This window comes from Phyllobates terribilis, unplaced genomic scaffold (assembly GCF_046119375.1).
Source record: "Phyllobates terribilis strain yellow unplaced genomic scaffold, ASM4611937v1 Scaffold_1__5_contigs__length_1240528914, whole genome shotgun sequence".
Classification (NCBI taxonomy): Eukaryota; Metazoa; Chordata; class Amphibia; order Anura; family Dendrobatidae; genus Phyllobates; species Phyllobates terribilis.
The window spans coordinates 196,118,060-196,190,148 of record NW_027362761.1 but is presented as its reverse complement, the minus strand read 5'-3'; positions in this window follow the sequence as shown (position 1 = coordinate 196,190,148).

Genomic DNA, 72,089 nt, shown 5'->3' with positions numbered 1-72,089 from the left:
TCTCCCCCACCCTCACATGCCTGCCGCCCTGGTGCTGCCGACCGTCTGGACCTTGCAGATGTTAGCCCTTCCGCATACAACTCCTCCTCCTCTACTTCCTCCACCTCCTCTTGTGCCACCACCTGACTCCGAATTCTGTTTAACATGTGCTCCAGCATGTAAATCACCGGAACAGTCATGCTGATAATGGCATCGTCAGCACTAAACATCTTCGTCGCCATTTCAAAACTGTGCAGAAGGGTGCATAGGTCCCTGATCTGAGACCACTCCTCCAGCGTGATTTGCCCCACCTCTGAATCTCGTTGGCCCAGGCTATACGTCAGAACGTATTGCACCAGGGCTTGTCGGTGCTGCCACAGTCGCTGCAACATGTGCAGAGTTGAATTCCACCGGGTAGGCACATCGCATTTTAGCCGGTGAAGTGGCAGGCCCAACGACTTCTGTAGAGATGTAAGTCGCTGAGCTGCGGGATGCGAACGGCGGAAGTGAGCACACAGCGACCGTGCCCTCTGCAGAAGGCCATCTAGTCTGGGATAGTGGGCTAAAAATTGCTGGACAACCAGGTTCAACACGTGAGCCATACAAGGCACGTGTGTGACATTGCCCCGGCGAAGGGCCGCACCCAGGTTTGCAGCATTGTCGCACACGGCCTTCCCTGGTTTCAGGTCCAGTGGAGACAACCATTCATGAAATTGGTTCTCCAGAGCTGACCACAACTCCTCAGCTGTGTGACTCACATTTCCCAGACATTTCAATGTAAAAACCGCCTGATGACGTTGAGCCCTACTGCCAGCATAGTAAGGAGGTGTGCAGGATCCCTTCTGCGCAGTTAGAAAGCTTGTGGCATGACCAGACAGGCTTTGGGTGCAGGTGGAAGACCGAGAGGAAGTTGAGGAGGCAGAAGCAGTGGAGGAAAAATGACATAAAGAGGATTGACGCACAACTCGTGGGGACGGCAAGACTTGGACAGCAGCCCCTTGTCCTGCTGTCACCATAGTTACCCAGTGCCCAGTCAGCGACATGTAACGCCCCTGTCCATGCCTACTCGTCCAAGTGTCTGTGGTGAAATGCACCCTGTCACACACAGAGTTTCTCAAAGAAGCGGTGATGTTGTGTGCGACATGCTGGTGGAGCGCAGGCACACCTTTCTTTGAGAAGTAGTGCCGACTGGGCATCTGGTACTGGGGCACTGCGACGGACATAAGGTCTCGAAAATCCTCTGTGTCCACCAGGCGGAAAGGCAGCATTTCTGTAGCCAAGAGCTTGCAGATGGTGAAATTCAACCTCTTAGCTTTCTCATGGCTAGGAGGAAATGGTCTTTTACTTGTCCACATCTGAGGGACCGAGGGCTGGCTATTGTGCTTAGACGGGGTTGATAAGGGTGTCCCCGGCAAACTGCCGGTCTGTGAGGAAGATGCAGGCGGACATGTTAGGTTGCCTTGATCCAAAGGTGGTGCTATCGATGTCGGACAGCGCTCAAGACCAGCTGGTGTTACCACCTCCAAAGAAAATGATGACCTGCCAATCACGCTGGCTGTTGCGGGTAAAGAGGTGGCAGGTCTGCGCCCCAAAACAGGTGTGACTGCTGTCCCCCCAGTCACAGAGGATGAAGAGGCCGCGGATGCACAAGATATGGCAGACGGTGGTTGGCCCGGCCGGCTAGACCGCATTGTAGCACACTGAGCTTCCCACTGCAACTTATGCTTCATGTCCATGTGCCGGTTCATGCATGAAGTACTCAAACTATGTATTTTTTGGCCTCTACTTAGCTTTTGCTGACAAATGTTACAGATAACACGAGTTGGGTCATCTTTATCGATCTGAAAAAATGCCCAGGCTATGCAAGGCTTAGCACCCATGCGACCTGAAGAGCCACCACGACTTGTGGTGAGAGGCAGAGTTGTGTTTGAGGATGCAGTTGTTGACGTGCTTCCAGTACTACGTCTCTGTCCAGGAAGGCGCAACCTGACCTCGTCGTCACTAGCATCTTCCTCCACCTCCTCTGCTGACCTCATCTCTTGGCTGACTGTGGGTTGACAGTAAGTGGGATCTCCGACCTCATCATCATCACCCTGTGCGTTATCACACCCGTCGTCCTCAGAGCCAACCTGTTCCTGCCCTGACAAAAAACTAAAGTTGTCGCTCCAATCAGGTATTTGAGTCTTATCATCGTCTTCCTCATTGTCTCCACCAACAGGAGTTACAGTTTGGGAATGAGGGTCTACATTATGGTCAGAACCTTCTGCGTCTGGTCCTGGATCCGACTCATAAAGATTCTGGGCATCAGTGCAGATCATTTCCTCGTCTGGATTCACAGAAGCGCTGGAGTCGACCTCTGATTCCCAGGCTATAGTATGAGTAAACAGCTCTGCAGACTCAACCATCTGTTCTACCTCATACTCAGACGGGCAGCTGGAGATTTGGGAGCTGTGAGGAAGCAAGTGCGATTTGGGTGACACCTTTGAGGACTGGAGTATTTGTGATGTTGAAGTTGATGTGGAGGAGAGCCCACTTAAAGGAGCACTTGATATCCGTTGAAGCACCTGCTGTTTTTGTGCCTCATCTGGAATTTGTAGCGATTGGCGTGGCCGTAAGAAAGGGATCTTATCACATTGTCCGCTAAAAGAAGTAGACATTTTAGTTTGGCTGGAAGATGGTCTTTCTTCTGCACCTACCCCACGGACAACCTTTTTTCCCCTTCCCAACACGCCTATTCCCCTTTCCACCAGCAGCAGGCCTTTTTCCACTCATTTTGGTGGTTAACTAATTCACAACTCTGGAGTTGTTTGCACAAAAAAACAATGGATGGTAACCGAGCAGAGCTGAGTGGCCAAACTGGGTATTAGGCCAAAACTATTGGCTGGGTTAGATGCAGAAAAAAATTATTTTTAATTTGCAACCTGATGGAGGTCAGTATAGATGGACTAATAGACCAAGTCCCACACACCGCTAGAAGCCCAAATATTTTTTCAGAGCTAGATGCAGAAAATTTTTTTATTCAATTTGCAACCTGATGGAGGTCAGTATAGATGGACTAATAGACCAAGTCCCACACACTGCTAGAAGCCCAAATATTTTTTCAGAGCTAGATGCAGAAAAAAAATATTTTTAATTTGCAACCTGATGGAGGTCAGTATAGATGGACTAATAGACCAAGTCCCACACACCGCTAGAAGCCCAAATATTTTTTCAGAGCTAGATGCAGAAAAAAATTATTTTTAATTTGCAACCTGATGGAGGTCAGTATAGATGGACTAATAGACCAAGTCCCACACACCGCTAGAAGCCCAAATATTTTTTCAGAGCTAGATGCAGAAAAAAATTATATTCAATTTGCAACCTGCTGGAGGTCAGTATAGAAGGACTAATAGAACAAGTCCCACACACTGCTAGAAGCCCAAATATTTTTTCAGAGCTAAATGAAGAAAAAAATTATTTTTAATTTGCAACCTGATGGAGGTCAGTATAGATAGACTAATAGACCAAGTCCCACACACTGCTAGAAGCCCAAATATTTTTTCAGAGCTAGATGCAGAAAAAAAATATTTTTAATTTGCAACCTGATGGAGGTCAGTATAGATGGACTAATAGACCAAGTCCCACACACTGCTAGAAGCCCAAATATTTTTTCAGAGCTAGATGCAGAAAAAAATTATTTTTAATTTGCAACCTGATGGAGGTCAGTATAGATGGACTAATAGACCAAGTCCCACACACCGCTAGAAGCCCAAATATTTTTTCAGAGCTAGATGCAGAAAAAAATTATATTCAATTTGCAACCTGCTGGACGTCAGTATAGAAGGACTAATAGGACAAGTCCCACACACTGCTAGAAGCCCAAATATTTTTTCAGAGCTAAATGAAGAAAAAAATTATTTTTAATTTGCAACCTGATGGAGGTCAGTATAGATGGACTAATAGACCAAGTCCCACACACTGCTAGAAGCCCAAATATTTTTTCAGAGCTAGATGCAGAAAAAAATTATTTTTAATTTGCAACCTGATGGAGGTCAGTATAGATGGACTAATAGAACAAGTCCCACACACCGCTGGAAGCCGAAATATTTTTTCAGAGCTAGATGCAGAAATTTTTTTTATTCAATTTGCAACCTGATGGAGGTCAGTATAGATGTACTAATAGACCAAGTCCCACACACTGCTAGAAGCCCAAATATTTTTTCAGAGCTAGATGCAGAAAAAAATTATTTTTAATTTGCAACCTGATGGAGGTCAGTATAGATGGACTAATATACCAAGTCCCACACACTGCTAGAAGCCCAAATATTTTTTCAGAGCTAGATGCAGAAAAAAATTATTTTTAATTTGCAACCTGATGGAGGTCAGTATAGATGGACTAATAGAACAAGTCCCACACGCTGCTAGAAGCCCAAATATTTTTTCAGAGATAAATGAAGAAAAAAATTATTTTTAATTTGCAACCTGATGGAGGTCAGTATAGATGGACTAATAGACCAAGTCCCACACACTGCTAGAAGCCCAAATATTTTTTCAGAGCTAGATGCAGAAAAAAATTATTTTTAATTTGCAACCTGATGGAGGTCAGTATAGATGGACTAATAGACCAAGTCCCACACACCGCTAGAAGCCCAAATATTTTTTCAGAGCTAGATGCAGAAAAAAATTATATTCAATTTGCAACCTGCTGGAGGTCAGTATAGAAGGACTAATAGAACAAGTCCCACACACTGCTAGAAGCCCAAATATTTTTTCAGAGCTAAATGAAGAAAAAAATTATTTTTAATTTGCAACCTGATGGAGGTCAGTATAGATGGACTAATAGACCAAGTCCCACACACTGCTAGAAGCCCAAATATTTTTTCAGAGCTAGATGCAGAAAAAAATTATATTCAGTTTGCAACCTGATGGAGGTCAGTATAGATGGACTAATAGAATGATGCCATGCCCAAAAGATTTTACTTCACTAGGTGCAGTAAAAAAATTGGTATTCTATACACAGGTGGTATATCTTGCAACACAGATAGGCTACTCCACTGACTAACACACTCTGCAATAGGCCAAAAAGGATTAGCTTTGCTAGATTCAGCCAAATGCTGTGAAAAAAACTTGCACAGCACTGGCACAGACCTGCCTGGCAAAAACTGATAGGAACTGATGTAACCTAGTCCTGAAAAGGACTCCAATTACAATTAGTCTTTACTCCCACAATCTATCTATTTAAGAGCACAGACCTGCCTGATAAAAGTCGTAGGAAATGCTGTAACCTAGTCCTTAAAAGGACTGCAATCACAACTATTCCCTACTCCCAAGCTATCTGTATATTTGTGCGAAAATTGGCTTGAAATTAACAAGGTATAGCGCACACAGCAACAGCGGTGCCGTCTAACACGCAGCTGCAGCAGTGAGAAAATGGTGGCGACGGGGAAAATGGCTTGGTCTTATAGGGCAAGGACATGTGACATACACTGCCAATCACACATGCCCTTGCTTGTGTGACAAAAAGCACTTCGCTCCGTGTGTGCGCTGCTGATAGGCTGACAGATTGCACCTCCCCACTGCAAATGCGGGAAAGAGAAAAAAAAATGGAGATCTTCATTGTTCCTGCAGAGATCCATCCCCTGCCCCTCCCCCCGCCCCGCTGTACACTCAAACTGCGTATTAACATTAATTTTCATCATTACTGAGAAAAAATCCAGTTATGATTTTGGTGCACGAACAGTTATCGAACATAACCTCGAACAGCCGAATTTTTCTCAAATTGTTCGTGTTCGCCGACCGGCTCGAACACCGCCCAAAACAGCTCGAATTTGAGATTGGCGAACAGTTCGAGTAGAACAACGCTCATCTCTACTAATAAATACAAATTTTGGTTCCAAAATTGTGCTGATGTAAAGTAGACATGTGGGAAATCTTATTTATTATCTATTTTGTGTAACATATCTCTCTGATTTAACGGAATAAAAATTCAAATTTTGAAAATTGGGAAATTTTCTAAATTTTTGCCAAATTTCCAATTTTTTCACAAATAAACGCAAGTGATATCAAAGAAATTTTACCACTATCATGAAGTACAATATGTCACGAAAAAATAGTCTCAGAAAAAGCAGGATCCGTTGAAGCGTTTCAGAGTAATTACCTCATAAAGTGACAGTGGTCAGAATTTAAAAAATTGGCCTGGTCATTAACATGCAAACCACCCTCGGGGGTAAAGGGGTTAACTGTGAGCACCAAGCATTTCAGTATACAGAGAAGCGGGATGGTGATGCTAACTATGGTGTCATTGCCGCTCACCATCTTTGTGGAGTCCTTTCGATTATATCTGGTGTACCCCTGTAACAAAAATATCTGCACCAAAGAATTAATTTCACTAGAGTAGAACTATTATAATGGTGACAGACATCTCTTCCACTACAGCCAACCCAGCAGATGGAGACCCAATCAGGATTCTCCACATTTCCAAAAATTAGTGGTAGACACCAGCAAAGTGGCATCAATTTCACCAGAGTAGAAGTAGTTTAATGGAGATAGAAACCTCTTCCACTACAGCCAACCCAATAGATGGAGAGACAATCAGGAGTGTTCACATTTAAAGAAATGAGGGCCTAAAACCACCAAAGTGGCATCAATTTCACTAAAGTTTAAGTAGTATAATGGGGACCTATAACACCATACATCCCCTAGGGGACAAGACTGTTCAAACACCAGATTGCCACAAGGAGCAAATAGATCCCCAATATTAAGGAATGTTAAAACTTTACTTTTATTCAAAATTATATAAAAGAAGGTAAAAAAATGATTATCTATCAGCATAGATCACATCTATCTTATCATTCAGAGCCAACCAGATATCAGATTATTAAGCAGCAGTTTTCCCTACATTTGCCTATACAACCTTACCGCAGCTTCAGCCTGCTTTTAAATCATATTTATAGTGTGTCTCTACTGTTGCTACCTAACTGGACCTATGCTGTGGCCCGTGATGGAGACTCAATCAGGAGTGCACCATCCTCTCTAGTCTTTCACCACGTGTCAGACTTGTACTCTGTTGAGCAGGTGCACAAGCTGGTCTAAGAGATGTATGAAAGGACTCACAGAAATTGCTTCTGCTGCTAATAGTTTGGTGTTGATGATGAATTGAAGTGTCGGAGGTTGGAAGTGTAGAGCTTCTCTGTGTGCCTCATTGCTGGCTTGGGGAAAACCTATCTTAAGGTTGTGTAAATGCGTGTTTAAATACTCCAGCATTTGCGGGTCCCTTTCCAGGGCGGGAAGGATCTGGCAATATTTATTCTTATAACGTGAATCTAACAGAGTGGCAACCCAGTCGTCAGCACTATTTTGATTCATAACTAAACGAGGATCATGTTGCAGATAGTGCATCAAGAACGCACTCATATATCGGCCTCTTTCCTGAGGTTCAAGCTCATTCAGTGTTGGTGACTGTGTAATTCTGATGCTTGTTTCCTCTGTCCCCACCTGCCAAACATGAACAGAGAGGGGATGATTATCCTTTTCATGTTCTGACTGTTGCTTGCCCATCACCTCTTCCTTTTCCATTTGTTCCTCGCTTTCACTAACACCTTCACTAATAGCTTTTTTGTTATCGCCAACCCCCCTCGATTGCAGTGAACCACCTTTCCTTGGCACCCTGAGATGTCCCCTATTGTATGATGTTAGTAACAGAAGAAAGTACTTTTCTAGTGTGGATGAGGCCTGTATAACATAGGAGATATTCTCCAAACTAATTCAAACTGAGATATCCCCTGCTGTATAACGTTAGGAATCGAAGAAAGTATTTTTTGACTGTGGATGAGGCCTGTATAACATAGAATATATGCTCCAAGATATTTCAATCTCAGATCTAGCCTGCTATACTATGTTAGTCACAGTTAAAAATAGATTTATTTACTCTGTATAAGATCTGCATACTGCTGAATTTCACCGCCACTAAAATAGTATGTGGCTTTTAGCAAAGTGTATCACATTTCTGACACCAAAAAATCTTTTGTGGACTCTGTCTAGCAACAGAAAAAAATCTATTTTTTAACTCTGAAAACAGCTGAAGTTCACCGCCACTAACGTAGTAGCTGAGGTATAGCAGAGTGTATGTCGTTTGCCACACAAAAAAATCTTTGGTGGACTGTGGCACTGGCTGGCAGCAGAAAAAAATAGATTTTTTTACTCAGAAAACAGATATATTTCGCCGTCGGAGACCTGCATGACAATACTTGGCACTGTAACAGGGGAGGAGGAAAAAGCAGCAGATGCTTTTGATGGGGCGGCTGATGGTTGTTTATTGAAAACCAATTTTGAGTTTATCATGTTTGTGTACGAGCATGATTATACACCTTTATGGAGAATAATATCTGCACCAAATAATTAATTTCACTAGAGTATAACTATACTAATGGATGGAGACCAAAACCTCTTCCATTACAGCCAACCCAGGAGATGGAGACCAAACCAGAAGTGTTCACATTTCCCTAAATTAGGGCCTAACACCAACAAAGTGGCATCAATTTTACTAGAGTAAAAGTAGTATAATGGGGACCAAGAACTCCTCCACTACAGCCAATCCAACAGATGGAGACACAATCAGGATTCTCCACATTTCCAAAAATTTGTGGCAGACACCAGCAAAATGGCATCAATTTCACTATAGTAGAGATTGTAGAATTAGGAACCAAAACCTCTTCCACTATAGCCAACCCAGCATATGGAGACTCAATCAGGAGTGCACCATCTTCTCCAGTCATTCACCACGTATCAGACTTGTACTCTGTTGTGCAGGTGCACGAGCTGGTCTAAAAAATGTGTGAAAGGACTGACAGAAATTGCTTCTGCTAATAATTTGCTGTTGACGAATTGACGTGCCGGACGTTGGAAGAGTAGAGCTGCAATACACTCTGTGTGCCTCACTGCTGGCTTGGGGAAAACCTATCTTAAGGTTGTGCAAAAGCGTGTTTCGATACTCAAGTATTCGTTGGTCCATTTCCAGGGCGGGAAGCATCTGGCAAAATTTACTCTTATAATATGGATCTAACAGAGTGGTAACCCAGTAGTCAGCACTATTTCGAATCATGTTGAAGATAGTGCAGCAAGAATGCACTCATATGTGGTGCTCTTTCATGAGGTTCAAGCCCATGCCTTGTGGGTGGCTGGGTAATTCTGATGCTTGTTTCCTCCGTCCCCTCCCAACAAACATGAACAGAGAGGGGATGATTATCCTCTTCATGTTCTGACTGTTACTCGCCCATCATCTCTTCCTCTTCCATTTGTTCCTCGCTTTCACTAACACTTTCACTAACAGTTTTTCTGGTATCACCAATCCCCCTCGATTGCAGTGAACGACCCTCTCTTGGCACCCTGAGATGTCCCCTAGTGTATGACGTTAGTAACAGAAGAAAGTATTTTTTTAGTGTGGATGAGGTCTGTATAACATAGGAGATATGCTATGAACAATTTCAAACTGAGATGTTCCCTACTGTATCACATTAGTAACAAAATAAAGTATTTTTTTAGTGTGGATGAGGCCTGTATAACATATGAGATATTCACCAAACTAATTCAAACTGAGATATCCCCTCCTGTATAACGTTAGGAATCAAAAAAAATATTTTTTGACTGTATATGAGGCCTGTATAACAGAATATATGTTCCAAGATATTTCAAACTCAGATCTAGCCTGCTGTATAACGTTAGTTGCAGCAAAAAATAGTTTTTTTTTACTCTGCATGAGCTCTGCATACAGATGAATTTCACCACCACTAAAGGAATAGGTGGCTTATAGCAGAGTGTAACATGTTTGTGGCAGAAAAAAATATTTTTTGGACTCTGCCCAGCAAGACAAAAAAATATTTTTTTTTACTCTGAAAACACCTGAAGTACACCGCCACTAAAGTAGTAAGTGGCTTTTAGCAGAGTGTATCATGTTTGCGACACAAAAAAATCTTTTGTGGACTCTGACTAGCAAGACAAAAGATCTATTTTTTTACTCTGAAAACAGCTGAACTTCAACACCAGTAAAATAGTAGGTGGCTTTTGTAACATACCTGGCGGCGTACTTGCATAGTGCACCATCTCCCACTATGCAAGATCGCAAACTTAATCTTCAGTCCAGTCTGCCAGCCTGGCTACTGTTCTTGCTGTCTGCTTGTCCCTGTCCTGACTGCTTAGGGTGGCGGCCCGGTTACTTCCTGTTTCTTGTAGCTGCTGTGGGCACACCCCTAATACGTCTCCAGCCTATTGCTGTCTGTCACTGGATATTTAAACCAGCTCCACCCTGAAGCTGGTGCCTGAGCAACTCTTACCTTCAGAGGGCTCCTTGCCTCTGATGAGCCAGGTCCCGTCCCGTCCTGTTCTTGCCTGTCCGCCAACCTGGGGGCTGTATTCCCAGGCCTGTCTGAACTATCTCTTAGCCTGTTTGTCCGCCTCTCTGGGGGCCGTATACCCAGACACGCTCCTGTATCTTGTTGCAGTGTCAGTTCCTGTCTGAACACTCTCCTAGCCTGTTTGTCCGCCTCTCTGGGGGCTGTATACCCAGACTCGCTCCTGTATCTTGTTTCAGTGTCAGTTCCTGTCTGAACACTCTTCTAGCCTGTTTGTCTCTGAGTCCGTACCTTCCCTTTTCCTGCAGTCTCTGAGCCTGCACCTAACTCCTACTGGATGTCTCTGTACTTCTGTTGTGAGTTTAGAGTCCACTCGCTACTTCATTGCAAGTACCTTGTGTGTATCTGGTTCTGCTTTTCCCTTCCAGTCTGTTCAGTGTGAACAGTGCCCTGTCCTCTCTGCTTTGCCTTGTTCACCGCTCTGGCTCTTCCTTCCTGCTCTGCCTTGCTCACTGCTCCGGCGGTTCCTTCCTGCTCTGCCTTGCTCACCGCTCTGGCAGTTCCTTCCTGCTCTGCCTTGATCACCGCTCCGGCGTTTCCTGCCTGCTCTGCCTTGCTCACCTCTCCGGCGATTCCTGCCTGCTCTGCCTTGCTCACCGCTCCGGCGGTTCCTTCCTGCTCTGCTTTGCTCACCGCTCCGGCGGTTCCTCTCTGCCCTGCCTTGCTCACCGCTCCGGTGGTTCCTCTCTGCCCTGCCTTGCTCACCGCTCCGGCGGTTCCTTCCTGCTCTGCCTTGCTCACCACTCTGGCGGTTCCTGCCTGCTTTGCCTTGCTCACCGCTCCAGTGGTTCCTGCCTGCTCTGCCTTGCTCACCGCTCCAGCAGTTCCTGCCTGCTCTGCCTTGCTCACCGCTCTGGCGGTTTCTCCCTGCTCTGCTTGCTCACCGCTCCGGCGGTACCTCTCTGCTCCGCCTTGCCCACCGCTCCAGCGGTTCCTCTCTGCCCTGCTTATCTACCGCATCTGCGGTTCTGCTCCTGAATCCCAGTCTGTACTGGACCCTATCCAGCCTGTGTTCAGACCTGCTAGTACCTCCCCGTCTGCACGCCAACCGTACTTGTCAGTACCCCTCTGTCTGCATACCAGCCGTGCCTGCCAGTATCCTCCTGTCTGCACTCCAGCTGTGCCTGCCAGTGCCCACCTGTCTGCATGCCAGCCGTGACTGCCAATACCCACCTGTCTGTGTGCCAGCCTAACCTGCCTGTTCCTGTATTCCCCGGTGTGGATCAACAGCCGTGTCCAGGGTCTGGCCTGGAGTAGAACCTGGTCCCTCTGCTCTGTTCCTCAATGGTGCGTGGCGTCGTTAGCCGTCGTGCGACCTTGGTCGGATCGGGTTGATACTTAGTTACGCCCCTCCAGGCACTCTCTGGTTCATGGCACAGTGGAATCACTAAATCACGCACACGCCAGTCAGCCCGGGCGTGTGCATAACAGCTTTTATCAGTGTATCACGTTTGCGACACAAAAAAAAAAAAATCTTTTGTGGACTCTGCCTAGCAAGAAAAAAAATAAATTTTTTAACTCTGAAAACAGCTGAAGTTCACCTCCACTAACATAGTATGTGGATTTTAGCAGAGTGTATCATGTTTGCGAAACAAAAAAATCTTTTGTGGACTCTGCCTAGTAAGACAAAAAATACATTTTTTTTTACTCTGAAAACAGCAGAAGTTCGCAGCCGAAGCTGAAGTAATGTTAGTCGCAGCAAAAAATAGATTTTTTTTACTCTGCATGAGCTCTGCATACAGCTGAATTTCACCACCACTAAAGGAATAGGTGGCTTATAGCAGAGTGTAACAAGTTTGTGGCAGAAAAAAATAATTTTTGGACTCTGCCCAGAGACAAAAAAATACATTTTTTTACTCTGAAAACACCTGAAGTACACCGCTACTAAAATAGTAGGTGGCTTTTAGCAGAGTGTATCATGTTTGCGACACAAAAAAATCTTTTGTGGACTCTCCCTAGCAAGACAAAAAATATTTTTTTTTACTCTGAAAACAGCTGAAGTTCACCGCCACTAAAATAGTAGGTGGCTTTTATCAGTGTATCACGTTTGCAACACAAAAAAATCTTTTGTGGACTCTGCCTAGCAAGAAAAAAATATATTTGTTTTACTGTGCATGCAGCTGAATTTCAACCAACAAAAAAATGACAAAGTGGGCTAACACTATCACGTAAGGAAATTAAAAAAAGGTTTTTGTTCTCTGCACTGACAAGCTCTGCACATAGCTGAATTTCAACCCCACAAAATCAAAAAGTGGCTTACAAGGGCTTGCTTGCTTTATCACATTAGCAAGTGCAAAAATAGATTGAAGGTATACTCGTGCATACAGCACAATACAACCAGCGCAAAGCACTGTTCTATGGCATGGGCCCTGCTATTTCTGTCTGAATGTCAGTAATTGCACAAGAAAAAAAAATGTGCTGCAAGGTCGATTGAACAGGTACACAGTACAGAACATATCTGCACTATCTGACTTCCAAATAAGCGCCAATCTATCTAGCTAATACCGCTCATTGCACAGTAGCACACTGAGCAGCGTCTGCCTCCGGCAGTGACATGGATAAAATGATGCTGAGGGAACATGGCCTTTTTTTATATAGAGAGGACATGTGATTTCAGCAGCCAATGGCAGAAGCCCTTGTGTCTGGACAGTGTGGATGCTTCCTGTGCTGTGATTGGCTAGCTGTGCTTTCCTTACTTAAAGTTGCAGGAAAAAAAAACATTACAAGCGAGCCGCTGATCTGACCTGTTCTGAGCTATCACCAGCCCCCCCCTCATAAAAACGCTGCAGGTGCCCCGCAATCACGTTCCCGCACTTATTCGCCGAACGGTGCCAATTTTCACCGATTTTAAGTAAAAATGCTTGCCTTTCCGATCACGATTCCAAATGTGCCACATTCGTGTCGAACTTAAGTTTGGAGATCGGATTTCGAACATATTCACTCATCACTAGTGGAGACACAACTTTTTTGTCCAGCTAAAAAAATTCATTTCAACTGGACCAGTTTTTTAACATTTAAATTTATGGAAAACTGATCAGTTAAATAGACATCTGTTTTGTTACAACTGAAACTGAGCCAGTAAGCAAAAAATGGATCCTTTTCAAAAGAAAGAAAAACTGATGGCTATTTAACGGATCTGTCAATATCAGACCCGGTGACCCTATGCTCATCACAGTCTACCCTTCAGACAGGCAGAGTAGGGAAAGCTGCTGCTGAGCTATGGAGAGAAGTGACGGTTTGTTAGTGAAGTATTAGGTATTCCACAGCTATACATACACATCTGAACTAACAGTCCTTCTAAGGACTAATCCAGCTGCATATATTATTAATTCTGGTGATAGCAGGAGTTAGGCAGGCAGAGTTTGTGGAGAGTGTATTTTGCTCTTAATCCTGATTATTTGTTGAAAAGCAATACAGTACACCATTTTACTGCTCCATTTTCTTGTTAGCAGAATACAGCCAGATCAGATTTTTTTGATTTTATTTGCATTGCTGTATTGTGGAAGCAGAGAAACTTGTCCATCATCAAACGTGATCCCATATTACTGCGGTAATAATCATAATATTTTTTGGAGCGTGTCAAATATTACACTCCAGTTAAAGTCTGCCAGTGTTGCGTTGTTCAACCTATTCACTCTTGGTCGCTGACCAATACCATATCTCTAACGCCACTGCCTAAAACCGTGGTCATCAGACGTGATCCCATATTACTGCGGTAATAATCGTCACATTTTTTGGAGTGTGGCAAATATAGCACTCCAGTTAAAGTCTGCCAGTTGTGTGTTGTTCAACTTAATCACAAGTAGTCGCTGACCAATACCATATCTCTAACGCCACTGCCTAAAACCGTGGTCATCAGACGTGATCCCATATTACTGCGGTAATAATCTTCACATTTTTTGGAGTGTGGCAAATATAGCACTCCAGTTAAAGTCTGCCAGTGTTGTGTTGTTCAACCTATTCACACTTGGTCACTGACCAATACTATATTTCTAACAACACTGCCTAAAATCGTGGTCATCAGATGGGATGAGATATTACTGTGCTAATAATCCAGAACTTTTTTGGGAGCATGACAGATCTTACACTCCAGTTAAAGTCTGCCGACTCCGTGAACCAGGGAGGGACCGGGAAGGTGAACCAGGTGCCACTCTGGGACCGACCTTGTGTGAGAGCAGGCGACTGCCACGGGTCAGATGGCTGAAGCTGACAGGTACAGCAGATGAGCACAACCAGTAGACTGACTGGAGATACGGGTAGGTGAGCAGGCGGGCACGGCAGGTAGACAGGCTGGCGGGCACGGCAGGTAGACAGGCTGGCAGGCACGGCTCATAGACAGGCAGGCGGGCACGGCTGATAGACAGGTTGGCAGGTACTGGAACCTGAGGGCTGAGGAGAGTGTTAGCACACAAACAACAACCTTGCACAGGAACCTCCATTTTGTAGGAGGTGCTTTAAATAGAAGTAGTCCTCCGGCCATTGGCCGGGGACTCTTTAGGACGGAGCGCGCGGCCCCTTTAAGAGGGAGGGAGTGCGCGCGCACCCTAAATACAGTGCCCGGGATACTGCGGGAGGTGCGCGCACCCCGGGCATCAGCAGAGGAGCTGGAGGACGCCGGACTGGGACTGCGGCGGTGAGGGGATCGGTGCCCGGCAGGATGCAGAGACGCCAACGCTACAATAGACAACAAGCAAACTCCTTGATGATGATAGAGGCTACCATCTCTTTAGTCTCCTTAGTGGAGATGAGCGGTGTTCGACTCAAACTATTCGCCAATCTCAAATTCGAGCTGTTTTGGGCGGTGTTCGAGCCGTTCGGCGAACACGAACGATTTGAAAAAAATTCGCCTGTTCGATCATATATTCTATAACTGTTCGTGCACCAAAATCATAACTGGATTTTTTCTCAGTAATGCTGAAAATTAATGTTAATACGCAGTTTGAGTGTACAGCGGGGCGGGGGGAGGGGCAGGGGATGGATCTCTGCAGAAATAATGAAGATCTCCATTTTTTTTTCTCTTTCCCGCATTTACAGTGGGGAGGTGCAATCTGTCAGCCTATCAGCAGCGCGCACACGGAGCGAACTGCTTTTTTTCGCACAAGCAAGGGCATGTGTCATTGGCAGTGTATGTCACATGTCCTTGCCCTATAAGACCCAGCCATTTTCCCCGTCGCCACCATTTTCTCACTGCTGCAGCTGTGTGTTAGATGGCACCGCTGTTGCTGTGTGCGCTATACTTTGTTAATTTCAAGCCAATTTTCGCACAAATCTACAGATAGCTTGGGAGTAGGGAATAGTTGTGATTGCAGTCCTTTTAAGGACTAGGTTACATCATTTCCTACGACTTTTATCAGGCAAGTCTGTGCTCTTAAATAGATAGGTTGGGAGTAAAGACTAATTGTAATTGCAGTCCTTTTCAGGGCTAGGTTACATCAGTTCCTATCACTTTTATCAGGCAGGTCTGTGCTCTTAAATAGATAGGTTGGGAGTAAAGACTAATTGTAATTGCAGTCCTTTTCAGGGCTAGGTTACATCAGTTCCTATCACTTTTTGCAAGGTAGGTCTGTGCCAGTGCTGTGCAAGTTTTTTTCACAGCATCTGGATAAATCTAGCAAAGCAAATCCTTTTTGTCCTCTTGCAGTGTGTGTTAGCCAATGGAGAAGCCTATCTGTGTTGCAAGCTACACCACCTGTGTATAGAATACAATTTTTTTACTGCACCTAGTGAAGTAAAACCTTTTGGGCATAGCATCATTCTATTAGTCCATCTATACTAACCTCCATCAGGTTGCAAATTCAATATAATTTTTTTCTGCATCTAGCTCTGAAAAAATATTTAGGCTTCTAGCAGTGTGTGGGACTTGTTCAATTAGTCCATCTATACTAACCTCCAGCAGGTTGCAAATTCAAAATAATTTTTATTTACATCTAGCTCTGAAAAAATATTTGGGCTTCGGCTTGTAGCAGTGTGTGGGACTTGTTCTATTAGTCCATCTATACTAACCCCCATCAGGTTGCAAATTCAATATAATTTTTTTCTGCATCTAGCTCTGAAACAATATTTCGGCTTCTAGCAGTGTGTGGGACTTGTTCTATTAGTCCATCTATACGAACCTCTATCAGGTTGCAAATTCAATATAATTTTTTTCTGCATCTAGCTCTGAAAAAAATATTTCGGCTTCTAGCAGTGTGTGGGACTTGTTCTATTAGTCCATCTATACTAACCTCCAGCAGGTTGCAAATTCAATATAATTTTTTTCTGCATCTAGCTCTGAAAAAATATTTCGGCTTCTAGCAGTGTGTGGGACTTGTTCTATTAGTCCATCTATACGAACCTCCATCAGGTTGCAAATTCAATATAATTTTTTTCTGCATCTAGCTCTGAAAAAAATATTTCGGCTTCTAGCAGTGTGTGGGACTTGTTCTATTAGTCCATCTATACTAACCTCCAGCAGGTTGCAAATTCAATATAATTTTTTTCTGCATCTAGCTCTGAAAAAATATTTCGGCTTCTAGCAGTGTGTGGGACTTGTTCTATTAGTCCATCTATACTAACCTCCATCAGGTTGCAAATTCAATATAATTTTTTCTGCGTATAGCTCTGAAAAAATATTTCGGCTTCTAGCAGTGTGTGGGACTTGTTCTATTAGTCCATCTATACTAACCTCCAGCAGGTTGCAAATTCAATATAATTTTTTTCTGCATCTAGCTCTGAAAAAATATTTTGGCTTCTAGCAGTGTGTGGGACTTGTTCTATTAGTCCATCTATACTAACCTCCAGCAGGTTGCAAATTCAATATAATTTTTTTCTGCATCTAGCTCTGAAAAAATATTTTGGCTTCTAGCAGTGTGTGGGACTTGTTCTATTAGTCCATCTATACTAACCTCCATCAGGTTGCAAATTCAATATAATTTTTTTCTGCATCTAGCTCTGAAAAAATATTTCGGCTTCTAGCAGTGTGTGGGACTTGTTCTATTAGTCCATCTATACTAACCTCTAGCAGGTTGCAAATTCAATATAATTTTTTTCTGCATCTAGCTCTGAAAAAATATTTCGGCTTCTAGCAGTGTGTGGGACTTGTTCTATTAGTCCATCTATACTAACCTCCAGCAGATTGCAAATTCAATATAATTTTTTTCTGCATCTAGCTCTGAAAAAATATTTTGGCTTCTAGCAGTGTGTGGCACTTGTTCTATTAGTCCATCTATACTAACCTCCATCAGGTTGCAAATTCAATATGATTTTTTTCTGCATCTAGCTCTGAAAAAATATTTCGGCTTCTAGCAGTGTGTGGGACTTGTTCTATTAGTCCATCTATACAAACCTCCAGCAGGTTGCAAATTCAATATAATTTTTTTCTGCATCTAGCTCTGAAAAAATATTTTGGCTTCTAGCAGTGTGTGGGACTTGTTCTATTAGTCGATCAATACTAACCTCCAGCAGGTTGCAAATTCAATATAATTTTTTTCTGCATCTAGCTCTGAAAAAATATTTTGGCTTCTAGCAGTGTGTGGGACTTGTTCTATTAGTCCATCTATACTAACCTCCATCAGGTTGCAAATTCAATATAATTTTTTTCTGCATTTAGCTCTGAAAAAATATTTCGGCTTCTAGCAGTGTGTGGGACTTGTTCTATTAGTCCATCTATACTAACCTCTAGCAGGTTGCAAATTCAATATAATTTTTTTCTGCATCTAGCTCTGAAAAAATATTTCGGCTTCTAGCAGTGTGTGGGACTTGTTCTATTAGTCCATCTATACTAACCTCCATCAGGTTGCAAATTCAATATAATTTTTTTCAGCATCAAGCTCTGAAAAGATATTTCGGCTTCTAGCAGTGTGTGGGACTTGTTCTATTAGTCCATCTATACTAACCCCCATCAGGTTGCAAATTCAATATAATTTTTTTCTGCATCTAGCTCTGAAAAATATTTCGGCTTCTAGCAGTGTGTGGGACTTGTTCTATTAGTCCATCTATACCAACCTCCAGCAGGTTGGAAATTCAATCTAATTTTTTTCTGCATCTAGCTCTGAAAAACTATTTCGGCTTCTAGCAGTGTGTGGGACTTGTTTTATTAGTCCATCTATACTAACCCCCATCAGGTTGCAAATTCAATATAATTTTTTTTCTGCATCTAGCTCTGAAAAACTATTTCGGCTTCTAGCAGTGTGTGGGACTTGTTCAATTAGTTCATCTATACTAACCTCCAGCAGGTTGCAAATTCAAAATAATTTTTATTTACATCTAGCTCTGAAAAAATAATTGGGCTTTGGCTTGTAGCAGTGTGTGGGACTTGTTCTATTAGTCCATCTATACTAAACTCCATCAGGTTGCAAATTCAATATAATTTTTTTCGGCATCTAGCTCTGAAAAAATATTTCAGCTTCTAGCAGTGTGTGGGACTTGTTCTATTAGTCCATCTATACGAACCTCTAGCAGGTTGCAAATTCAATATAATTTTTTTCTGCATCTAGCTCTGAAAAAAATATTTCGGCTTCTAGCAGTGTGTGGGACTTGTTCTATTAGTCCATCTATACTAACCTCCAGCAGGTTGCAAATTCAATATAATTTTTTTCTGCATCCAGCTCTGAAAAAATATTTCGGCTTCTAGCAGTGTGTGATACTTGTTCTTTTAGTCCATCTATACGAACCTCCATCAGGTTGCAAATTCAATATAATTTTTTTCTGCATCTAGCTCTGAAAAAATATTTCGGCTTCTAGCAGTGTGTGGGACTTGTTCTATTAGTCCATCTATACTAACCTCCAGCAGGTTGCAAATTCAATATAATTTTTTTCTGCATCTAGCTCTGAAAAAAATTTTGGCTTCTAGCAGTGTGTGGGACTTGTTCTATTAGTCCATCTATACTAACCTCCATCAGGTTGCAAATTCAATCTAATTTTTTTCTGCATCTAGCTCTGAAAAACTATTTCAGCTTCTAGCAGTGTGTGGGACTTGTTCTATTAGTCCATCTATACTAACCTCTAGCAGGTTGCAAATTCAATATAATTTTTTTCTGCATCTAGCTCTGAAAATATATTTCGGCTTCTAGCAGTGTGTGGGACTTGTTCTATTAGTCCATCTATACTAACCCCCATGAGGTTGCAAATTCAATATAATTTTTTTCTGCATCTAGCTCTGAAAAAATATTTCGGCTTCTAGCAGTGTGTGGGACTTGTTCTATTAGTCCATCTATACTAACCTCCAGCAGGTTGCAAATTCAAAATAATTTTTATCTACATCTAGCTCTGAAAAAATATTTGGGCTTCGGCTTGTAGCAGTGTGTGGGACTTGTTCTATTAGTCCATCTATACTAACCTCCACCAGGTTGCAAATTCAATCTAATTTTTTTCTGCATCTAGCTCTGAAAAAATATTTTGGCTTGTAGCAGTGTGTGGGACTTGTTCTATTAGTCCATCTATACTAACCTCCATCAGGTTGCAAATTCAATCTATTTTTTTTCTGCATCTAGCTCTGAAAAACTATTTCAGCTTCTAGCAGTGTGTCGGACTTGTTATATTAGTCCATCTATACTAACCTTCATCAGGTTGCAAATTCAATATAATTTTTTTCTGCATCCAGCTCTGAAAAAATATTTCGGCTTCTAGCAGTGTGTGGGACTTGTTCTATTAGTCCATCTATACTAACCTCCAGCAGGTTGCAAATTCAATATAATTTTTTTCTGCATCTAGCTCTGAAAAAATATTTTGGCTTCTAGCAGTGTGTGGGACTTGTTCTATTAGTCCATCTATACTAACCTCCAGCAGGTTGCAAATTCAATATAATTTTTTTCTGCATCTAGCTCTGAAAAAATATTTTGGCTTCTAGCAGTGTGTGGGACTTGTTCTATTAGTCCATCTATACTAACCTCCATCAGGTTGCAAATTCAATATAATTTTTTTCTGCATCTAGCTCTGAAAAAATATTTCGGCTTCTAGCAGTGTGTGGGACTTGTTCTATTAGTCCAGCTATACTAATCTCTAGCAGGTTGCAAATTCAATATAATTTTTTTCTGCATCTAGCTCTGAAAAAATATTTCGGCTTCTAGCAGTGTGTGGGACTTGTTCTATTAGTCCATCTATACTAACCTCCATCAGGTTGCAAATTCAATATAATTTTTTTCTGCATCTAGCTCTGAAAAAATATTTCAACTTCTAGCAGTGTGTGGGACTTGTTCTATTAGTCCATCTATACTAACCTCCAGCAGGTTGCAAATTCAAAATAATTTTTACCTACATCTAGCTCTGAAAAAATATTTGGGCTTCGGCTTGTAGCAGTGTGTGGGACTTGTTCTATTAGTCCATCTATACTAACCTCCACCAGGTTGCAAATTCAATCTAATTTTTTTCTGCATCTAGCTCTGAAAAAATATTTTGGCTTGTAGCAGTGTGTGGGACTTGTTCTATTAGTCCATCTATACTAACCTCCATCAGGTTGCAAATTCAATATAATTTTTTTCTGCATCTAGTTCTGAAAAAATATTTTGGCTTCTAGCAGTGTGTGGGACTTGTTCTATTAGTCCATCTATACTAACCTCCATCAGGTTGCAAATTCAATATAATTTTTTTCTGCATCTAGCTCTGAAAAAATATTTCGGCTTCTAGCAGTGTGTGGGACTTGTTCTATTAGTCCATCTATACTAACCTCCAGCAGGTTGCAAATTCAAAATAATTTTATCTACATCTAGCTGTGAAAAAATATTTGGGCTTCGGCTTGTAGCAGTGTGTGGGACTTGTTCTATTAGTCCATCTATACTAACCTCCACCAGGTTGCAAATTCAATCTAATTTTTTTCTGCATCTAGCTCTGAAAAAATATTTTGGCTTGTAGCAGTGTGTGGGACTTGTTCTATTAGTCCATCTATACTAACCTCCATCAGGTTGCAAATTCAATCTAATTTTTTTCTGCATCTAGCTCTGAAAAACTATTTCAGCTTCTAGCAGTGTGTGGGACTTGTTCTATTAGTCCATCTATACTAACCTCTAGCAGGTTGCAAATTCAATATAATTTTTTTCTGCATCTAGCTCTGAAAATATATTTCGGCTTCTAGCAGTGTGTGGGACTTGTTCTCTTAATCCATCTATACTAACCCCCATGAGGTTGCAAATTCAATATAATTTTTTTCTGCATCTAGCTCTGAAAAAATATTTCGGCTTCTAGCAGTGTGTGGGACTTGTTCTATTAGTCCATCTATACTAACCTCCAGCAGGTTGCAAATTCAAAATAATTTTTATCTACATCTAGCTCTGAAAAAATATTTGGGCTTCGGCTTGTAGCAGTGTGTGGGACTTGTTCTATTAGTCCATCTATACTAACCTCCACCAGGTTGCAAATTCAATCTAATTTTTTTCTGCATCTAGCTCTGAAAAAATATTTTGGCTTGTAGCAGTGTGTGGGACTTGTTCTATTAGTCCATCTATACTAACCTCCATCAGGTTGCAAATTCAATCTAATTTTTTTCTGCATCTAGCTCTGAAAAACTATTTCAGCTTCTAGCAGTGTGTGGGACTTGTTCTATTAGTCCATCTATACTAACCTCTAGCAGGTTGCAAATTCAATATAATTTTTTTCTGCATCTAGCTCTGAAAATATATTTCGGCTTCTAGCAGTGTGTGGGACTTGTTCTATTAGTCCATCTATACTAACCCCCATGAGGTTGCAAATTCAATATAATTTTTTTCTGCATCTAGCTCTGAAAAAATATTTCGGCTTCTAGCAGTGTGTGGGACTTGTTCTATTAGTCCATCTATACTAACCTCCAGCAGGTTGCAAATTCAAAATAATTTTTATCTACATCTAGCTCTGAAAAAATATTTGGGCTTCGGCTTGTAGCAGTGTGTGGGACTTGTTCTATTAGTCCATCTATACTAACCTCCACCAGGTTGCAAATTCAATCTAATTTTTTTCTGCATCTAGCTCTGAAAAAATATTTTGGCTTGTAGCAGTGTGTGGGACTTGTTCTATTAGTCCATCTATACTAACCTCCATCAGGTTGCAAATTCAATCTATTTTTTTTCTGCATCTAGCTCTGAAAAACTATTTCAGCTTCTAGCAGTGTGTCGGACTTGTTATATTAGTCCATCTATACTAACCTTCATCAGGTTGCAAATTCAATATAATTTTTTTCTGCATCCAGCTCTGAAAAAATATTTCGGCTTCTAGCAGTGTGTGGGACTTGTTCTATTAGTCCATCTATACTAACCTCCAGCAGGTTGCAAATTCAATATAATTTTTTTCTGCATCTAGCTCTGAAAAAATATTTTGGCTTCTAGCAGTGTGTGGGACTTGTTCTATTAGTCCATCTATACTAACCTCCAGCAGGTTGCAAATTCAATATAATTTTTTTCTGCATCTAGCTCTGAAAAAATATTTTGGCTTCTAGCAGTGTGTGGGACTTGTTCTATTAGTCCATCTATACTAACCTCCATCAGGTTGCAAATTCAATATAATTTTTTTCTGCATCTAGCTCTGAAAAAATATTTCGGCTTCTAGCAGTGTGTGGGACTTGTTCTATTAGTCCAGCTATACTAATCTCTAGCAGGTTGCAAATTCAATATAATTTTTTTCTGCATCTAGCTCTGAAAAAATATTTCGGCTTCTAGCAGTGTGTGGGACTTGTTCTATTAGTCCATCTATACTAACCTCCATCAGGTTGCAAATTCAATATAATTTTTTTCTGCATCTAGCTCTGAAAAAATATTTCAACTTCTAGCAGTGTGTGGGACTTGTTCTATTAGTCCATCTATACTAACCTCCAGCAGGTTGCAAATTCAAGATAATTTTTACCTACATCTAGCTCTGAAAAAATATTTGGGCTTCGGCTTGTAGCAGTGTGTGGGACTTGTTCTATTAGTCCATCTATACTAACCTCCACCAGGTTGCAAATTCAATCTAATTTTTTTCTGCATCTAGCTCTGAAAAAATATTTTGGCTTGTAGCAGTGTGTGGGACTTGTTCTATTAGTCCATCTATACTAACCTCCATCAGGTTGCAAATTCAATATAATTTTTTTCTGCATCTAGTTCTGAAAAAATATTTTGGCTTCTAGCAGTGTGTGGGACTTGTTCTATTAGTCCATCTATACTAACCTCCATCAGGTTGCAAATTCAATATAATTTTTTTCTCCATCTAGCTCTGAAAAAATATTTCGGCTTCTAGCAGTGTGTGGGACTTGTTCTATTAGTCCATCTATACTAACCTCTAGCAGGTTGCAAATTAAATATAATTTTTTTCTGCATCTAGCTCTGAAAATATATTTCTGCTTCTAGCAGTGTGTGGGACTTGTTCTATTAGTCCATCTATACTAACCTCCAGCAGGTTGCAAATTCAAAATAATTTTTACCTACATCTAGCTCTGAAAAAATATTTGGGCTTCGGCTTGTAGCAGTGTGTGGGACTTGTTCTATTAGTCCATCTATACTAACCTCCACCAGGTTGCAAATTCAATCTAATTTTTTTCTGCATCTAGCTCTGAAAAAATATTTTGGCTTGTAGCAGTGTGTGGGACTTGTTCTATTAGTCCATCTATACTAACCTCCATCAGGTTGCAAATTCAATATAATTTTTTTCTGCATCTAGCTCTGAAAAAATATTTTGGCTTTTAGCAGTGTGTGGGACTTGTTCTATTAGTCCATCTATACTAACCTCAATCAGGTTGCAAATTCAATATAATTTTTTTCTCCATCTAGCTCTGAAAAAATATTTCGGCTTCTAGCAGTGTGTGGGACTTGTTCTATTAGTCCATCTATACTAACCTCTAGCAGGTTGCAAATTAAATATAATTTTTTTCTGCATCTAGCTCTGAAAATATATTTCTGCTTCTAGCAGTGTGTGGGACTTGTTCTATTAGTCCATCTATACTAACCCCCATCAGGTTGCAAATTCAATATAATTTTTTTCTGCATCTAGCTCTGAAAAAATATTTCGGCTTCTAGCAGTGTGTGGGACTTGTTCTATTAGTCCATCTATACTAAACTCCATCAGGTTGCAAATTCAATATAATTTTTTTCTGCATCTAGCTCTGAAAAAATATTTCGGCTTCTAGCAGTGTGTGGGACTTGTTCTATTAGTCCATCTATACTAACCTCCAGCAGGTTGCAAATTCAAAATAATTTTATCTACATCTAGCTCTGAAAAAATATTTGGGCTTCGGCTTGTAGCAGTGTGTGGGACTTGTTCTATTAGTCCATCTATACTAACCTCCACCAGGTTGCAAATTCAATCTAATTTTTTTCTGCATCTAGCTCTGAAAAAATATTTTGGCTTGTAGCAGTGTGTGGGACTTGTTCTATTAGTCCATCTATACTAACCTCCATCAGGTTGCAAATTCAATCTAATTTTTTTCTGCATCTAGCTCTGAAAAACTATTTCAGCTTCTAGCAGTGTGTGGGACTTGTTCTATTAGTCCATCTATACTAACCTTCATCAGGTTGCAAATTCAATATAATTTTTTTCTGCATCCAGCTCTGAAATATATTTCTGCTTCTAGCAGTGTGTGGGACTTGTTCTATTAGTCCATCTATACTAACCTCCAGCAGGTTGCAAATTCAATATAATTTTTTTCTGCATCTAGCTCTGAAAAAATATTTTGGCTTCTAGCAGTGTGTGGGACTTGTTCTATTTGTCCATCTATACTAACCTCCAGCAGGTTGCAAATTCAATATAATTTTTTTCTGCATCTAGCTCTGAAAAAATATTTTGGCTTCTAGCAGTGTGTGGGACTTGTTCTATTAGTCCATCTATACTAACCCCCATCAGGTTGCAAATTCAATATAATTTTTATCTGCATTTAGCTCTGAAAAACTATTTCGGCTTCTAGCAGTGTGTGGGACTTGTTCTATTAGTCCATCTATACTAACCTCCATCAGGTTGCAAATTCAATATAATTTTTTTCTGCATCTAGCTCTGAAAAAATATTTTGGCTTCTAGCAGTGTGTGGGACTTGTTCTATTAGTCCATCTATACTAACCTCCATCAGGTTGCAAATTCAATATAATTTTTTTCTGCATCTAGCTCTGAAAAAATATTTCGGCTTCTAGCAGTGTGTGGGACTTGTTCTATTAGTCCATCTATACTAACCTCTAGCAGGTTGCAAATTCAATATAATTTTTTTCTGCATCTAGCTCTGAAAAAATATTTCGGCTTCTAGCAGTGTGTGGGACTTGTTCTATTAGTCCATCTATACTAACCTCCAGCAGATTGCAAATTCAATATAATTTTTTTCTGCATCTAGCTCTGAAAAAATATTTTGGCTTCTAGCAGTGTGTGGCACTTGTTCTATTAGTCCATCTATACTAACCTCCATCAGGTTGCAAATTCAATATGATTTTTTTCTGCATCTAGCTCTGAAAAAATATTTCGGCTTCTAGCAGTGTGTGGGACTTGTTCTATTAGTCCATCTATACAAACCTCCAGCAGGTTGCAAATTCAATATAATTTTTTTCTGCATCTAGCTCTGAAAAAATATTTTGGCTTCTAGCAGTGTGTGGGACTTGTTCTATTAGTCGATCAATACTAACCTCCAGCAGGTTGCAAATTCAATATAATTTTTTTCTGCATCTAGCTCTGAAAAAATATTTTGGCTTCTAGCAGTGTGTGGGACTTGTTCTATTAGTCCATCTATACTAACCTCCATCAGGTTGCAAATTCAATATAATTTTTTTCTGCATTTAGCTCTGAAAAAATATTTCGGCTTCTAGCAGTGTGTGGGACTTGTTCTATTAGTCCATCTATACTAACCTCTAGCAGGTTGCAAATTCAATATAATTTTTTTCTGCATCTAGCTCTGAAAAAATATTTCGGCTTCTAGCAGTGTGTGGGACTTGTTCTATTAGTCCATCTATACTAACCTCCATCAGGTTGCAAATTCAATATAATTTTTTTCAGCATCTAGCTCTGAAAAGATATTTCGGCTTCTAGCAGTGTGTGGGACTTGTTCTATTAGTCCATCTATACTAACCCCCATCAGGTTGCAAATTCAATATAATTTTTTTCTGCATCTAGCTCTGAAAAATATTTCGGCTTCTAGCAGTGTGTGGGACTTGTTCTATTAGTCCATCTATACCAACCTCCAGCAGGTTGGAAATTCAATCTAATTTTTTTCTGCATCTAGCTCTGAAAAACTATTTCGGCTTCTAGCAGTGTGTGGGACTTGTTTTATTAGTCCATCTATACTAACCCCCATCAGGTTGCAAATTCAATATAATTTTTTTTCTGCATCTAGCTCTGAAAAACTATTTCGGCTTCTAGCAGTGTGTGGGACTTGTTCAATTAGTTCATCTATACTAACCTCCAGCAGGTTGCAAATTCAAAATAATTTTTATTTACATCTAGCTCTGAAAAAATAATTGGGCTTTGGCTTGTAGCAGTGTGTGGGACTTGTTCTATTAGTCCATCTATACTAAACTCCATCAGGTTGCAAATTCAATATAATTTTTTTCGGCATCTAGCTCTGAAAAAATATTTCAGCTTCTAGCAGTGTGTGGGACTTGTTCTATTAGTCCATCTATACGAACCTCTAGCAGGTTGCAAATTCAATATAATTTTTTTCTGCATCTAGCTCTGAAAAAAATATTTCGGCTTCTAGCAGTGTGTGGGACTTGTTCTATTAGTCCATCTATACTAACCTCCAGCAGGTTGCAAATTCAATATAATTTTTTTCTGCATCCAGCTCTGAAAAAATATTTCGGCTTCTAGCAGTGTGTGGTACTTGTTCTTTTAGTCCATCTATACGAACCTCCATCAGGTTGCAAATTCAATATAATTTTTTTCTGCATCTAGCTCTGAAAAAATATTTCGGCTTCTAGCAGTGTGTGGGACTTGTTCTATTAGTCCATCTATACTAACCTCCAGCAGGTTGCAAATTCAATATAATTTTTTTCTGCATCTAGCTCTGAAAAAAATTTTGGCTTCTAGCAGTGTGTGGGACTTGTTCTATTAGTCCATCTATACTAACCTCCATCAGGTTGCAAATTCAATCTAATTTTTTTCTGCATCTAGCTCTGAAAAACTATTTCAGCTTCTAGCAGTGTGTGGGACTTGTTCTATTAGTCCATCTATACTAACCTCTAGCAGGTTGCAAATTCAATATAATTTTTTTCTGCATCTAGCTCTGAAAATATATTTCGGCTTCTAGCAGTGTGTGGGACTTGTTCTATTAGTCCATCTATACTAACCCCCATGAGGTTGCAAATTCAATATAATTTTTTTCTGCATCTAGCTCTGAAAAAATATTTCGGCTTCTAGCAGTGTGTGGGACTTGTTCTATTAGTCCATCTATACTAACCTCCAGCAGGTTGCAAATTCAAAATAATTTTTATCTACATCTAGCTCTGAAAAAATATTTGGGCTTCGGCTTGTAGCAGTGTGTGGGACTTGTTCTATTAGTCCATCTATACTAACCTCCACCAGGTTGCAAATTCAATCTAATTTTTTTCTGCATCTAGCTCTGAAAAAATATTTTGGCTTGTAGCAGTGTGTGGGACTTGTTCTATTAGTCCATCTATACTAACCTCCATCAGGTTGCAAATTCAATCTATTTTTTTTCTGCATCTAGCTCTGAAAAACTATTTCAGCTTCTAGCAGTGTGTCGGACTTGTTATATTAGTCCATCTATACTAACCTTCATCAGGTTGCAAATTCAATATAATTTTTTTCTGCATCCAGCTCTGAAAAAATATTTCGGCTTCTAGCAGTGTGTGGGACTTGTTCTATTAGTCCATCTATACTAACCTCCAGCAGGTTGCAAATTCAATATAATTTTTTTCTGCATCTAGCTCTGAAAAAATATTTTGGCTTCTAGCAGTGTGTGGGACTTGTTCTATTAGTCCATCTATACTAACCTCCAGCAGGTTGCAAATTCAATATAATTTTTTTCTGCATCTAGCTCTGAAAAAATATTTTGGCTTCTAGCAGTGTGTGGGACTTGTTCTATTAGTCCATCTATACTAACCTCCATCAGGTTGCAAATTCAATATAATTTTTTTCTGCATCTAGCTCTGAAAAAATATTTCGGCTTCTAGCAGTGTGTGGGACTTGTTCTATTAGTCCAGCTATACTAATCTCTAGCAGGTTGCAAATTCAATATAATTTTTTTCTGCATCTAGCTCTGAAAAAATATTTCGGCTTCTAGCAGTGTGTGGGACTTGTTCTATTAGTCCATCTATACTAACCTCCATCAGGTTGCAAATTCAATATAATTTTTTTCTGCATCTAGCTCTGAAAAAATATTTCAACTTCTAGCAGTGTGTGGGACTTGTTCTATTAGTCCATCTATACTAACCTCCAGCAGGTTGCAAATTCAAAATAATTTTTACCTACATCTAGCTCTGAAAAAATATTTGGGCTTCGGCTTGTAGCAGTGTGTGGGACTTGTTCTATTAGTCCATCTATACTAACCTCCACCAGGTTGCAAATTCAATCTAATTTTTTTCTGCATCTAGCTCTGAAAAAATATTTTGGCTTGTAGCAGTGTGTGGGACTTGTTCTATTAGTCCATCTATACTAACCTCCATCAGGTTGCAAATTCAATATAATTTTTTTCTGCATCTAGTTCTGAAAAAATATTTTGGCTTCTAGCAGTGTGTGGGACTTGTTCTATTAGTCCATCTATACTAACCTCCATCAGGTTGCAAATTCAATATAATTTTTTTCTGCATCTAGCTCTGAAAAAATATTTCGGCTTCTAGCAGTGTGTGGGACTTGTTCTATTAGTCCATCTATACTAACCTCCAGCAGGTTGCAAATTCAAAATAATTTTATCTACATCTAGCTGTGAAAAAATATTTGGGCTTCGGCTTGTAGCAGTGTGTGGGACTTGTTCTATTAGTCCATCTATACTAACCTCCACCAGGTTGCAAATTCAATCTAATTTTTTTCTGCATCTAGCTCTGAAAAAATATTTTGGCTTGTAGCAGTGTGTGGGACTTGTTCTATTAGTCCATCTATACTAACCTCCATCAGGTTGCAAATTCAATCTAATTTTTTTCTGCATCTAGCTCTGAAAAACTATTTCAGCTTCTAGCAGTGTGTGGGACTTGTTCTATTAGTCCATCTATACTAACCTCTAGCAGGTTGCAAATTCAATATAATTTTTTTCTGCATCTAGCTCTGAAAATATATTTCGGCTTCTAGCAGTGTGTGGGACTTGTTCTCTTAATCCATCTATACTAACCCCCATGAGGTTGCAAATTCAATATAATTTTTTTCTGCATCTAGCTCTGAAAAAATATTTCGGCTTCTAGCAGTGTGTGGGACTTGTTCTATTAGTCCATCTATACTAACCTCCAGCAGGTTGCAAATTCAAAATAATTTTTATCTACATCTAGCTCTGAAAAAATATTTGGGCTTCGGCTTGTAGCAGTGTGTGGGACTTGTTCTATTAGTCCATCTATACTAACCTCCACCAGGTTGCAAATTCAATCTAATTTTTTTCTGCATCTAGCTCTGAAAAAATATTTTGGCTTGTAGCAGTGTGTGGGACTTGTTCTATTAGTCCATCTATACTAACCTCCATCAGGTTGCAAATTCAATCTAATTTTTTTCTGCATCTAGCTCTGAAAAACTATTTCAGCTTCTAGCAGTGTGTGGGACTTGTTCTATTAGTCCATCTATACTAACCTCTAGCAGGTTGCAAATTCAATATAATTTTTTTCTGCATCTAGCTCTGAAAATATATTTCGGCTTCTAGCAGTGTGTGGGACTTGTTCTATTAGTCCATCTATACTAACCCCCATGAGGTTGCAAATTCAATATAATTTTTTTCTGCATCTAGCTCTGAAAAAATATTTCGGCTTCTAGCAGTGTGTGGGACTTGTTCTATTAGTCCATCTATACTAACCTCCAGCAGGTTGCAAATTCAAAATAATTTTTATCTACATCTAGCTCTGAAAAAATATTTGGGCTTCGGCTTGTAGCAGTGTGTGGGACTTGTTCTATTAGTCCATCTATACTAACCTCCACCAGGTTGCAAATTCAATCTAATTTTTTTCTGCATCTAGCTCTGAAAAAATATTTTGGCTTGTAGCAGTGTGTGGGACTTGTTCTATTAGTCCATCTATACTAACCTCCATCAGGTTGCAAATTCAATCTATTTTTTTTCTGCATCTAGCTCTGAAAAACTATTTCAGCTTCTAGCAGTGTGTCGGACTTGTTATATTAGTCCATCTATACTAACCTTCATCAGGTTGCAAATTCAATATAATTTTTTTCTGCATCCAGCTCTGAAAAAATATTTCGGCTTCTAGCAGTGTGTGGGACTTGTTCTATTAGTCCATCTATACTAACCTCCAGCAGGTTGCAAATTCAATATAATTTTTTTCTGCATCTAGCTCTGAAAAAATATTTTGGCTTCTAGCAGTGTGTGGGACTTGTTCTATTAGTCCATCTATACTAACCTCCAGCAGGTTGCAAATTCAATATAATTTTTTTCTGCATCTAGCTCTGAAAAAATATTTTGGCTTCTAGCAGTGTGTGGGACTTGTTCTATTAGTCCATCTATACTAACCTCCATCAGGTTGCAAATTCAATATAATTTTTTTCTGCATCTAGCTCTGAAAAAATATTTCGGCTTCTAGCAGTGTGTGGGACTTGTTCTATTAGTCCAGCTATACTAATCTCTAGCAGGTTGCAAATTCAATATAATTTTTTTCTGCATCTAGCTCTGAAAAAATATTTCGGCTTCTAGCAGTGTGTGGGACTTGTTCTATTAGTCCATCTATGCTAACCTCCATCAGGTTGCAAATTCAATATAATTTTTTTCTGCATCTAGCTCTGAAAAAATATTTCAACTTCTAGCAGTGTGTGGGACTTGTTCTATTAGTCCATCTATACTAACCTCCAGCAGGTTGCAAATTCAAGATAAATTTTACCTACATCTAGCTCTGAAAAAATATTTGGGCTTCGGCTTGTAGCAGTGTGTGGGACTTGTTCTATTAGTCCATCTATACTAACCTCCACCAGGTTGCAAATTCAATCTAATTTTTTTCTGCATCTAGCTCTGAAAAAATATTTTGGCTTGTAGCAGTGTGTGGGACTTGTTCTATTAGTCCATCTATACTAACCTCCATCAGGTTGCAAATTCAATATAATTTTTTTCTGCATCTAGTTCTGAAAAAATATTTTGGCTTCTAGCAGTGTGTGGGACTTGTTCTATTAGTCCATCTATACTAACCTCCATCAGGTTGCAAATTCAATATAATTTTTTTCTCCATCTAGCTCTGAAAAAATATTTCGGCTTCTAGCAGTGTGTGGGACTTGTTCTATTAGTCCATCTATACTAACCTCTAGCAGGTTGCAAATTAAATATAATTTTTTTCTGCATCTAGCTCTGAAAATATATTTCTGCTTCTAGCAGTGTGTGGGACTTGTTCTATTAGTCCATCTATACTAACCTCCAGCAGGTTGCAAATTCAAAATAATTTTTACCTACATCTAGCTCTGAAAAAATATTTGGGCTTCGGCTTGTAGCAGTGTGTGGGACTTGTTCTATTAGTCCATCTATACTAACCTCCACCAGGTTGCAAATTCAATCTAATTTTTTTCTGCATCTAGCTCTGAAAAAATATTTTGGCTTGTAGCAGTGTGTGGGACTTGTTCTATTAGTCCATCTATACTAACCTCCATCAGGTTGCAAATTCAATATAATTTTTTTCTGCATCTAGCTCTGAAAAAATATTTTGGCTTTTAGCAGTGTGTGGGACTTGTTCTATTAGTCCATCTATACTAACCTCAATCAGGTTGCAAATTCAATATAATTTTTTTCTCCATCTAGCTCTGAAAAAATATTTCGGCTTCTAGCAGTGTGTGGGACTTGTTCTATTAGTCCATCTATACTAACCTCTAGCAGGTTGCAAATTAAATATAATTTTTTTCTGCATCTAGCTCTGAAAATATATTTCTGCTTCTAGCAGTGTGTGGGACTTGTTCTATTAGTCCATCTATACTAACCCCCATCAGGTTGCAAATTCAATATAATTTTTTTCTGCATCTAGCTCTGAAAAAATATTTTGGCTTCTAGCAGTGTGTGGGACTTGTTCTATTAGTCCATCTATACTAAACTCCATCAGGTTGCAAATTCAATATAATTTTTTTCTGCATCTAGCTCTGAAAAAATATTTCGGCTTCTAGCAGTGTGTGGGACTTGTTCTATTAGTCCATCTATACTAACCTCCAGCAGGTTGCAAATTCAAAATAATTTTATCTACATCTAGCTCTGAAAAAATATTTGGGCTTCGGCTTGTAGCAGTGTGTGGGACTTGTTCTATTAGTCCATCTATACTAACCTCCACCAGGTTGCAAATTCAATCTAATTTTTTTCTGCATCTAGCTCTGAAAAAATATTTTGGCTTGTAGCAGTGTGTGGGACTTGTTCTATTAGTCCATCTATACTAACCTCCATCAGGTTGCAAATTCAATCTAATTTTTTTCTGCATCTAGCTCTGAAAAACTATTTCAGCTTCTAGCAGTGTGTGGGACTTGTTCTATTAGTCCATCTATACTAACCTTCATCAGGTTGCAAATTCAATATAATTTTTTTCTGCATCCAGCTCTGAAATATATTTCTGCTTCTAGCAGTGTGTGGGACTTGTTCTATTAGTCCATCTATACTAACCTCCAGCAGGTTGCAAATTCAATATAATTTTTTTCTGCATCTAGCTCTGAAAAAATATTTTGGCTTCTAGCAGTGTGTGGGACTTGTTCTATTTGTCCATCTATACTAACCTCCAGCAGGTTGCAAATTCAATATAATTTTTTTCTGCATCTAGCTCTGAAAAAATATTTTGGCTTCTAGCAGTGTGTGGGACTTGTTCTATTAGTCCATCTATACTAACCCCCATCAGGTTGCAAATTCAATATAATTTTTATCTGCATTTAGCTCTGAAAAACTATTTCGGCTTCTAGCAGTGTGTGGGACTTGTTCTATTAGTCCATCTATACTAACCTCCATCAGGTTGCAAATTCAATATAATTTTTTTCTGCATCTAGCTCTGAAAAAATATTTCGGCTTCTAGCTGTGTGTGGGACTTGTTCTATTAGTCCATCTATACTAACCTTCAGCAGGTTGCAAATTCAATATAATTTTTTTCTGCATCTAGCTCTGAAAAACTATTTCGGCTTCTAGCAGTGTGTGGGGCTTGTTCTATTAGTCCATCTATACTAACCTCCATCAGGTTGCAAATTCAATATAATTTTTTCTGCATCTAGCTCTGAAAAAAATATTTCGGCTTCTAGCAGTGTGTGGGACTTGTTCTATTAGTCCATCTATACTAACCTCCAGCAAGTTGCAAATTCAATATAATTTTTTTCTGCATCTAGCTCTGAAAAAATATTTCGACTTCTAGCAGTGTGTGGGACTTGTTCTATTAGTCCATCTATACTAACCTCCATCAGGTTGCAAATTCAATATCATTTTTTTCTGCATCTAGCTCTGAAAAAATATTTTGGCTTCTAGCACTGTGTGGGACTTGTTCTATTAGTCCATCTATACTAACCTCCATCAGGTTGCAAATTCAATATAATTTTTTCTGCATCTAGCTCTGAAAAAATATTTCGGCTTCTAGCAGTGTGTGGGACTTGTTCTATTAGTCCATCTATACTAACCCCCATCAGGTTGCAAATTCAATATAATTTTTATCTGCATTTAGCTCTGAAAAACTATTTCGGCTTCTAGCAGTGTGTGGGACTTGTTCTATTAGTCCATCTATACTAACCTCCAGCAGGTTGCAAATTCAAAATAATTTTTATTTACATCTAGCTCTGAAAAAATATTTGGGCTTCGGCTTGTAGCAGTGTGTGGGACTTGTACTATTAGTCCATCTATACTAAACTCCAGCAGGTTGCAAATTCAATATAATTTTTTTCTGCATCTAGCTCTGAAAAAAATATTTCGGCTTCTAGCAGTGTGTGGGACTTGTTCTATTAGTCCATCTATACTAACCTCCACCAGGTTGCAAATTCAATATAATTTTTTTCTGCATCTAGCCCTGAAAAAATATTTCGGCTTCTAGCAGTGTGTGGGACTTGTTCTATTAGTCCATCTATACTAACCTCCAGCAGGTTGCAAATTCAATATAATTTTTTTCTGCATCTAGCTCTGAAAAAATATTTCGGCTTCTAGCAGTGTGTGGGACTTGTTCTATTATTCCATCTATACTAACCTCCATCAGGTTGCAAATTCAATATAATTTTTTTCTGCATCTAGCTCTGAAAAAATATTTCGGCTTCTAGCTGTGTGTGGGACTTGTTCTATTAATCCATCTATACTAACCTCCATCAGGTTGCAAATTCAATATAATTTTTTTCAGCATCTAGCTCTGAAAAGATATTTCGGTTTCTAGCAGTGTGTGGGACTTGTTCTATTAGTCCATCTATACTAACCCCCATCAGGTTGCAAATTCAATATAATTTTTTTCTGCATCTAGCTCTGAAAAACTATTTCAGCTTCTAGCAGTGTGTGGGACTTGTTCTATTAGTCCATCTGTACTAACCTCCATCAGGTTGCAAATTCAATATAATTTTTTTCTGCATCTAGCTCTGAAAAAATATTTTGGCTTCTAGCAGTGTGTGGGACTTGTTCTATTTGTCCATCTATACTAACCTCCAGCAGGTTGCAAATTCAATATAATTTTTTTCTGCATCTAGCTCTGAAAAAATATTTTGGCTTCTAGCAGTGTGTGGGACTTGTTCTATTAGTCCATCTATACTAACCTCCATCAGGTTGCAAATTCAATATAATTTTTTTCTCCATCTAGCTCTGAAAAAATATTTCGGCTTCTAGCAGTGTGTGGGACTTGTTCTATTAGTCCATCTATACTAACCTCTAGCAGGTTGCAAATTCAATATAATTTTTTTCTGCATCTAGCTCTGAAAATATATTTCTGCTTCTAGCAGTGTGTGGGACTTGTTCTATTAGTCCATCTATACTAACCCCCATCAGGTTGCAAATTCAATATAATTTTTTTCTGCATCTAGCTCTGAAAAAATATTTCGGCTTCTAGCAGTGTGTAGGACTTGTTCTATTAGTCCATCTATACTAACCTCCATCAGGTTGCAAATTCAATATAATTTTTTTCTGCATCTAGCTCTGAAAAAATATTTCGGCTTCTAGCAGTGTGTGGGACTTGTTCTATTAGTCCACCTATACTAACCTCCAGCAGGTTGCAAATTCAAAATAATTTTATCTACATCTAGCTCTGAAAAAATATTTGGGCTTCGGCTTGTAGCAGTGTGTGGGACTTGTTCTATTAGTCCATCTATACTAACCTCCACCAGGTTGCAAATTCAATCTAATTTTTTTCTGCATCTAGCTCTGAAAAAATATTTTGGCTTGTAGCAGTGTGTGGGACTTGTTCTATTAGTCCATCTATACTAACCTCCATCAGGTTGCAAATTCAATCTAATTTTTTTCTGCATCTAGCTCTGAAAAACTATTTCAGCTTCTAGCAGTGTGTGGGACTTGTTCTATTAGTCCATCTATACTAACCTTCATCAGGTTGCAAATTCAATATAATTTTTTTCTGCATCCAGCTCTGAAATATATTTCGGCTTCTAGCAGTGTGTGGGACTTGTTCTATTAGTCCATCTATACTAACCTCCAGCAGGTTGCAAATTCAATATAATTTTTTTCTGCATCTAGCTCTGAAAAAATATTTCGACTTCTAGCAGTGTGTGGGACTTGTTCTATTAGTCCATCTATACTAACCTCCATCAGGTTGCAAATTCAATATCATTTTTTTCTGCATCTAGCTCTGAAAAAATATTTTGGCTTCTAGCACTGTGTGGGACTTGTTCTATTAGTCCATCTATACTAACCTCCATCAGGTTGCAAATTCAATATAATTTTTTCTGCATCTAGCTCTGAAAAAATATTTCGGCTTCTAGCAGTGTGTGGGACTTGTTCTATTAGTCCATCTATACTAACCCCCATCAGGTTGCAAATTCAATATAATTTTTATCTGCATTTAGCTCTAAAAAACTATTTCGGCTTCTAGCAGTGTGTGGGACTTGTTCTATTAGTCCATCTATACTAACCTCCAGCAGGTTGCAAATTCAAAATAATTTTTATTTACATCTAGCTCTGAAAAAATATTTGGGCTTCGGCTTGTAGCAGTGTGTGGGACTTGTACTATTAGTCCATCTATACTAAACTCCAGCAGGTTGCAAATTCAATATAATTTTTTTCTGCATCTAGCTCTGAAAAAAATATTTCGGCTTCTAGCAGTGTGTGGGACTTGTTCTATTAGTCCATCTATACTAACCTCCACCAGGTTGCAAATTCAATATAATTTTTTTCTGCATCTAGCCCTGAAAAAATATTTCGGCTTCTAGCAGTGTGTGGGACTTGTTCTATTAGTCCATCTATACTAACCTCCAGCAGGTTGCAAATTCAATATAATTTTTTTCTGCATCTAGCTCTGAAAAAATATTTCGGCTTCTAGCAGTGTGTGGGACTTGTTCTATTATTCCATCTATACTAACCTCCATCAGGTTGCAAATTCAATATAATTTTTTTCTGCATCTAGCTCTGAAAAAATATTTCGGCTTCTAGCTGTGTGTGGGACTTGTTCTATTAATCCATCTATACTAACCTCCATCAGGTTGCAAATTCAATATAATTTTTTTCAGCATCTAGCTCTGAAAAGATATTTCGGTTTCTAGCAGTGTGTGGGACTTGTTCTATTAGTCCATCTATACTAACCCCCATCAGGTTGCAAATTCAATATAATTTTTTTCTGCATCTAGCTCTGAAAAACTATTTCAGCTTCTAGCAGTGTGTGGGACTTGTTCTATTAGTCCATCTGTACTAACCTCCATCAGGTTGCAAATTCAATATAATTTTTTTCTGCATCTAGCTCTGAAAAAATATTTTGGCTTCTAGCAGTGTGTGGGACTTGTTCTATTTGTCCATCTATACTAACCTCCAGCAGGTTGCAAATTCAATATAATTTTTTTCTGCATCTAGCTCTGAAAAAATATTTTGGCTTCTAGCAGTGTGTGGGACTTGTTCTATTAGTCCATCTATACTAACCTCCATCTGGTTGCAAATTCAATATAATTTTTTTCTGCATCTAGCTCTGAAAAAATATTTCGGCTTCTAGCAGTGTGTGGGACTTGTTCTATTAGTCCATCTATACTAACCTCCATCAGGTTGCAAATTCAATATAATTTTTTTCTGCATCTAGCTCTGAAAAAATATTTCGGCTTCTAGCTGTGTGTGGGACTTGTTCTATTAGTCCATCTATACTAACCTTCAGCAGGTTGCAAATTCAATATAATTTTTTTCTGCATCTAGCTCTGAAAAACTATTTTGGCTTCTAGCAGTGTGTGGGACTTGTTCTATTAGTCCATCTATACTAACCTCCATCAGGTTGCAAATTCAATATAATTTTTTCTGCATCTAGCTCTGAAAAAAATATTTCGGCTTCTAGCAGTGTGTGGGACTTGTTCTATTAGTCAATCTATACTAACCTCCAGCAGGTTGCAAATTCAATATAATTTTTTTCTGCATCTAGCTCTGAAAAAATATTTCGACTTCTAGCAGTGTGTGGGACTTGTTCTATTAGTCCATCTATACTAACCTCCATCAGGTTGCAAATTCAATATCATTTTTTTCTGCATCTAGCTCTGAAAAAATATTTCGGCTTCTAGCAGTGTGTGGGACTTGTTCTATTAGTCCATCTATACTAACCTCCATCAGGTTGCAAATTCAATATAATTTTTTCTGCATCTAGCTCTGAAAAAATATTTCGGCTTCTAGCAGTGTGTGGGACTTGTTCTATTAGTCCATCTATACTAACCCCCATCAGGTTGCAAATTCAATATAATTTTTATCTGCATTTAGCTCTGAAAAACTATTTCGGCTTCTAGCAGTGTGTGGGACTTGTTCTATTAGTCCATCTATACTAACCTCCAGCAGGTTGCAAATTCAAAATAATTTTTATTTACATCTAGCTCTGAAAAAATATTTGGGCTTCGGCTTGTAGCAGTGTGTGGGACTTGTACTATTAGTCCATCTATACTAAACTCCAGCAGGTTGCAAATTCAATATAATTTTTTTCTGCATCTAGCCCTGAAAAAATATTTCGGCTTCTAGCAGTGTGTGGGACTTGTTCTATTAGTCCATCTATACTTACCTCCAGCAGGTTGCAAATTCAATATAATTTTTTTCTGCATCTAGCTCTGAAAAAATATTTCGGCTTCTAGCAGTGTGTGGGACTTGTTCTATTAGCCCATCTATACTAACCTCCATCAGGTTGCAAATTCAATATAATTTTTTTCTGCATCTAGCTCTGAAAAAATATTTCGGCTTCTAGCTGTGTGTGGGACTTGTTCTATTAGTCCATCTATACTAACCTTCAGCAGGTTGCAAATTCAATATAATTTTTTTCTGCATCCAGCTCTGAAAAAATATTTCGGCTTCTAGCAGTGTGTGGGACTTGTTCTATTAATCCATCTATACTAACCTCCATCAGGTTGCAAATTCAATATAATTTTTTTCAGCATCTAGCTCTGAAAAGATATTTCGGTTTCTAGCAGTGTGTGGGACTTGTTCTATTAGTCCATCTATACTAACCCCCATCAGGTTGCAAATTCAATATAATTTTTTTCTGCATCTAGCTCTGAAAAACTATTTCAGCTTCTAGCAGTGTGTGGGACTTGTTCTATTAGACCATCTATACTAACCTCCATCAGGTTGCAAAGTCAATATAATTTTTTTCTGCAACTAGCTCTGAAAAAATATTTTGGCTTCTAGCAGTGTGTGGGACTTGTTCTATTTGTCCATCTATACTAACCTCCAGCAGGTTGCAAATTCAATATAATTTTTTTCTGCATCTAGCTCTGAAAAAATATTTCGGCTTCTAGCATTGTGTGGGACTTGTTCTATTAGTCCATCTATACTAACCCCCATCAGGTTGCAAATTCAATATAATTTTTATCTGCATTTAGCTCTGAAAAACTATTTCGGCTTCTAGCAGTGTGTGGGACTTGTTCTATTAGTCCATCTATACTAACCTCCAGCAGGTTGCAAATTCAAAATAATTTTTATTTACATCTAGCTCTGAAAAAATATTTGGGCTTCGGCTTGTAGCAGTGTGAGGGACTTGTACTATTAGTCCATCTATACTAAACTCCAGCAGGTTGCAAATTCAATATCATTTTTTTCTACATCTAGCTCTGAAAAAAATATTTCGGCTTCTAGCAGTGTGTGGGACTTGTTCTATTAGTCCATCTATACTAACCTCCAGCAGGTTGCAAATTCAATATAATTTTTTTCTACATCTAGCTCTGAAAAAATATTTCGGCTTCTAGCTGTGTGTGGGACTTGTTCTATTAGTCCATCTATACTAACCTTCAGCAGGTTGCAAATTCAATATAATTTTTTTCTGCATCTAGCTCTGAAAAACTATTTCGGCTTCTAGCAGTGTGTGGGACTTGTTCTATTAGTCCATCTATACTAACCTCCATCAGGTTGCAAATTCAATATAATTTTTTCTGCATCTAGCTCTGAAAAAAATATTTCGGCTTCTAGCAGTGTGTGGGACTTGTTCTATTAGTCAATCTATACTAACCTCCAGCAGGTTGCAAATTCAATATAATTTTTTTCTGCATCTAGCTCTGAAAAAATATTTCGACTTCTAGCAGTGTGTGGGACTTGTTCTATTAGTCCATCTATACTAACCTCCATCAGGTTGCAAATTCAATATCATTTTTTTCTGCATCTAGCTCTGAAAAAATATTTCGGCTTCTAGCAGTGTGTGGGACTTGTTCTATTAGTCCATCTATACTAACCTCCATCAGGTTGCAAATTCAATATAATTTTTTCTGCATCTAGCTCTGAAAAAATATTTCGGCTTCTAGCAGTGTGTGGGACTTGTTCTATTAGTCCATCTATACTAACCCCCATCAGGTTGCAAATTCAATATAATTTTTATCTGCATTTAGCTCTGAAAAACTATTTCGGCTTATAGCAGTGTGTGGGACTTGTTCTATTAGTCCATCTATACTAACCTCCAGCAGGTTGCAAATTCAAAATAATTTTTATTTACATCTAGCTCTGAAAAAATATTTGGGCTTCGGCTTGTAGCAGTGTGTGGGACTTGTACTATTAGTCCATCTATACTAAACTCCAGCAGGTTGCAAATTCAATATAATTTTTTTCTGCATCTAGCCCTGAAAAAATATTTCGGCTTCTAGCAGTGTGTGGGACTTGTTCTATTAGTCCATCTATACTAACCTCCAGCAGGTTGCAAATTCAATATAATTTTTTTCTGCATCTAGCTCTGAAAAAATATTTCGGCTTCTAGCAGTGTGTGGGACTTGTTCTATTAGCCCATCTATACTAACCTCCATCAGGTTGCAAATTCAATATAATTTTTTTCTGCATCTAGCTCTGAAAAAATATTTCGGCTTCTAGCTGTGTGTGGGACTTGTTCTATTAGTCCATCTATACTAACCTTCAGCAGGTTGCAAATTCAATATAATTTTTTTCTGCATCTAGCTCTGAAAAAATATTTCGGCTTCTAGCAGTGTGTGGGACTTGTTCTATTAATCCATCTATACTAACCTCCATCAGGTTGCAAATTCAATATAATTTTTTTCAGCATCTAGCTCTGAAAAGATATTTCGGTTTCTAGCAGTGTGTGGGACTTGTTCTATTAGTCCATCTATACTAACCCCCATCGGGTTGCAAATTCAATATAATTTTTATCTGCATTTAGCTCTGAAAAACTATTTCGGCTTCTAGCAGTGTGTGGGACTTGTTCTATTAGTCCATCTATACTAACCTCCAGCAGGTTGCAAATTCAAAATAATTTTTATTTACATCTAGCTCTGAAAAAATATTTGGGCTTCGGCTTGTAGCAGTGTGAGGGACTTGTACTATTAGTCCATCTATACTAAACTCCAGCAGGTTGCAAATTCAATATCATTTTTTTCTACATCTAGCTCTGAAAAAAATATTTCGGCTTCTAGCAGTGTGTGGGACTTGTTCTATTAGTCCATCTATACTAACCTCCAGCAGGTTGCAAATTCAATATAATTTTTCTCTGCATCTAGCCCTGAAAAAATATTTCGGCTTCTAGCAGTGTGTGGGACTTGTTCTATTAGTCCATCTATACTAACCTCCAGCAGGTTGCAAATTCAATATAATTTTTTTCTGCATCTAGCTCTGAAAAAATATTTTGGCTTCTAGCAGTGTGTGGGACTTGTTCTATTAGTCCATCTATACTAACCTCCATCAGGTTGCAAATTCAATGTAATTTTTTTCTCCTTCTAGCTCTGAAAAAATATTTCGGCTTCTAGCTGTGTGTGGGACTTGTTCTATTAGTCCATCTATACTAACCTTCAGCAGGTTGCAAATTCAATATAATTTTTTTCTGCATCTAGCTCTGAAAAAATATTTCGGCTTCTAGCAGTGTGTGCGACTTGTTCTATTAATCCATCTATACTAACCTCCATCAGGTTGCAAATTCAGTATAATTAGTTTCAGCATCTAGCTCTGAAAAGATATTTCGGTTTCTAGCAGTGTGTGGGACTTGTTCTATTAGTCCATCTATACTAACCCCCATCAGGTTGCAAATTCAATATAATTTTTTTCTGCATCTAGCTCTGAAAAACTATTTCATCTTCTAGCAGTGTGTGGGACTTGTTCTATTAGTCCATCTATACTAACCTCCATCAGGTTGCAAAGTCAATATAATTTTTTTCTGCATCTAGCTCTGAAAAAATATTTTGGCTTCTAGCAGTGTGTGGGACTTGTTCTATTAGTCCATCTATACTAACCTCCATCAGGTTGCAAATTCAATATAATTTTTTTCTGCATCTAGCTCTGAAAAAATATTTCGGCTTCTAGCAGTGTGTGGGACTTGTTCTATTAGTCCATCTATACTAACCCCCATCAGGTTGCAAATTCAATATAATTTTTATCTGCATTTAGCTCTGAAAAACTATTTCGGCTTCTAGCAGTGTGTGGGACTTGTTCTATTAGTCCATCTATACTAACCTCCAGCAGGTTGCAAATTCAAAATAATTTTTATTTACATCTAGCTCTGAAAAAATATTTGGGCTTCGGCTTGTAGCAGTGTGTGGGACTTGTACTATTAGTCCATCTATACTAAACTCCAGCAGGTTGCAAATTCAATATAATTTTTTTATACATCTAGCTCTGAAAAAAATATTTCGGCTTCTAGCAGTGTGTGGGACTTGTTCTATTAGTCCATCTATACTAACCTCCAGCAGGTTGCAAATTCAATATAATTTTTTTCTGCATCTAGCTCTGAAAAAATATTTCGGCTTCTAGCAGTGTGTGGGACTTGTTCTATTAGTCCATCTATACTAACCTTCATCAGGTTGCAAATTCAATATAATTTTTTTCTGCATCTAGCTCTGAAAAAATATTTCGGCTTCTAGCTGTGTGTCGGACTTGTTCTATTAGTCCATCCATACTAACCTTCAGCAGGTTGCAAATTCAATATAATTTTTTTCTGCATCTAGCTCTGAAAAAATATTTCGGCTTCTAGCAGTGTGTGGGACTTGTTCTATTAATCCATCTATACTAACCTCCATCAGGTTGCAAATTCAATATAATTTTTTTCAGCATCTAGCTCTGAAAAGATATTTCGGATTCTAGCAGTGTGTGGGACTTGTTCTATTAGTCCATCTATACTAACCCCCATCAGGTTGCAAATTCAATATAATTTTTTTCTGCATCTAGCTCTGAAAAACTATTTCAGCTTCTAGCAGTGTGTGGGACTTGTTCTATTAGTCCATCTATACTAACCTCCATCAGGTTGCAAATTCAATATAATTTTTTTCTGCATCTAGCTCTGAAAAAATATTTTGGCTTCTAGCAGTGTGTGGGACTTGTTCTATTTGTCCATCTATACTAACCTCCAGCAGGTTGCAAATTCAATATAATTTTTTTCTGCATCTAGCTCTGAAAAAATATTTTGGCTTCTAGCAGTGTGTGGGACTTGTTCTATTAGTCCATCTATACTAACGTCCATCAGGTTGCAAATTCAATATAATTTTTTTCTGCATCTCGCTCTGAAAAAATATTTCGGCTTCTAGCAGTGTGTGGGACTTGTTCTATTAGTCCATCTATACTAACCCCCATCAGGTTGCAAATTCAATATAATTTTTATCTGCATTTAGCTCTGAAAAAATATTTCGGCTTCTAGCAGTGAGTGGAACTTGTTCTATTATTCCATCTATACTAACCTCCATCAGGTTGCAAATTCAATATAATTTTTTTCTGCATCTAGCTCTGAAAAAATATTTCGGCTTCTAGCTGTGTGTCGGACTTGTTCTATTAGTCCATCCATACTAACCTTCAGCAGGTTGCAAATTCAATATAATTTTTTTCTGCATCTAGCTCTGAAAAAATATTTCGGCTTCTAGCAGTGTGTGGGACTTGTTCTATTAATCCATCTATACTAACCTCCATCAGGTTGCAAATTCAATATAATTTTTTTCAGCATCTAGCTCTGAAAAGATATTTCGGTTTCTAGCAGTGTGTGGGACTTGTTCTATTAGTCCATCTATACTAACCCCCATCAGGTTGCAAATTCAATATAATTTTTTTCTGCATCTAGCTCTGAAAAACTATTTCAGCTTCTAGCAGTGTGTGGGACTTGTTCTATTAGTCCATCTATACTAACCTCCATCAGGTTGCAAATTCAATATAATTTTTTTCTGCATCTAGCTCTGAAAAAATATTTTGGCTTCTAGCATTGTGTGGGACTTGTTCTATTAGTCCATCTATACTAACCTCCATCAGGTTGCAAATTCAATATAATTTTTTTCTGCATCTAGCTCTGAAAAAATATTTCGGCTTCTAGCAGTGTGTGGGACTTGTTCTATTAGTCCATCTATACTAACCCCCATCAGGTTGCAAATTCAATATAATTTTTATCTGCATTTAGCTCTGAAAAACTATTTCGGCTTCTAGCAGTGTGTGGGACTTGTTCTATTAGTCCATCTATACTAACCTCCAGCAGGTTGCAAATTCAAAATAATTTTTATTTACATCTAGCTCTGAAAAAATATTTGGGCTTCGGCTTGTAGCAGTGTGTGGGACTTGTACTATTAGTCCATCTATACTAAACTCCAGCAGGTTGCAAATTCAATGTAATTTTTTTCTACATCTAGCTCTGAAAAAAATATTTCGGCTTCTAGCAGTGTGTGGGACTTGTTCTATTAGTCCATCTATACTAACCTCCAGCAGGTTGCAAATTCAATATAATTTTTTTCTGCATCTAGCTCTGAAAAAATATTTCGGCTTCTAGCAGTGTGTGGGACTTGTTCTATTATTCCATCTATACTAACCTCCATCAGGTTGCAAATTCAATATAATTTTTTTCTGCATCTAGCTCTGAAAAAATATTTCGGCTTCTAGCTGTGTGTGGGACTTGTTCTATTAGTCCATCTATACTAACATTCAGCAGGTTGCAAATTCAATATAATTTTTTTCTGCATCTAGCTCTGAAAAACTATTTCGGCTTCTAGCAGTGTGTGGGACTTGTTCTATTAGTCCATCTATACTAACCTCCATCAGGTTGCAAATTCAATATAATTTTTTTCTGCATCTAGCTCTGAAAAAATATTTCGGCTTCTAGCAGTGTGTGGGACTTGTTCTATTAGTCCATCTATACTAACCTCCATCAGGTTGCAAATTCAATATAATTTTTTCTGCATCTAGCTCTGAAAAAATATTTCGGCTTCTAGCAGTGTGTGGGACTTGTTCTATTAGTCCATCTATACTAACCCCCATCAGGTTGCAAATTCAATATAATTTTTATCTGCATTTAGCTCTGAAAAACTATTTCGGCTTCTAGCAGTGTGTGGGACTTGTTCTATTAGTCCATCTATACTAACCTCCAGCAGGTTGCAAATTCAAAATAATTTTTATTTACATCTAGCTCTGAAAAAATATTTGGGCTTCGGCTTGTAGCAGTGTGTGGGACTTGTACTATTAGTCCATCTATACTAAACTCCAGCAGGTTGCAAATTCAATATAATTTTTTTCTGCATCTAGCTCTGAAAAAAATATTTCGGCTTCTAGCAGTGTGTGGGACTTGTTCTATTAGTCCATCTATACTAACCTCCACCAGGTTGCAAATTCAATATAATTTTTTTCTGCATCTAGCCCTGAAAAAATATTTCGGCTTCTAGCAGTGTGTGGGACTTCTTCTATTAGTCCATCTATACTAACCTCCAGCAGGTTGCAAATTCAATATAATTTTTTTCTGCATCTAGCTCTGAAAAAATATTTCGGCTTCTAGCTGTGTGTGGGACTTGTTCTATTAGCCCATCTATACTAACCTTCAGCAGGTTGCAAATTCAATATAATTTTTTTCTGCATCTAGCTCTGAAAAAATATTTCGGCTTCTAGCAGTGTGTGGGACTTGTTCTATTAATCCATCTATACTAACCTCCATCAGGTTGCAAATTCAATATAATTTTTTTCAGCATCTAACTCTGAAAAGATATTTCGGTTTCTAGCAGTGTGTGGGACTTGTTCTATTAGTCCATCTATACTAACCTCCAGCAGGTTGCAAATTCAAAATAATTTTTATTTACATCTAGCTCTGAAAAAATGTTTGGGCTTCGGCTTGTAGCAGTGTGTGGGACTTGTACTATTAGTCCATCTATACTAAACTCCAGCAGGTTGCAAATTCAATATAATTTTTTTCTGCATCTAGCTCTGAAAAAAATATTTCGGCTTCTAGCAGTGTGTGGGACTTGTTCTATTAGTCCATCTATACTAACCTCCACCAGGTTGCAAATTCAATATAATTTTTTTCTGCATCTAGCCCTGAAAAAATATTTCGGCTTCTAGCAGTGTGTGGGACTTGTTCTATTAGTCCATCTATACTAACCTCCAGCAGGTTGCAAATTCAATATAATTTTTTTCTGCATCTAGCTCTGAAAAAATATTTCGGCTTCTAGCTGTGTGTGGGACTTGTTCTATTAGTCCATCTATACTAACCTTCAGCAGGTTGCAAATTCAATATAATTTTTTTCTGCATCTAGCTCTGAAAAAATATTTCGGCTTCTAGCAGTGTGTGGGACTTGTTCTATTAGTCCATCTATACTAACCCCCATCAGGTTGCAAATTCAATATAATTTTTATCTGCATTTAGCTCTGAAAAACTATTTCGGCTTCTAGCAGTGTGTGGGACTTGTTCTATTAGTCCATCTATACTAACCTCCAGCAGGTTGCAAATTCAAAATAATTTTTATTTACATCTAGCTCTGAAAAAATATTTGGGCTTCGGCTTGTAGCAGTGTGTGGGACTTGTACTATTAGTCCATCTATACTAAACTCCAGCAGGTTGCAAATTCAATATAATTTTTTTCTGCATCTAGCTCTGAAAAAAATATTTCGGCTTCTAGCAGTGTGTGGGACTTGTTCTATTAGTCCATCTATACTAACCTCCACCAGGTTGCAAATTCAATATAATTTTTTTCTGCATCTAGCCCTGAAAAAATATTTCGGCTTCTAGCATTGTGTGGGACTTCTTCTATTAGTCCATCTATACTAACCTCCAGCAGGTTGCAAATTCAATATAATTTTTTTCTGCATCTAGCTCTGAAAAAATATTTCGGCTTCTAGCTGTGTGTGGGACTTGTTCTATTAGTCCATCTATACTAACCTTCAGCAGGTTGCAAATTCAATATAATTTTTTTCTGCATCTAGCTCTGAAAAAATATTTCGGCTTCTAGCAGTGTGTGGGACTTGTTCTATTAATCCATCTATACTAACCTCCATCAGGTTGCAAATTCAATATAATTTTTTTCAGCATCTAGCTCTGAAAAGATATTTCGGTTTCTAGCAGTGTGTGGGACTTGTTCTATTAGTCCATCTATACTAACCTCCAGCAGGTTGCAAATTCAAAATAATTTTTATTTACATCTAGCTCTGAAAAAATGTTTGGGCTTCGGCTTGTAGCAGTGTGTGGGACTTGTACTATTAGTCCATCTATACTAAACTCCAGCAGGTTGCAAATTCAATATAATTTTTTTCTACATCTAGCTCTGAAAAAAATATTTTGGCTTCTAGCAGTGTGTGGGACTTGTTCTATTAGTCCATCTATACTAACCTCCAGCAGGTTGCAAATTCAATATAATTTTTTTCTGCATCTAGCTCTGAAAAAATATTTCGGCTTCTAGCAGTGTGTGGGACTTGTTCTATTATTCCATCTATACTAACCTCCATCAGGATGCAAATTCAATATAATTTTTTTCTGCATCTAGCTCTGAAAAAATATTTCGGCTTCTAGCTGTGTGTGGGACTTGTTCTATTAGTCCATCTATACTAACCTTCAGCAGGTTGCAAATTCAATATAATTTTTTTCTGCATCTAGCTCTGAAAAACTATTTCGGCTTCTAGCAGTGTGTGGGACTTGTTCTATTAGTCCATCTATACTAACCTCCATCAGGTTGCAAATTCAATATAATTTTTTCTGCATCTAGCTCTGAAAAAAATATTTCGGCTTCTAGCAGTGTGTGGGACTTGTTCTATTAGTCCATCTATACTAACCTCCAGCAGGTTGCAAATTCAATATAATTTTTTTCTGCATCTAGCTCTGAAAAAATATTTCGACTTCTAGTAGTGTGTGGGACTTGTTCTATTAGTCCATCTATACTAACCTCCATCAGGTTGCAAATTCAATATAATTTTTTTCTGCATCTAGCTCTGAAAAAATATTTCGGCTTCTAGCAGTGTGTGGGACTTGTTCTATTAGTCCATCTATACTAACCTCCATCAGGTTGCAAATTCAATATAATTTTTTCTGCATCTAGCTCTGAAAAAATATTTCGGCTTCTAGCAGTGTGTGGGACTTGTTCTATTAGTCCATCTATACTAACCCTCATCAGGTTGCAAATTCAATATAATTTTTATCTGCATTTAGCTCTGAAAAACTATTTCGGCTTCTAGCAGTGTGTGGGACTTGTTCTATTAGTCCATCTATACTAACCTCCACCAGGTTGCAAATTCAATATAATTTTTTTCTGCATCTAGCCCTGAAAAAATATTTCGGCTTCTAGCAGTGTGTGGGACTTGTTCTATTAGTCCATCTATACTAACCTCCAGCAGGTTGCAAATTCAATATAATTTTTTTCTGCATCTAGCTCTGAAAAAATATTTCGGCTTCTAGCAGTGTGTGGGACTTGTTCTATTATTCCATCTATACTAACCTCCATCAGGTTGCAAATTCTATATAATTTTTTTCTGCATCTAGCTCTGAAAAAATATTTCGGCTTCTAGCTGTGTGTGGGACTTGTTCTATTAGTCCATCTATACTAACCTTCAGCAGGTTGCAAATTCAATATAATTTTTTTCTGCATCTAGCTCTGAAAAAATATTTCGGCTTCTAGCAGTGTGTGGGACTTGTTCTATTAATCCATCTATACTAACCTCCATCAGGTTGCAAATTCAATATAATTTTTTTCAGCATCTAGCTCTGAAAAGATATTTCGGTTTCTAGTAGTGTGTGGGACTTGTTCTATTAGTCCATCTATACTAACCCCCATCAGGTTGCAAATTCAATATAATTTTTTTCTGCATCTAGCTCTGAAAAACTATTTCAGCTTCTAGCAGTGTGTGGGACTTGTTCTATTAGTCCATCTATACTAACCTCCATCAGGTTGCAAATTCAATATAACTTTTTTCTGCATCTAGCTCTGAAAAAATATTTTGGCTTCTAGCAGTGTGTTGGACTTGTTCTATTTGTCCATCTATACTAACCTCCAGCAGGTTGCAAATTCAATATAATTTTTTTCTGCATCTAGCTCTGAAAAAATATTTTGGCTTCTAGCAGTGTGTGGGACTTGTTCTATTAGTCCATCTATACTAACCTCCATCAGGTTGCAAATTCAATATAATTTTTTTCTGCATCTAGCTCTGAAAAAATATTTCGGCTTCTAGCAGTGTGTGGGACTTGTTCTATTAGTCCATCTATACTAACCCCCATCATGTTGCAAATTCAATATAATTTTTATCTGCATTTAGCTCTGAAAAACTATTTCGGCTTCTAGCAGTGTGTGGGACTTGTTCTATTAGTCCATCTATACTAACCTCCAGCAGGTTGCAAATTCAAAATAATTTTTATTTACATCTAGCTCTGAAAAAATATTTGGGCTTCGGCTTGTAGCAGTGTGTGGGACTTGTACTATTAGTCCATCTATACTAAACTCTAGCAGGTTGCAAATTCAATATAATTTTTTTCTACATCTAGCTCTGAAAAAAATATTTCGGCTTCTAGCAGTGTGTGGGACTTGTTCTATTAGTCCATCTATACTAACCTCCAGCAGGTTGCAAATTCAATATAATTTTTTTCTGCATCTAGCTCTGAAAAAATATTTCGGCTTCTAGCAGTGTGTGGGACTTGTTCTATTATTCCATCTATACTAACCTCCATCAGGTTGCAAATTCAATATAATTTTTTTCTGCATCTAGCTCTGAAAAAATATTTCGGCTTCTAGCTGTCTGTGGGACTTGTTCTATTAGTCCATCTATACTAACCTTCAGCAGGTTGCAAATTCAATATAATTTTTTTCTGCATCTAGCTCTGAAAAACTATTTCGGCTTCTAGCAGTGTGTGGGACTTGTTCTATTAGTCCATCTATACTAACCTCCATCAGGTTGCAAATTCAATATAATTTTTTCTGCATCTAGCTCTGAAAAAAATATTTCGGCTTCTAGCAGTGTGTGGGACTTGTTCTATTAGTCCATCTATACTAACCTCCAGCAGGTTGCAAATTCAATATAATTTTTTTCTGCATCTAGCTCTGAAAAAATATTTCGACTTCTAACAGTGTGTGGGACTTGTTCTATTAGTCCATCTATACTAACCTCCATCAGGTTGCAAATTCAATATAATTTTTTTCTGCATCTAGCTCTGAAAAAATATTTCGGCTTCTAGCAGTGTGTGGGACTTGTTCTATTAGTCCATCTTTACTAACCTCCATCAGGTTGCAAATTCAATATAATTTTTTCTGCATCTAGCTCTGAAAAAATATTTCGGCTTCTAGCAGTGTGTGGGACTTGTTCTATTAGTCCATGTATACTAACCCCCATCAGGTTGCAAATTCAATATAATTTTTATCTGTATTTAGCTCTGAAAAACTATTTCGGCTTCTAGCATTGTGTGGGACTTGTTCTATTAGTCCATCTATACTAACCTCCAGCAGGTTGCAAATTCAAAATAATTTTTATTTACATCTAGCTCTGAAAAAATATTTGGGCTTCGGCTTGTAGCAGTGTGTGGGACTTGTACTATTAGTCCATCTATACTAAACTCCAGCAGGTTGCAAATTCAATATAATTTTTTTCTGCATCTAGCTCTGAAAAAAATATTTCGGCTTCTAGCAGTGTGTGGGACTTGTTCTATTAGTCCATCTATACTAACCTCCACCAGGTTGCAAATTTAATATAATTTTTTTCTGCATCTAGCCCTGAAAAAATATTTCGGATTCTAGCAGTGTGTGGGACTTGTTCTATTAGTCCATCTATACTAACCTCCAGCAGGTTGCAAATTCAATATAATTTTTTTCTGCATCTAGCTCTGAAAAAATATTTCGGCTTCTAGCAGTGTGTGGGACTTGTTCTATTATTCCATCTATACTAACCTCCATCAGGTTGCAAATTCAATATAATTTTTTTCTGCATTTAGCTCTGAAAAAATATTTCGGCTTCTAGCTGTGTGTGGGACTTGTTCTATTAGTCCATCTATACTAACCTTCAGCAGGTTGCAAATTCAATATAATTTTTTTCTGCATCTAGCTCTGAAAAAATATTTTAGCTTCTAGCAGTGTGTGGGACTTGTTCTATTAATGCATCTATACTAACCTCCATCAGGTTGCAAATTCAATATAATTTTTTCACTATCTAGCTCTGAAAAGATATTTCGGTTTCTAGCAGTGTGTGGGACTTGTTCTATTAGTCCATCTATACTAACCCCCATCAGGTTGAAAATTCAATATAATTTTTTACTGCATCTAGCTCTGAAAAACTATTTCAGCTTCTAGCAGTGTGTGGGACTTGTTCTATTAGTCCATCTATACTAACCTCCATCAGGTTGCAAATTCAATATAATTTTTTTCTGCATCTAGCTCTGAAAAAATATTTCGGCTTCTAGCAGTGTGTGGGACTTGTTCTATTAGTCCATCTATACTAACCTCCAGCAGGCTGCAAATTCAATATAATTTTTTTCTGCATCTAGCTCTGAAAAAATATTTTGGCTTCTAGCAGTGTGTGGAACTTGTTCTATTAGTCCATCTATACGAACCTCTAGCAGGTTGCAAATTCAATATAATTTTTTTCTGCATCTAGCTCTGAAAAAATATTTCGGCTTCTAGCAGTGCGTGGGACTTGTTCTATTAGTCCATCTATACTAACCTCCATCAGGTTGCAAATTCAATATAATTTTTTTCTGCATCTAGCTCTGAAAAGTTATTTCTGCTTCTAGCAGTGTGTGGGACTTGTTCTATTAGTCCATCTATACTAACCCCCATCAGGTTGCAAATTCAATATAATTTTTTTCTGCATCTAGCTCTGAAAAAATATTTCGGCTTCTAGCAGTGTGTGGGACTTGTTCTATTAGTCCATCTATACTAACCTCCAGCAGGTTGCAAATTCAAAATAATTTTTATCTACACCTAGCTCTGAAAAAATATTTGGGCTTCGGCTTGTAGCAGTGTGTGGGACTTGTTCTATTAGTCCATCTATACTAACCTCCACCAGGTTGCAAATTCAATCTAATTTTTTTCTGCATCTAGCTCTGAAAAAATATTTTGGCTTGTAGCAGTGTGTGGGACTTGTTCTATTAGTCCATCTATACTAACCTCCATCAGGTTGCAAATTCAATCTAATTTTTTTCTGCATCTAGCTCTGAAAAACTATTTCGGCTTCTAGCAGTGTGTGGGACTTGTTCTATTAGTCCATCTATACTAACCTTCAACAGGTTGCAAATTCAATATAATTTTTTTCTGCATCCATCTCTGAAAAAATATTTCGGCTTCTAGCAGTGTGTGGGACTTGTTCTATTAGTCCATCTATACTAACCTCCAGCAAGTTGCAAGTTCAATATAAATTTTTTCTGCATCTAGCTCTGAAAAAATATTTCGGCTTCTAGCTGTGTGTGGGACTTGTTCTATTAGTCCATCTATACTAACCTTCAGCAGGTTGCAAATTCAATATAATTTTTTTCTGCATCTAGCTCTGAAAAAATATTTCGGCTTCTAGCAGTGTGTGGGACTTGTTCTATTAATCCATCTATACTAACCTCCATCAGGTTGCAAATTCAATATAATTTTTTTCAGCATCTAGCTCTGAAAAGATATTTCGGTTTCTAGCAGTGTGTGGGACTTGTTCTATTAGTCCATCTATACTAACCCCCATCAGGTTGCAAATTCAATATAATTTTTATCTGCATTTAGCTCTGAAAAACTATTTCGGCTTCTAGCAGTGTGTGGGACTTGTTCTATTAGTCCATCTATACTAACCTCCAGCAGGTTGCAAATTCAAAATAATTTTTATTTACATCTAGCTCTGAAAAAATATTTGGGCTTCGGCTTGTAGCAGTGTGTGGGACTTGTACTATTAGTCCATCTATACTAAACTCCAGCAGGTTGCAAATTCAATATAATTTTTTTCTACATCTAGCTCTGAAAAAAATATTTTGGCTTCTAGCAGTGTGTGGGACTTGTTCTATTAGTCCATCTATACTAACCTCCAGCAGGTTGCAAATTCAATATAATTTTTTTCTGCATCTAGCTCTGAAAAAATATTTCGGCTTCTAGCAGTGTGTGGGACTTGTTCTATTATTCCATCTATACTAACCTCCATCAGGTTGCGAATTCAATATAATTTTTTTCTGCATCTAGCTCTGAAAAAATATTTCGGCTTCTAGCTGTGTGTGGGACTTGTTCTATTAGTCCATCTATACTAACCTTCAGCAGGTTGCAAATTCAATATAATTTTTTTCTGCATCTAGCTCTGAAAAACTATTTCGGCTTCTAGCAGTGTGTGGGACTTGTTCTATTAGTCCATCTATACTAACCTCCATCAGGTTGCAAATTCAATATAATTTTTTCTGCATCTAGCTCTGAAAAAAATATTTCGGCTTCTAGCAGTGTGTGGGACTTGTTCTATTAGTCCATCTATACTAACCTCCAGCAGGTTGCAAATTCAATATAATTTTTTTCTGCATCTAGCTCTGAAAAAATATTTCGACTTCTAGTAGTGTGTGGGACTTGTTCTATTAGTCCTTCTATACTAACCTCCATCAGGTTGCAAATTCAATATAATTTTTTTCTGCATCTAGCTCTGAAAAAATATTTCGGCTTCTAGCAGTGTGTGGGACTTGTTCTATTAGTCCATCTATACTAACCTCCATCAGGTTGCAAATTCAATATAATTTTTTCTGCATCTAGCTCTGAAAAAATATTTCGGCTTCTAGCAGTGTGTGGGACTTGTTCTATTAGTCCATCTATACTAACCCTCATCAGGTTGCAAATTCAATATAATTTTTATCTGCATTTAGCTCTGAAAAACTATTTCGGCTTCTAGCAGTGTGTGGGACTTGTTCTATTAGTCCATCTATATTAACCTCCACCAGGTTGCAAATTCAATATAATTTTTTTCTGCATCTAGCCCTGAAAAAATATTTCGGCTTCTAGCAGTGTGTGTGACTTGTTCTATTAGTCCATCTATACTAACCTCCAGCAGGTTGCAAATTCAATATAATTTTTTTCTGCATCTAGCACTGAAAAAATATTTCGGCTTCTAGCAGTGTGTGGGACTTGTTCTATTATTCCATCTATACTAACCTCCATCAGGTTGCAAATTCTATATAATTTTTTTCTGCATCTAGCTCTGAAAAAATATTTCGGCTTCTAGCTGTGTGTGGGACTTGTTCTATTAGTCCATCTATACTAACCTTCAGCAGGTTGCAAATTCAATATAATTTTTTTCTGCATCTAGCTCTGAAAAAATATTTCGGCTTCTAGCAGTGTGTGGGACTTGTTCTATTAATCCATCTATACTAACCTTCATCAGGTTGCAAATTCAATATAATTTTTTTCAGCATCTAGCTCTGAAAAGATATTTCGGTTTCTAGTAGTGCGTGGGACTTGTTCTATTGGTCCATCTATACTAACCCCCATCAGGTTGCAAATTCAATATAATTTTTTTCTGCATCTAGCTCTGAAAAACTATTTCAGCTTCTAGCAGTGTGTGGGACTTGTTCTATTAGTCCATCTATACTAACCTCCAGCAGGTTGCAAATTCAAAATAATTTTTATTTACATCTAGCTCTGAAAAAATATTTGGGCTTCGGCTTGTAGCAGTGTTTGGGACTTGTACTATTAGTCCATCTATACTAAACTCCAGCAGGTTGCAAATTCAATATAATTTTTTTCTACATCTAGCTCTGAAAAAAATATTTCGGCTTCTAGCAGTGTGTGGGACTTGTTCTATTAGTCCATCTATACTAACCTCCAGCAGGTTGCAAATTCAATATAATTTTTTTCTGCATCTAGCTCTGAAAAAATATTTCGGCTTCTAGCAGTGTGTGGGACTTGTTCTATTATTCCATCTATACTAACCTCCATCAGGTTGCAAATTCAATATAATTTTTTTCTGCATCTAGCTCTGAAAAATATTTCGGCTTCTAGCTGTGTGTGGGACTTGTTCTATTAGTCCATCTATACTAACCTTCAGCAGGTTGCAAATTCAATATAATTTTTTTCTGCATCTAGCTCTGAAAAACTATTTCGGCTTCTAGCAGTGTGTGGGACTTGTTCTATTAGTCCATCTATACTAACCTCCATCAGGTTGGAAATTCAATATAATTTTTTCTGCATCTAGCTCTGGAAAAAATATTTCGGCTTCTAGCAGTGTGTGGGACTTGTTCTATTAGTCCATCTATACTAACCTCCAGCAGGTTGCAAATTCAATATAATTTTTTTCTGCATCTAGCTCTGAAAAAATATTTCGGCTTATAGCAGTGTGTGGGACTTGTTCTATTAGTCCATCTATACTAACCTCCATCAGGTTGCAAATTCAATATAATTTTTTCTGCATCTAGCTCTGAAAAAATATTTCGGCTTCTAACAGTGTGTGGGACTTGTTCTATTAGTCCATCTATACTAACCCTCATCAGGTTGCAAATTCAATATAATTTTTATCTGCATTTAGCTCTGAAAAACTATTTCGGCTTCTAGCAGTGTGTGGGACTTGTTCTATTAGTCCATCTATACTAACCTCCACCAGGTTGCAAATTCAATATAATTTTTTTCTGCATATAGCCCTGAAAAAATATTTCGGCTTCTAGCAGTGTGTGGGACTTGTTCTATTAGTCCATCTATACTAAACTCCAGCAGGTTGAAAATTCAATATAATTTTTTTCTGCATCTAGCTCTGGAAAAATATTTCGGCTTCTAGCAGTGTGTGGGACTTGTTCTATTATTCCATCTATACTAACCTCCATCAGGTTGCAAATTCAATATAATTTTTTTCTGCATCTAGCTCTGAAAAAATATTTCGGCTTCTAGCTGTGTGTCGGACTTGTTCTATTAGTCCATCTATACTAACCTTCAGCAGGTTGCAAATTCAATATAATTTTTTTCTGCATCTAGCTCTGAAAAAATATTTCGGCTTCTAGCAGTGTGTGGGACTTGTTCTATTAATCCATCTATACTAACCTCCATCAGGTTGCAAATTCAATATAATTTTTTTCAGCATCTAGCTCTGAAAAGATATTTCGGTTTCTAGCAGTGTGTGGGACTTGTTCTATTAGTCCATCTATACTAACCCCCATCAGGTTGCAAATTCAATATAATTTTTTTCTGCATCTAGCTCTGAAAAACTATTTCAGCTTCTAGCAGTGTGTGGGACTTGTTCTATTAGTCCATCTATACTAACCTCCATCAGGTTGCAAATTCAATATAATTTTTTTCTGCATCTAGCTCTGAAAAAATATTTTGGCTTCTAGCAGTGTGTGGGACTTGTTCTATTTGTCCATCTATACTAACCTCCAGCAGGTTGCAAATTCAATATAATTTTTTTCTGCATCTAGCTCTGAAAAAATATTTTGGCTTGTAGCAGTGTGTGGGACTTGTTCTATTAGTCCATCTATACTAACCTCCATCAGGTTGCAAATTCAATATAATTTTTTTCTGCATCTAGCTCTGAAAAAATATTTCGGCTTCTAGCAGTGTGTGGGACTTGTTCTATTAGTCCATCTATACTAACCCCCATCAGGTTGCAAATTCAATATAATTTTTATCTGCATTTAGCTCTGAAAAACTATTTCGGCTTCTAGCAGTGTGTGGGACTTGTTCTATTAGTCCATCTATACTAACCTCCAGCAGGTTGCAAATTCAAAATAATTTTTATTTACATCTAGGTCTGAAAAAATATTTGGGCTTCGGCTTGTAGCAGTGTGTGGGACTTGTACTATTAGTCCATCTATACTAAACTCCAGCAGGTTGGAAATTCAATGTAATTTTTTTCTGCATCTAGCTCTGGAAAAGTATTTCGGCTTCTAGCAGTGTGTGGGACTTGTTCTATTATTCCATCTATACTAACCTCCATCAGGTTGCAAATTCAATATAATTTTTTTCTGCATCTAGCTCTGAAAAAATATTTCGGCTTCTAGCTGTGTGTCGGACTTATTCTATTAGTCCATCTATACTAACCTTCAGCAGGTTGCAAATTCAATATAATTTTTTTCTGCATCTAGCTCTGAAAAAATATTTCGGCTTCTAGCAGTGTGTGGGACTTGTTCTATTAATCCATCTATACTAACCTCCATCAGGTTGCAAATTCAATATAATTTTTTTCAGCATCTAGCTCTGAAAAGATATTTCGGTTTCTAGCAGTGTGTGGGACTTGTTCTATTAGTCCATCTATACTAACCCCCATCAGGTTGCAAATTCAATATAATTTTTTTCTGCATCTAGCTCTGAAAAACTATTTCAGCTTCTAGCAGTGTGTGGGACTTGTTCTATTAGTCCATCTATACTAACCTCCATCAGGTTGCAAATTCAATATAATTTTTTTCTGCATCTAGCTCTGAAAAAATATTTTGGCTTCTAGCAGTGTGTGGGACTTGTTCTATTTGTCCATCTATACTAACCTCCAGCAGGTTGCAAATTCAATATAATTTTTTTCTGCATCTAGCTCTGAAAAAATATTTTGGCTTCTAGCAGTGTGTGGGACTTGTTCTATTAGTCCATCTATACTAACCTCCATCAGGTTGCAAATTCAATATAATTTTTTTCTGCATCTAGCTCTGAAAAAATATTTCGGCTTCTAGCAGTGTGTGGGACTTGTTCTATTAGTCCATCTATACTAACCCCCATCAGGTTGCAAATTCAATATAATTTTTATCTGCATTTAGCTCTGAAAAACTATTTCGGCTTCTAGCAGTGTGTGGGACTTGTTCTATTAGTCCATCTATACTAACCTCCAGCAGGTTGCAAATTCAAAATAATTTTTATTTACATCTAGCTCTGAAAAAATATTTGGGCTTCGGCTTGTAGCAGTGTGTGGGACTTGTACTATTAGTCCATCTATACTAAACTCCAGCAGGTTGCAAATTCAATGTAATTTTTTTCTACATCTAGCTCTGAAAAAAATATTTCGGCTTCTAGCAGTGTGTGGGACTTGTTCTATTAGTCCATCTATACTAACCTCCAGCAGGTTGCAAATTCAATATAATTTTTTTCTGCATCTAGCTCTGAAAAAATATTTCGGCTTCTAGCAGTGTGTGGGACTTGTTCTATTAATCCATCTATACTAACCTCCATCAGGTTGCAAATTCAATATAATTTTTTTCAGCATCTAGCTCTGAAAAATATTTCGGTTTCTAGCAGTGTGTGGGACTTGTTCTATTAGTCCATCTATACTAACCCCCATCAGGTTGCAAATTCAATATAATTTTTTTCTGCATCTAGCTCTGAAAAACTATTTCAGCTTCTAGCAGTGTGTGGGACTTGTTCTATTAGTCCATCTATACTAACCCCCATCAGGTTGCAAATTCAATATAATTTTTTTCTGCATCTAGCTCTGAAAAACTATTTCAGCTTCTAGCAGTGTGTGGGACTTGTTCTATTAGTCCATCTATACTAACCTCCATCAGGTTGCAAATTCAATATAATTTTTTTCTGCATCTAGCTCTGAAAAAATATTTTGGCTTCTAGCAGTGTGTGGGACTTGTTCTATTTGTCCATCTATACTAACCTCCAGCAGGTTGCAAATTCAATATAATTTTTTTCTGCATCTAGCTCTGAAAAAATATTTTGGCTTCTAGCAGTGTGTGGGACTTGTTCTATTAGTCCATCTATACTAACCTCCATCAGGTTGCAAATTCAATATAATTTTTTTCTGCATCTAGCTCTGAAAAAATATTTCGGCTTCTAGCAGTGTGTGGGACTTGTTCTATTAGTCCATCTATACTAACCCCCATCAGGTTGCAAATTCAATATAATTTTTATCTGCATTTAGCTCTGAAAAACTATTTCGGCTTCTAGCAGTGTGTGGGACTTGTTCTATTAGTCCATCTATACTAACCTCCAGCAGGTTGCAAATTCAAAATAATTTTTATTTACATCTAGCTCTGAAAAAATATTTGGGCTTCGGCTTGTAGCAGTGTGTGGGACTTGTACTATTAGTCCATCTATACTAAACTCCAGCAGGTTGCAAATTCAATGTAATTTTTTTCTACATCTAGCTCTGAAAAAAATATTTCGGCTTCTAGCAGTGTGTGGGACTTGTTCTATTAGTCCATCTATACTAACCTCCAGCAGGTTGCAAATTCAATATAATTTTTTTCTGCATCTAGCTCTGAAAAAATATTTCGGCTTCTAGCAGTGTGTGGGACTTGTTCTATTATTCCATCTATACTAACCTCCATCAGGTTGCAAATTCAATATAATTTTTTTCTGCATCTAGCTCTGAAAAAATATTTCGGCTTCTAGCTGTGTGTGGGACTTGTTCTATTAGTCCATCTATACTAACATTCAGCAGGTTGCAAATTCAATATAATTTTTTTCTGCATCTAGCTCTGAAAAACTATTTCGGCTTCTAGCAGTGTGTGGGACTTGTTCTATTAGTCCATCTATACTAACCTCCATCAGGTTGCAAATTCAATATAATTTTTTCTGCATCTAGCTCTGAAAAAAATATTTCGGCTTCTAGCAGTGTGTGGGACTTGTTCTATTAGTCCATCTATACTAACCTCCAGCAGGTTGCAAATTCAATATAATTTTTTTCTGCATCTAGCTCTGAAAAAATATTTCGACTTCTAGCAGTGTGTGGGACTTGTTCTATTAGTCCATCTATACTAACCTCCATCAGGTTGCAAATTCAATATAATTTTTTTCTGCATCTAGCTCTGAAAAAATATTTCGGCTTCTAGCAGTGTGTGGGACTTGTTCTATTAGTCCATCTATACTAACCTCCATCAGGTTGCAAATTCAATATAATTTTTTCTGCATCTAGCTCTGAAAAAATATTTCGGCTTCTAGCAGTGTGTGGGACTTGTTCTATTAGTCCATCTATACTAACCCCCATCAGGTTGCAAATTCAATATAATTTTTATCTGCATTTAGCTCTGAAAAACTATTTCGGCTTCTAGCAGTGTGTGGGACTTGTTCTATTAGTCCATCTATACTAACCTCCAGCAGGTTGCAAATTCAAAATAATTTTTATTTACATCTAGCTCTGAAAAAATATTTGGGCTTCGGCTTGTAGCAGTGTGTGGGACTTGTACTATTAGTCCATCTATACTAAACTCCAGCAGGTTGCAAATTCAATATAATTTTTTTCTGCATCTAGCTCTGAAAAAACTATTTCGGCTTCTAGCAGTGTGTGGGACTTGTTCTATTAGTCCATCTATACTAACCTCCACCAGGTTGCAAATTCAATATAATTTTTTTCTGCATCTAACCCTGAAAAAATATTTCGGCTTCTAGCAGTGTGTGGGACTTGTTCTATTAGTCCATCTATACTAACCTCCAGCAGGTTGCAAATTCAATATAATTTTTTTCTGCATCTAGCTCTGAAAAAATATTTCGGCTTCTAGCTGTGTGTGGGACTTGTTCTATTAGTCCATCTATACTAACCTTCAGCAGGTTGCAAATTCAATATAATTTTTTTCTGCATCTAGCTCTGAAAAACTATTGCGGCTTCTAGCAGTGTGTGGGACTTGTTCTATTAGTCCATCTATACTAACCTCCAGCAGGTTGCAAATTCAATATAATTTTTTTCTGCATCTAGCTCTGAAAAAATATTTCGACTTCTAGTAGTGTGTGGGACTTGTTCTATTAGTCCATCTATGCTAACCTCCATCAGGTTGCAAATTCAATATAATTTTTTTCTGCATCTAGCTCTGAAAAAATATTTCGGCTTCTAGCAGTGTGTGGGACTTGTTCTATTAGTCCATCTATACTAACCTCCATCAGGTTGCAAATTCAATATAATTTTTTCTGCATCTAGCTCTGAAAAAATATTTCGGCTTCTAGCAGTGTTTGGGACATGTTCTATTAGTCCATCTATACTAACCCTCATCAGGTTGCAAATTCAATATAATTTTTATCTGCATTTAGCTCTGAAAAACTATTTCGGCTTCTAGCAGTGTGTGGGACTTGTTCTATTAGTCCATCTATACTAACCTCCACCAGGTTGCAAATTCAATATAATTTGTTTCTGCATCTAGCCCTGAAAAAATATTTCGGCTTCTAGCAGTGTGTGGGACTTGTTCTATTAGTCCATCTATACTAACCTCCAGCAGGTTGCAAATTCAATATAATTTTTTTCTGCATCTAGCTCTGAAAAAATATTTTGGCTTCTAGCAGTGTGTGGGACTTGTTCTATTATTCCATCTATACTAACCTCCATCAGGTTGCAAATTCTATATAATTTTTTTCTGCATCTAGCTCTGAAAAAATATTTCGGCTTCTAGCTGTGTGTGGGACTTGTTCTATTAGTCCATCTATACTAACCTTCAGCAGGTTGCAAATTCAATATAATTTTTTTCTGCATCTAGCTCTGAAAAAATATTTCGGCTTCTAGCAGTGTGTGGGACTTGTTCTATTAATCCATCTATACTAACCTCCATCAGGTTGCAAATTCAATATAATTTTTTTCAGCATCTAGCTCTGAAAAGATATTTCGGTTTCTAGTAGTGTGTGGGACTTGTTCTATTAGTCCATCTATACTAACCCCCATCAGGTTGCAAATTCAATATAATTTTTTTCTGCATCTAGCTCTGAAAAACTATTTCAGCTTCTAGCAGTGTGTGGGACTTGTTCTATTAGTCCATCTATACTAACCTCCATCAGGTTGCAAATTCAATATAACTTTTTTCTGCATCTAGCTCTGAAAAAATATTTTGGCTTCTAGCAGTGTGTGGGACTTGTTCTATTTGTCCATCTATACTAACCTCCAGCAGGTTGCAAATTCAATATAATTTTTTTCTGCATCTAGCTCTGAAAAAATATTTTGGCTTCTAGCAGTGTGTGGGACTTGTTCTATTAGTCCATCTATACTAACCTCCATCAGGTTGCAAATTCAATATAATTTTTTTCTGCATCTAGCTCTGAAAAAATATTTCGGCTTCTAGCAGTGTGTGGGACTTGTTCTATTAGTCCATCTATACTAACCCCCATCAGGTTGCAAATTCAATATAATTTTTATCTGCATTTAGCTCTGAAAAACTATTTCGGCTTCTAGCAGTGTGTGGGACTTGTTCTATTAGTCCATCTATACAAACCTCCAGCAGGTTGCAAATTCAAAATAATTTTTATTTACATCTAGCTCTGAAAAAATATTTGGGCTTCGGCTTGTAGCAGTGTGTGGGACTTGTACTATTAGTCCATCTATACTAAACTCCAGCAGGTTGCAAATTCAATGTAATTTTTTTCTACATCTAGCTCTGAAAAAAATATTTCGGCTTCTAGCAGTGTGTGGGACTTGTTCTATTAGTCCATCTATACTAACCTCCAGCAGGTTGCAAATTCAATATAATTTTTTTCTGCATCTAGCTCTGAAAAAATATTTCGGCTTCTAGCAGTGTGTGGGACTTGTTCTATTAATCCATCTATACTAACCTCCATCAGGTTGCAAATTCAATATAATTTTTTTCAGCATCTAGCTCTGAAAAATATTTCGGTTTCTAGCAGTGTGTGGGACTTGTTCTATTAGTCCATCTATACTAACCCCCATCAGGTTGCAAATTCAATATAATTTTTTTCTGCATCTAGCTCTGAAAAACTATTTCAGCTTCTAGCAGTGTGTGGGACTTGTTCTATTAGTCCATCTATACTAACCTCCATCAGGTTGCAAATTCAATATAATTTTTTTCTGCATCTAGCTCTGAAAAAATATTTTGGCTTCTAGCAGTGTGTGGGACTTGTTCTATTTGTCCATCTATACTAACCTCCAGCAGGTTGCAAATTCAATATAATTTTTTTCTGCATCTAGCTCTGAAAAAATATTTTGGCTTCTAGCAGTGTGTGGGACTTGTTCTATTAGTCCATCTATACTAACCTCCATCAGGTTGCAAATTCAATATAATTTTTTTCTGCATCTAGCTCTGAAAAAATATTTCGGCTTCTAGCAGTGTGTGGGACTTGTTCTATTAGTCCATCTATACTAACCCCCATCAGGTTGCAAATTCAATATAATTTTTATCTGCATTTAGCTCTGAAAAACTATTTCGGCTTCTAGCAGTGTGTGGGACTTGTTCTATTAGTCCATCTATACTAACCTCCAGCAGGTTGCAAATTCAAAATAATTTTTATTTACATCTAGGTCTGAAAAAATATTTGGGCTTCGGCTTGTAGCAGTGTGGGGGACTTGTACTATTAGTCCATCTATACTAAACTCCAGCAGGTTGCAAATTCAATGTAATTTTTTTCTGCATCTAGCTCTGGAAAAATATTTCGGCTTCTAGCAGTGTGTGGGACTTGTTCTATTATTCCATCTATACTAACCTCCATCAGGTTGCAAATTCAATATAATTTTTTTCTGCATCTAGCTCTGAAAAAATATTTCGGCTTCTAGCTGTGTGTCGGACTTGTTCTATTAGTCCATCTATACTAACCTTCAGCAGGTTGCAAATTCAATATAATTTTTTTCTGCATCTAGCTCTGAAAAAATATTTCGGCTTCTAGCAGTGTGTGGGACTTGTTCTATTAATCCATCTATACTAACCTCCATCAGGTTGCAAATTCAATATAATTTTTTTCAGCATCTAGCTCTGAAAAGATATTTCGGTTTCTAGCAGTGTGTGGGACTTGTTCTATTAGTCCATCTATACTAACCCCCATCAGGTTGCAAATTCAATATAATTTTTTTCTGCATCTAGCTCTGAAAAACTATTTCAGCTTCTAGCAGTGTGTGGGACTTGTTCTATTAGTCCATCTATACTAACCTCCATCAGGTTGCAAATTCAATATAATTTTTTTCTGCATCTAGCTCTGAAAAAATATTTTGGCTTCTAGCAGTGTGTGGGACTTGTTCTATTTGTCCATCTATACTAACCTCCAGCAGGTTGCAAATTCAATATAATTTTTTTCTGCATCTAGCTCTGAAAAAATATTTTGGCTTCTAGCAGTGTGTGGGACTTGTTCTATTAGTCCATCTATACTAACCTCCATCAGGTTGCAAATTCAATATAATTTTTTTCTGCATCTAGCTCTGAAAAAATATTTCGGCTTCTAGCAGTGTGTGGGACTTGTTCTATTAGTCCATCTATACTAACCCCCATCAGGTTGCAAATTCAATATAATTTTTATCTGCATTTAGCTCTGAAAAACTATTTCGGCTTCTAGCAGTGTGTGGGACTTGTTCTATTAGTCCATCTATACTAACCTCCAGCAGGTTGCAAATTCAAAATAATTTTTATTTACATCTAGCTCTGAAAAAATATTTGGGCTTCGGCTTGTAGCAGTGTGTGGGACTTGTACTATTAGTCCATCTATACTAAACTCCAGCAGGTTGCAAATTCAATGTAATTTTTTTCTACATCTAGCTCTGAAAAAAATATTTCGGCTTCTAGCAGTGTGTGGGACTTGTTCTATTAGTCCATCTATACTAACCTCCAGCAGGTTGCAAATTCAATATAATTTTTTTCTGCATCTAGCTCTGAAAAAATATTTCGGCTTCTAGCAGTGTGTGGGACTTGTTCTATTATTCCATCTATACTAACCTCCATCAGGTTGCAAATTCAATATAATTTTTTTCTGCATCTAGCTCTGAAAAAATATTTCGGCTTCTAGCTGTGTGTGGGACTTGTTCTATTAGTCCATCTATACTAACATTCAGCAGGTTGCAAATTCAATATAATTTTTTTCTGCATCTAGCTCTGAAAAACTATTTCGGCTTCTAGCAGTGTGTGGGACTTGTTCTATTAGTCCATCTATACTAACCTCCATCAGGTTGCAAATTCAATATAATTTTTTCTGCATCTAGCTCTGAAAAAAATATTTCGGCTTCTAGCAGTGTGTGGGACTTGTTCTATTAGTCCATCTATACTAACCTCCAGCAGGTTGCAAATTCAATATAATTTTTTTCTGCATCTAGCTCTGAAAAAATATTTCGACTTCTAGCAGTGTGTGGGACTTGTTCTATTAGTCCATCTATACTAACCTCCATCAGGTTGCAAATTCAATATAATTTTTTTCTGCATCTAGCTCTGAAAAAATATTTCGGCTTCTAGCAGTGTGTGGGACTTGTTCTATTAGTCCATCTATACTAACCTCCATCAGGTTGCAAATTCAATATAATTTTTTCTGCATCTAGCTCTGAAAAAATATTTCGGCTTCTAGCAGTGTGTGGGACTTGTTCTATTAGTCCATCTATACTAACCCCCATCAGGTTGCAAATTCAATATAATTTTTATCTGCATTTAGCTCTGAAAAACTATTTCGGCTTCTAGCAGTGTGTGGGACTTGTTCTATTAGTCCATCTATACTAACCTCCAGCAGGTTGCAAATTCAAAATAATTTTTATTTACATCTAGCTCTGAAAAAATATTTGGGCTTCGGCTTGTAGCAGTGTGTGGGACTTGTACTATTAGTCCATCTATACTAAACTCCAGCAGGTTGCAAATTCAATATAATTTTTTTCTGCATCTAGCTCTGAAAAAACTATTTCGGCTTCTAGCAGTGTGTGGGACTTGTTCTATTAGTCCATCTATACTAACCTCCACCAGGTTGCAAATTCAATATAATTTTTTTCTGCATCTAACCCTGAAAAAATATTTCGGCTTCTAGCAGTGTGTGGGACTTGTTCTATTAGTCCATCTATACTAACCTCCAGCAGGTTGCAAATTCAATATAATTTTTTTCTGCATCTAGCTCTGAAAAAATATTTCGGCTTCTAGCTGTGTGTGGGACTTGTTCTATTAGTCCATCTATACTAACCTTCAGCAGGTTGCAAATTCAATATAATTTTTTTCTGCATCTAGCTCTGAAAAACTATTGCGGCTTCTAGCAGTGTGTGGGACTTGTTCTATTAGTCCATCTATACTAACCTCCAGCAGGTTGCAAATTCAATATAATTTTTTTCTGCATCTAGCTCTGAAAAAATATTTCGACTTCTAGTAGTGTGTGGGACTTGTTCTATTAGTCCATCTATGCTAACCTCCATCAGGTTGCAAATTCAATATAATTTTTTTCTGCATCTAGCTCTGAAAAAATATTTCGGCTTCTAGCAGTGTGTGGGACTTGTTCTATTAGTCCATCTATACTAACCTCCATCAGGTTGCAAATTCAATATAATTTTTTCTGCATCTAGCTCTGAAAAAATATTTCGGCTTCTAGCAGTGTTTGGGACATGTTCTATTAGTCCATCTATACTAACCCTCATCAGGTTGCAAATTCAATATAATTTTTATCTGCATTTAGCTCTGAAAAACTATTTCGGCTTCTAGCAGTGTGTGGGACTTGTTCTATTAGTCCATCTATACTAACCTCCACCAGGTTGCAAATTCAATATAATTTGTTTCTGCATCTAGCCCTGAAAAAATATTTCGGCTTCTAGCAGTGTGTGGGACTTGTTCTATTAGTCCATCTATACTAACCTCCAGCAGGTTGCAAATTCAATATAATTTTTTTCTGCATCTAGCTCTGAAAAAATATTTTGGCTTCTAGCAGTGTGTGGGACTTGTTCTATTATTCCATCTATACTAACCTCCATCAGGTTGCAAATTCTATATAATTTTTTTCTGCATCTAGCTCTGAAAAAATATTTCGGCTTCTAGCTGTGTGTGGGACTTGTTCTATTAGTCCATCTATACTAACCTTCAGCAGGTTGCAAATTCAATATAATTTTTTTCTGCATCTAGCTCTGAAAAAATATTTCGGCTTCTAGCAGTGTGTGGGACTTGTTCTATTAATCCATCTATACTAACCTCCATCAGGTTGCAAATTCAATATAATTTTTTTCAGCATCTAGCTCTGAAAAGATATTTCGGTTTCTAGTAGTGTGTGGGACTTGTTCTATTAGTCCATCTATACTAACCCCCATCAGGTTGCAAATTCAATATAATTTTTTTCTGCATCTAGCTCTGAAAAACTATTTCAGCTTCTAGCAGTGTGTGGGACTTGTTCTATTAGTCCATCTATACTAACCTCCATCAGGTTGCAAATTCAATATAACTTTTTTCTGCATCTAGCTCTGAAAAAATATTTTGGCTTCTAGCAGTGTGTGGGACTTGTTCTATTTGTCCATCTATACTAACCTCCAGCAGGTTGCAAATTCAATATAATTTTTTTCTGCATCTAGCTCTGAAAAAATATTTTGGCTTCTAGCAGTGTGTGGGACTTGTTCTATTAGTCCATCTATACTAACCTCCATCAGGTTGCAAATTCAATATAATTTTTTTCTGCATCTAGCTCTGAAAAAATATTTCGGCTTCTAGCAGTGTGTGGGACTTGTTCTATTAGTCCATCCATACTAACCCCCATCATGTTGCAAATTTAATATAATTTTTATCTGCATTTAGCTCTGAAAAACTATTTCGGCTTCTAGCAGTGTGTGGGACTTGTTCTATTAGTCCATCTATACTAACCTCCAGCAGGTTGCAAATTCAAAATAATTTTTATTTACATCTAGCTCTGAAAAAATATTTGGGCTTCGGCTTGTAGCAGTGTGTGGGACTTGTACTATTAGTCCATCTATACTAAACTCCAGCAGGTTGCAAATTCAATATAATTTTTTTCTACATCTAGCTCTGAAAAAAATATTTCGGCTTCTAGCAGTGTGTGGGACTTGTTCTATTAGTCCATCTATACTAACCTCCAGCAGGTTGCAAATTCAATATAATTTTTTCTGCATCTAGCTCTGAAAAAATATTTCGGCTTCTAGCAGTGTGTGGGACTTGTTCTATTAGTCCATCTATACTAACCTCCAGCAGGTTGCAAATTCAAAATAATTTTTATTTACATCTAGCTCTGAAAAAATATTTCGGCTTCTAGCAGTGTGTGGGACTTGTTCTATTAGTCCATCTATACTAACCCTCATCAGGTTGCAAATTCAATATAATTTTTATCTGCATTTAGCTCTGAAAAACTATTTCGGCTTCTAGCAGTGTGTGGGACTTGTTCTATTAGTCCATCTATACTAACCTCCACCAGGTTGCAAATTCAATATAATTTTTTTCTGCATCTAGCCCTGAAAAAATATTTCGGCTTCTAGCAGTGTGTGGGACTTGTTCTATTAGTCCATCTATACTAACCTCCAGCAGGTTGCAAATTCAATATAATTTTTTTCTGCATCTAGCTCTGAAAAAATATTTCGGCTTCTAGCAGTGTGTGGGACTTGATCTATTATTCCATCTATACTAACCTCCATCAGGTTGCAAATTCTATATAATTTTTTTCTGCATCTAGCTCTGAAAAAATATTTCGGCTTCTAGCTGTGTGTGGGACTTGTTCTATTAGTCCATCTATACTAACCTTCAGCAGGTTGCAAATTCAATATAATTTTTTTCTGCATCTAGCTCTGAAAAAATATTTCGGCTTCTAGCAGTGTGTGGGACATGTTCTATTAATCCATCTATACTAACCTCCATCAGGTTGCAAATTCAATATAATTTTTTTCGGCATCTAGCTCTGAAAAGATATTTCGGTTTCTAGTAGTGTGTGGGACTTGTTCTATTAGTCCATCTATACTAACCCCCATCAGGTTGCAAATTCAATATAATTTTTTTCTGCATCTAGCTCTGAAAAACTATTTCAGCTTCTAGCAGTGTGTGGGACTTGTTCTATTAGTCCATCTATACTAAACTCCATCAGGTTGCAAATTCAATATAACTTTTTTCTGCATCTAGCTCTGAAAAAATATTTTGGCTTCTAGCAGTGTGTGGGACTTGTTCTATTTGTCCATCTATACTAACCTCCAGCAGGTTGCAAATTCAATATAATTTTTTTCTGCATCTAGCTCTGAAAAAATATTTTGGCTTCTAGCAGTGTGTGGGACTTGTTCTATTAGTCCATCTATACTAACCTCCATCAGGTTGCAAATTCAATATAATTTTTTTCTGCATCTAGCTCTGAAAAAATATTTCGGCTTCTAGCAGTGTGTGGGACTTGTTCTATTAGTCCATTTATACGAACCCCCATCATGTTGCAAATTTAATATAATTTTTATCTGCATTTAGCTCTGAAAAACTATTTCGGCTTCTAGCAGTGTGTGGGACTTGTTCTATTAGTCCATCTATACTAACCTCCAGCAGGTTGCAAATTCAAAATAATTTTTATTTACATCTAGCTCTGAAAAAATATTTGGGCTTCGGCTTGTAGCAGTGTGTGGGACTTGTACTATTAGTCCATCTATACTAAACTCCAGCAGGTTGCAAATTCAATATAATTTTTTTCTACATCTAGCTCTGAAAAAAATATTTCGGCTTCTAGCAGTGTGTGGGACTTGTTCTATTAGTCCATCTATACTAACCTCCAGCAGGTTGCAAATTCAATATAATTTTTTTCTGCATCTAGCTCTGAAAAAATATTTCGGCTTCTAGCAGTGTGTGGGACTTGTTCTATTATTCCATCTATACTAACCTCCATCAGGTTGCAAATTCAATATAATTTTTTTCTGCATCTAGCTCTGAAAAAATATTTTGGCTTCTAGCTGTCTGTGGGACTTGTTCTATTAGTCCATCTATACTAACCTTCAGCAGGTTGCAAATTCAATATAATTTTTTTCTGCATCTAGCTCTGAAAAACTATTTCGGCTTCTAGCAGTGTGTGGGACTTGTTCTATTAGTCCATCTATACTAACCTCCATCAGGTTGCAAATTCAATATAATTTTTTCTGCATCTAGCTCTGAAAAAAATATTTCGGCTTCTAGCAGTGTGTGGGACTTGTTCTATTAGTCCATCTATACTAACCTCCAGCAGGTTGCAAATTCAATATAATTTTTTTCTGCATCTAGCTCTGAAAAAATATTTCGACTTCTAGCAGTGTGTGGGACTTGTTCTATTAGTCCATCTATACTAACCTCCATCAGGTTGCAAATTCAATATAATTTTTTTCTGCATCTAGCTCTGAAAAAATATTTCGGCTTCTAGCAGTGTGTGGGACTTGTTCTATTAGTCTATCTTTACTAACCTCCATCAGGTTGCAAATTCAATATAATTTTTTCTGCATCTAGCTCTGAAAAAATATTTCGGCTTCTAGCAGTGTGTGGGACTTGTTCTATTAGTCCATGTATACTAACCCCCATCAGGTTGCAAATTCAATATAATTTTTATCTGTATTTAGCTCTGAAAAACTATTTCGGCTTCTAGCATTGTGTGGGACTTGTTCTATTAGTCCATCTATACTAACCTCCAGCAGGTTGCAAATTCAAAATAATTTTTATTTACATCTAGCTCTGAAAAAATATTTGGGCTTCGGCTTGTAGCAGTGTGTGGGACTTGTACTATTAGTCCATCTATACTAAACTCCAGCAGGTTGCAAATTCAATATAATTTTTTTCTGCATCTAGCTCTGAAAAAAATATTTCGGCTTCTAGCAGTGTGTGGGACTAGTTCTATTAGTCCATCTATACTAACCTCCACCAGGTTGCAAATTCAATATAATTTTTTTCTGCATCTAGCCCTGAAAAAATATTTCGGCTTCTAGCAGTGTGTGGGACTTGTTCTATTAGTCCATCTATACTAACCTCCAGCAGGTTGCAAATTCAATATAATTTTTTTCTGCATCTAGCTCTGAAAAAATATTTCGGCTTCTAGCAGTGTATGGGACTTGTTCTATTATTCCATCTATACTAACCTCCATCAGGTTGCAAATAAAATATAATTTTTTTCTGCATCTAGCTCTGAAAAAATATTTCGGCTTCTAGCTGTCTGTGGGACTTGTTCTATTAGTCCATCTATACTAACCTTCAGCAGGTTGCAAATTCAATATAATTTTTTTCTGCATCTAGCTCTGAAAAACTATTTCGGCTTCTAGCAGTGTGTGGGACTTGTTCTATTAGTCCATCTATACTAACCTCCATCAGGTTGCAAATTCAATATAATTTTTTCTGCATCTAGCTCTGAAAAAAATATTTCGGCTTCTAGCAGTGTGTGGGACTTGTTCTATTAGTCCATCTATACTAACCTCCAGCAGGTTGCAAATTCAATATAATTTTTTTCTGCATCTAGCTCTGAAAAAATATTTCGACTTCTAGCAGTGTGTGGGACTTGTTCTATTAGTCCATCTATACTAACCTCCATCAGGTTGCAAATTCAATATAATTTTTTTCTGCATCTAGCTCTGAAAAAATATTTCGGCTTCTAGCAGTGTGTGGGACTTGTTCTATTAGTCCATCTTTACTAACCTCCATCAGGTTGCAAATTCAATATAATTTTTTCTGCATCTAGCTCTGAAAAAATATTTCGGCTTCTAGCAGTGTGTGGGACTTGTTCTATTAGTCCATGTATACTAACCCCCATCAGGTTGCAAATTCAATATAATTTTTATCTGTATTTAGCTCTGAAAAACTATTTCGGCTTCTAGCATTGTGTGGGACTTGTTCTATTAGTCCATCTATACTAACCTCCAGCAGGTTGCAAATTCAAAATAATTTTTATTTACATCTAGCTCTGAAAAAATATTTGGGCTTCGGCTTGTAGCAGTGTGTGGGACTTGTACTATTAGTCCATCTATACTAAACTCCAGCAGGATGCAAATTCAATATAATTTTTTTCTGCATCTAGCTCTGAAAAAAATATTTCGGCTTCTAGCAGTGTGTGGGACTAGTTCTATTAGTCCATCTATACTAACCTCCACCAGGTTGCAAATTCAATATAATTTTTTTCTGCATCTAGCCCTGAAAAAATATTTCGGCTTCTAGCAGTGTGTGGGACTTGTTCTATTAGTCCATCTATACTAACCTCCAGCAGGTTGCAAATTCAATATAATTTTTTTCTGCATCTAGCTCTGAAAAAATATTTCGGCTTCTAGCAGTGTATGGGACTTGTTCTATTATTCCATCTATACTAACCTCCATCAGGTTGCAAATTCAATATAATTTTTTTCTGCATCTAGCTCTGAAAAAATATTTCGGCTTCTAGCTGTGTGTGGGACTTGTTCTATTAGTCCATCTATACTAACCTTCAGCAGGTTGCAAATTCAATATAATTTTTTTCTGCATCTAGCTCTGAAAAAATATTTTGGCTTCTAGCAGTGTGTGGGACTTGTTCTATTAATCCATCTATACT